Source organism: Zingiber officinale, chromosome 11A, assembly GCF_018446385.1.
Source record: "Zingiber officinale cultivar Zhangliang chromosome 11A, Zo_v1.1, whole genome shotgun sequence".
NCBI lineage: Eukaryota > Viridiplantae > Streptophyta > Magnoliopsida > Zingiberales > Zingiberaceae > Zingiber > Zingiber officinale.
This window is the reverse complement of record NC_056006.1, coordinates 7,384,266-7,456,354: the sequence shown is the minus strand read 5'-3', so window position 1 is coordinate 7,456,354 and position 72,089 is coordinate 7,384,266. Positions and strand designations below refer to the sequence as shown.

The 72,089-nt window shown below is 38.3% G+C and overlaps 1 long non-coding RNA gene and 1 other non-coding gene across 2 annotated transcripts; one reads left to right on the top strand and one right to left on the bottom strand.

Annotated features, from left to right (window-relative positions):
• Positions 1-44,854: 44,854 nt before the first annotated feature.
• Positions 44,855-47,298, bottom strand: LOC122032727. The gene is made up of 3 exons (XR_006126205.1): positions 46,291-47,298; positions 46,106-46,189; positions 44,855-45,544 (listed from the first exon to the last, which is right to left on the bottom strand). It is a non-coding gene; the product is annotated as an uncharacterized LOC122032727 (long non-coding RNA).
• A 21,556-nt stretch (positions 47,299-68,854) lies between these two features.
• Positions 68,855-68,960, top strand: LOC122033091. Its single transcript, XR_006126354.1, has one exon. It is a non-coding gene; the product is annotated as a small nucleolar RNA R71 (small nucleolar RNA).
• Positions 68,961-72,089: the final 3,129 nt, after the last annotated feature.

The following is a 72,089-nucleotide window of genomic DNA, read 5'->3' as shown; positions in this document are numbered from 1 at the left end:
AAATTGTCACGCCCTGGAGGAGTCCCTGTCCGAAGAAATTTCGGCAGCACCTCCCCTGTACGGCGGACAATCTGAAACTTCCTACATACACAATATACATCAGCCACAGGCGGCTGGAATATACACACAACCACGCAGTTATATGATACAGCCTACTCGGTTGATACAAAAAAAAAAATACAACGAAAAACGACAGAAACCATATACAAACCAAACACAAAACTGCTAGCCGGCTAGGCTTACACAACCAACAACAAATACAAAATACCACATAACAACATCAACACTCCAAAAACAAAACCGGAGTACAGAGCTAAACAAACTGATACATAAACAAACAAAACATACGTGAAACCGATAAGTCTTCTGATGTGACATGGGGACCAGCAGACAGGATATTCCAAGCGACACCAAAACCAACCTGGTACCTAAAAAAGATAGTATCAACGGGGGTGAGTTCAACAACTCAGCGAATGCCAATGGACATGAGTAGTAAGATATATCTAACAGCAACAAACATGGAATACAGCTTCCTAATCATATATAGGGAATACGCAAAACTGAAAGGTAACTGAGGAAGCTGTACTCACCAAGAACTCCTATCCAGACAAAAGGGTCGTCAAACCGAAAGTGTCAATAATCCTGTATGCAGGTCAAAAGTATGTATCCAACCAAAATGCAGCAACCAAATGCAGCAAACACAATCATAAAAATATAAATGCATCAATGCATATGATGCTAATGATGTGTCCTGGTCACCCCTTGTTGGAGTGTATACTGAAAGCCTAAGCTTTGTAAACATTCATTATGAATAAAGAATCACATTTGGTCTAATTATCTACATTTGTTTGTAGTTGTTCATTTAATTTATATTGTAGATAACATAGTATGTGGTGTCACATACAGAAGATGATGTTATCAGTACCTTATAAATTATAAACAGTAGCTCACGACCAGAATGGAAAGGAACAAACCATTAGAAGGTCGTAGTGTAATTAGGTATTAGTTTATCTTGACTATATAATTACACTAGTACACTCAGAGTGTATTGAGTAGGACCATTTGAGGTCGTTCCTTTTATACTGACTTTATAAAGGAACAAAGACCTCAGTTATTATGGAAGTGTGTGCTCTTAATCCTAATATAATAACAAGCACATATGTTTGATATTTATTTCTTTAATTTATCAATGGGTGAGATTTAGTTCGATGAATCAATAAACCCGATAAATTGGGAAATGGTATCACTCATAGTGTGTGTTGTTGATTATAGAAGGAAACCGTGTCCTAGTGATACTAGGTTGATAATGTCCTCAAGAGGAGCTCATAAAGATTGTCATGTTAAACCCTGCGGTGGACTTAGTCCGATATGATAATAAGGTTGAGTGGTACTACTCTTGGACTTAGATATTAATTAAATGAGTTGTCAGTAACTCACTTAATTAGTGGACATTCGATATCTTAAACACAGGGAGACTAACACACTCATAATAAGAAGGAGCCCAAAAATGTAATTTGGGATTGGTGTGGTAGTTCAATGATAGTTCTCTAGTGGAATGAATTATCATTGATAAAATTAAGTTGTGTGTTCGGGGCGAACATGGGATGCTTAATTTTATCGGGAGACCAAAACCAATTCCTCCTCTCGGTCCCTATCGTAGCCTCTTATTTATAGAGTACTATACCCACATATACCCACCTTCTATGCCCACCTAAAGGGGGCCGGCCAAGCTAGCTTGGGAACCAAGCTAGGGCCGGCCTAAGCTTGGGTTTAAGGTGGCCGGCCCTAGCTTGAACCCAAGCTAGTAGGGCCGGCCATAATTAATTAAAAAGAAAATTTAATTTTAATGTTTATTATTATGTGGAAGATTTAATTTAAAAGAGAATTAAAATTAAAATATTTCTCTTGTAAAAGATTTACAAAAGATTAAAGAAAGAGATTAGATCTCTTTCCTTATTTGTAGATTGGAGAGATGTTTTATTTTCTCTTTAAAATTATTCACATGTTAATAAAATTAAAATTATAGATATTTCCTTTTATTAACCATGAAGAGATTTTAAAGAGAAATTTTATTTTTTAAAATTTCCGGAAACAAATAAGGAAAGTTTTAATTGTTGATTGAAACTTGTCCAATTTGCTTCCTATTGATTTGGCCGGCCATCATTGTTTAATTAGGGAAATATTATTTTATTTTTCTCAATTAAATCATGTCAAGGAAATTAAGGAAAATTTATTGTAATTAAATTTCCTAATTTACCTAGGCCAAGGAATATAAAAGAAGGGGTGAGGGTGCCTTCACAAGACACAACATCTATTATTCCTCTCCCTCTTTTGTTCCTTGGTGTGGCCGGCCATCATCTCCTTCTCTTCCTCTTGTGGTGGCCGAACCTCTCCCTCTCCCTTGGAGTTCTTGTGGTGGTCGGATACTACTCGGAGAAGAAGAAGAAGAAGGAGAGAAAGCTAGCATCTCTTGGAGCTTGGTTAGTATTTTGGTTTTTCTCCTTGGTGAAGCTTTTCTTTTGTGGCCGAACCTTGCTTGGAGGAGAAGAAGGTGGTTGGTGGTTTCTCATCTTGGAAGATCGTTGCCCACACAACGTCCGAGGTTAGAAGAGGAATACGGTAGAAGATCAAGAGGTTTTTCTACAAGGTATAACTAGTAATTTCTATTTCCGCATCATGCTAGTTATTTATGGAAATAATACCAAATACAAGAGGCTTACGTTCTAGTATTTCGAATATGTTTTTTCGAAGTTGTGTTCTTTTGTTTTTCTTTTCCTTGTGATGGGATTGTTCTCTTTGGTTAACCTAAAGTTATGTTAGGAAATTAAATATTATCTTTCTTTAAAAGGTTTTGTCTAGTCGGTGGTGGTTGCTCCCATATCCAAGAAGGCCATGTGCCTCGCCACGTCGATCTGGGAACCAATTATGGAAATTAATATTTAATGGAATTAATAACTTAAGGAGACTTGGGTCGAACGTGTTAAGTTCCGCAGGAGATCCAAGTCAAAACCTAAAAGAACAAATAGATTAAGTTTTGGATCAAACGTGTTAAGTTCCGCAGGCGATCCAAAATTTAATTTAAAAGAACACATGGTAGCTAGGAAAAGGTTCAGACCTTTGTACAAAATTTTTGTACAGTGAAACCTATAGGTTTTCCGAGTAGCAACCAACAATTGGTATCGGAGCTAGGGTTTTGCCTCTGTGTATTTGGTATTTAGTTTAATTATGCACATGTCATACATAATTTAGGCAGGATAATAGTAGGATGTGCTAACTTTGTGGATGCAGGATCCAACTATTATGACTTTTAGTTAATTATGTGTGTGATTGGACCCTTGGACATGTCAAGGGCAATTTATATGTGTGTGCATGATTGTATTAAAATACAGCAGGAGCTGTATTTAGTTTTATTAGGATTTTATTTTTGATCTAGATACATGTACATTCCTTTTATGGAATATAGGATCAAAAATGTAAAATTCTATTTATGTCGCGGATCGAATCTTGCAAAGCGTGGAACCTTCTAAGGACCAGAGGTGCAGCGGAACTTGGAGCAAGATGGATGCGACAGTTAGACCCGGTGGCGGTGGCCAAATATGGCAGCAGCTTCGGATGACAACACACGGAGGACAATTAAAGATAAAAGCCATAATAGTTGAAAATTAGATTTTCTATTTATTGCTTTTATATTATGCTGTGTGTGCATGTTAGTTTACAAGTTTAGTAGGCTAGCATAGTTAAAATTCCTCATTTATAAATAACTAAGTGGGAGAGGGTTTTTTAAATAAATCCCATGGTCTCCATTACTGGTTTGTAAGTGATGCAAACAAGCTTGCGCGTTGGCTCTGAGTGCCTTCCTCCATAACGGATGAGCTTGTTTGTGGATCACTAGAACAGACTTCCATTTTTGGATGACTATAGGAAATTAATTAAGAGCGTGTGATCTTCCCCAACGGAAGGGGCATAATCTTATTAATGGACTTAGTGTCAAGTAATGGTATACACTTAGACACATCTAATAGTATCCTCCCCAACGGAGTCACTATTATTATTTGTGTGACCAAATAATACTAACTATTAATTTTATTTGTCAAAAAGTTAGGTTGACAAGATAATAAAATTAATGGGTTAAAACCCTCCTTTTACAAATGTTGAATTTGTATACGTCCACACTAACGTGGCATACAAAATTCACGGTGTGATGAGGTGTTGGTTAATTTAAAATAGTATTGTTTGAGGAATCAATATTATTCTAAATTTAGAGTTCTGACCAAAAGTTATTTGTGATTCTTAGGATGTCTTTCAACCCACTGTCCATCATACTTCAACAGAATAGACTTATTGGACCAAACTACATAGATTGGAAAAGAAACCTGGACATTGTTCTTACTGCTGAAAGCTATAAATATGTACTGACTGAGCAGTGCCCTAATGCACCTACTGGTGAATCTACCCAAGAGGAGATTGAATATCATAGGAAATGGGTAAAAGCAGATGAGATGGCGCGGTGTTACATTTTGGCTTCAATGTCAAATGTATTGCAACATCAGCATCAAGATTTACCAACAGCCTATGATATTATGAACAATCTCAAGGAACTCTTTGGTCATCAAGATAGGGCTTCTAGGCAAGAAGCCATGAGAAAGATAATGACAGCCACCATGCAAGAGGGTACTCCTGTAAGGGATCATATCCTAAAGATGATGGCTTATCTGAACGAGATACAGATCCTTGGAGGAGAAATTGATGGGGAAACCCAGATCGATATGATCCTCCAAACGCTACCTAGAAGTTTTGAGCGATTCCGCCTGAATAAGAGGATTTATTCATTAGCGGAACTACTGACAGAACTTCAAGCAGCAGAAGGATTATTTCGTCACAATGCTCAAATTCACTATGCTGAAAATGGTTCTACTTCTAAACCGAGAGGAAAGAAGAAGAAGAAACAAGCTGGTTCAGCAAAGAAAGTGAATAAGTCTCAGAGTACGGGATTTAAAGTCGGAGTGAAGAAGCCGAAGGGCAAATGCTTCATCTGCAAGCAGGCAGGACATCGGAAGGCGGACTGTCCTCGTAAGAACCAAAACAAAGGTATATCTCATGCTCTAGTTGTTGAAACATGTTTAGCGGTGTTATCTACCAGCACCTGGTGTGTAGATACGGGAGCCACTGATCATGTCTGCAAGGGTTCCAGGAAACCCGACGACTATCTGAAGGGGAGATTACCGTCTACATGGGCAATGCTACTAAGGTGGCAGCTGTTGCAGTGGGAGACGTCTACTTATCTTTTAGTAGAAATAAAAATTTGGTTTTAAGAAATTGTCTTTATGTACCCAGTTTTAGAAAGAATTTAATTTCAGTTTCTAAACTGTTTTTAGATGGATATTCAGTTTCTTTCAGTAACGATGTAGTTATTAAAAGAAATAAAGTGATTATCTGTTCTGGTACATTAGTTGGCAATTTGTATACTTTAAATCCAATTTCTTCCACAAAGCAAAACATGGAAATTTATAACTCATCTTCTAATTCTAATAAGAGAAAAGAACCTTGGCAAATGAACCAAGCATATCTTTGGCATCTAAGGCTTGGACATATTAACTTAAGTAGGATTCAGAGGCTTATAGCCGATGGACTTTTGAGTTCATTTGAGTTGGAAAATTTTCCAACTTGTGAATCTTGCTTGGAAGGTAAAATGACCAAGAGGCCGTTCAAGGCCAAGGGGTATAGAGCCAAAGAAGTGTTAGAGTTGGTCCACTCTGATTTGTGTGGTCCTATGTCTGTCCAGGGAAGAGGAGGTTTTGAATATTTTGTCTCTTTCATAGACGATTATTAAAGATATGGATACATTTACCTAATGCGCCGCAAGTCCGAGTGCTTTGATAAGTTCAAAGAATACAAGGCTGATGTGGAGAAACGACTAGGTAAAAGTATCAAGACACTACGGTCAGATCGTGGTGGCGAATACCTCTTAGGAGAGTTTAGGAATTACTTATCAGAGGCCGGGATTCAATCCCAATTATCTGCACCTGGAACACCCCAACAGAATGGTGTGGCCGAACGAAGGAATAGGACTCTTATGGAGATGGTTAGATCAATGATGAGTTATTCAGAATTACCAAATTCGTTTTGGGGATATGCTCTGGAAACAGCAGTATACGTTCTGAACTTAGTACCTTCTAAATCAGTTTCTTCTACTCCCATAGAATTGTGGAATGGGCGAAAACCCAGTCTAAGACATATTCGGATTTGGGGTAGTCCAGCACATGTGCTGAAACCAGATGCTGATAAGTTAGAATCTCGTACAGAAGTTCACGTGTTTGTAGGATATCCCAAAGGAACAAAAGGTGGTTTATTTTATAGTCCTAAAGACCAGAAGGTCATTGTTAGCACCAATGCCCAGTTTTTAGAAGAAGACTATATAATGGATCACAAGCCCAGTAGTAAAGTCGTTTTAGAAGAACTTAGAGAGGACATGTCTACTTCAGTACCAACAGTACAAGATGAAGTACCACAAGAGACTGCAACACGTGTCACACATGATGCACAACCACAGACAGTGCCTCGTCGTAGTGGGAGGGTTGTGAGGCAGCCTGAAAGATTCATGTTTTGGGAGAGCTTTCGGACTTGATCCCGGGTAAACATGAACCTGATCCCCGGTCATATGACGAAGCACTCCAAGATATAGATGCAATCTTGGCAAAATCGATGAATTCGAAATAGAGTCTATGTACTCTAATAAGGTCCGGGAGTAGAACCACCGATGGTGTAAAAGCCGTTGGATGCAAGTGGATCTACAAAAGGAAAAGAGGGATAGACGGGAAGGTAGAAACCTTCAAAGCTAGGCTTGTTGCGAAAGGGTACACTCAGAAAGAGGAATAATGAAACCTTTTCACCGGTAGCCATGCTTAAGTCTATCCGGATACTCTTATCCATTCTTTGCTCATATGGATTATGAGATTTGGCAAATGGATGTCAAGACACTTTCCTTAATGGAAGTCTTGAAGAGAACATCCATATGAAGCAACCGGAAGGATTTATTGAAAAGGCAAAGAGCATCTAGTATGCAAGCTCAATCGGTCCATTTATGGATGAAGCAAGCTTCAAGGTCTTGGAACATCCGGTTTAATGAAGTAATCCAGTCTTATGGATTTATTCAAAGTCCGGATGAGTCTTGTGTATATAAGAAGTGTAACGGAAACGTGGTGGTATTTCTTGTACTATACGTAGATGATATTTTGTTAATTGGCAACAATGTCAAGGTATTATCGGGCGTAAGGGTATGGTTGTCCAAACAATTTGATATGAAGGACTTAGGAGAATGTGCACACATTCTTGGGATCAAAGTTATAAGGGATCGCAAGAAAAGAATGTTGTGTCTATCCCAAGCTTCATATATAGATACAATCCTTGCTCGTTTTAGCATGCAAGACTCCAAGAAAGGTTTCTTACCTTTTAGACATGGAGTAGCTCTATCTAAAGAGATGTCTCCAAAGACATCAAAAGAGATAGAGGACATGAAAGCAATTCCTTATGCTTGGTGTAGGAAGCCTAATGTATGCAATGCTATGTACGAGACCGGATATCTGTTTTCCGTAGGCATGGTCGCAGATATCGAGTAACCTGGACAAGGACATTGGACTGCCGTAAAGCATATATTAAAGTACCCGAGAAGGACTAGGGATTATATGCTAGTTTACCAAGCAGATGATTTGCTCCCTGTGGGCTACACATTCGATTTTCAATCAGATAGGGACAATAGTAAGTCTACATCGGGCTATGTGTTTACTTTAGGAGGTGGAGCCATTTCATGGAGGAGTGTTAAGCAAATGCGTTTGAGACTCAACCATGGAAGGCGAGTATGTAGCACCTCTGAGGCTAAAGAAGCAGTATGGCTCAGGAACTTTCTAATGGACTTAGATGTGATTCATGGTTTGCCCAAGATCATCACAATTTATTGTGATAATAGCGGTGCAGTTGCAAACTCGAAGGAACCACGAGCTCATAAGGCGAGTAAACATATAGAGCGCAAGTACCACCTGATACGAGATATTGTGAAGCGAGGAGAAGTTATCATCGCCAAGATTGCATCAGCGGATAACCTGGCAGATCCTTTCACTAAGGCCCTTCCGACGAAAGCTTTCGATCGGCATGTGGAGGAAATGAGAATCAGATGTATGGTAGAAGATATGGCAGCTTAGTCATTAGTATAAGTGGGAGATTGTTGGAGTGTATACTGAAAGCCTAAGCTTTGTAAACATTCATTATGAATAAAGAATCACATTTGGTCTAATTATCTACATTTGTTTGTAGTTGTTCATTTAATTTATATTGTAGATAACATAGTATGTGGTGTCACATACAGAAGATGATGTTATCAGTACCTTATAAATTATAAACAGTAGCTCACGACCAGAATGGAAAGGAACAAACCATTAGAAGGTCGTAGTGTAATTAGGTATTAGTTTATCTTGACTATATAATTACACTAGTACACTCAGAGTGTATTGAGTAGGACCATTTGAGGTTGTTCCTTTTATATTGACTTTATAAAGGAACAAAGACCTCAGTTATTATGGAAGTGTGTGCTCTTAATCCTAATATAATAACAAGCACATATGTTTGATATTTATTTCTTTAATTTATCAATGGGTGAGATTTAGTTCGATGAATCAATAAACCCGATAAATTGGGAAATGGTATCACTCATAGTGTGTGTTGTTGATTATAAAAGGAAACTGTGTCCTAGTGATACTAGGTTGATAATGTCCTCAAGAGGAGCTCATAAAGATTGTCATGTTAAACCCTGCAGGTGGACTTAGTCCGACATGATAATAAGGTTGAGTGGTACTACTCTTGGACTTAGATATTAATTAAATGAGTTGTCAGTAACTCACTTAATTAGTGGACATTCGATATCTTAAACACAGGGAGACTAACACACTCATAATAAGAAGGAGCCCAAAAATGTAATTTGGGATTGGTGCGGTAGTTCAATGATAGTTCTCTAGTGGAATGAATTATCATTGATAAAATTAAGTTGTGTGTTCGGGGCGAACATGGGATGCTTAATTTTATCAGGAGACCAAAACCAATTCCTCCTCTCGGTCCCTATCGTAGCCTCTTATTTATAGAGTACTATACCCACATATACCCACCTTCTATGCCCACCTAAAGGGGGTCGGCCAAGCTAGCTTGGGAACCAAGCTAGGGCCGGCCTAAGCTTGGGTTTAAGGTGGCCGGCCCTAGCTTGAACCCAAGCTAGTAGGGCCGGCCATAATTAATTAAAAAGAAAATTTAATTTTAATGTTTATTATTATGTGGAAGATTTAATTTAAAAGAGAATTAAAATTAAAATATCTCTCTTGTAAAAGATTTACAAAAGATTAAAGAAAGAGATTAGATCTCTTTCCTTATTTGTAGATTGGAGAGATGTTTTATTTTCTCTTTAAAATTATTCACATGTTAATAAAATTAAAATTATAGATATTTCCTTTTATTAACCATGAAGAGATTTTAAAGAGAAATTTTATTTTTTAAAATTTCCGGAAACAAATAAGGAAAGTTTTAATTGTTGATTGAAACTTGTCCAATTTGCTTCCTATTGATTTGGCCGGCCATCATTGTTTAATTGGGAAATATTATTTTATTTTTCTCAATTAAATCATGTCAAGGAAATTAAGGAAAATTTATTGTAATTAAATTTCCTAATTTACCTAGGCCAAGGAATATAAAAGAAGGGTGAGGGTGCCTTCACAAGACACAACATCTATTATTCCTCTCCCTCTTTTGTTCCTTGGTGTGGCGCCATCATCTCCTTCTCTTCCTCTTGTGGTGGCCGAACCTCTCCCTCTCCCTTGGAGTTCTTGTGGTGGTCGGATACTACTCGGAGAAGAAGAAGAAGAAGGAGAAAAGCTAGCATCTCTTGGAGCTTGGTTAGTATTTTGGTTTTCTCCTTGGTAAAGCTTTTCTTTGTGGCGAACCTTGCTTGGAGGAGAAGAAGGTGGTTGGTGGTTTCTCATCTTGGAAGATCGTTGCCCACACAACGTCCGAGGTTAGAAGAGGAATACGCTAGAAGATCAAGAGGTTTTTCTACAAGGTATAACTAGTAATTTCTATTTCCGCATCATGCTAGTTATTTATGGAAATAATACCAAATACAAGAGGCTTACGTTCTAGTATTTGAATATGTTTTTCGAAGTTGTGTTCTTTTGTTTTTCTTTTCCTTGTGATTTGATTGTTCTCTTTGGTTAACCTAAAGTTATTTTAGGAAATTAAATATTAGCTTTCTATTAAAGGTTTTGTCTAGTCGGTGGTGGTTGCTCCCATATCCAAGAAGGCCATGTGCCTCGCCACGTCGATACTGGGAACCTTTATGGAAATTAATATTTAATGGAATTAATAACTTAAGGAGACTTGGGTCGAACGTGTTAAGTTCCGCAGGAGATCCAAGTCAAAACCTAAAAGAACAAATAGATTAAGTTTTGGATCAAACGTGTTAAGTTCCGCAGGCGATCCAAAATTTAATTTAAAAGAACACATGGTAGCTAGGAAAAGGTTCAGACCTTTGTACAAAATTTTTGTACAGTGGAACCTATAGGTTTTCCGAGTAGCAACCAACACCCCTGACGCCAGTCAGTCATCTCACACACAAATGGTGAGACCGAGTGGGTAGGGCTGTGACAACCGTGCACTCTGTCGTCACTACTCCTGATGAGTGACTGAGTGGACGGGATGCTGTCGGAGTACTCCTGTCCTGTGACCCCAAATCATAAATGGGGGAGCTCAATGCTCTCATCTCCCGGTACACGATGACGGGGAGGACATCTCTGCCGGCTACCACGCTGAGTCACCTGACCAACGGAGCCAAACTGAGTCCACCATCTGCCGGCTACCATGCTGCTACACTAAATGCCAGCGGAGCCAAACAAAGCGGAACTGTCTGCCGGCTACCACGCTGAGTCACCTGACCAACGGAGCCAAACAGCAGAACCGCCACACACCTGCCTGATATACCACTAATCCATGAGTGGTGGTGTGTGCAGTACATGTAACTGGCGATGTGCTCAACCATAGTAGAGCCGACAATCGCGCAGCATGCAATCATGATGCATGACACTAAGCATGGTCATAAACTGATCAACATAACCATATCCATATGTATAAAATGAGTACGGTAAAATCGATGGTCACATACCAAGATCTAGAGTACACAGGTCAGATAGAATATCAAAAACCTATGTCCTGAACATAATAAGTATGGAATGTCCTGATCAGCATAAAGAAAAATCCATATATACATAATATGGGTACCACAGTATCAGTATGTCAAATCCACGGATCTAGGGTATACTGGTCCTCTATGGTATAACAACCTAGATCCTAAACATATCCCCCTTCCATAGCATATGTACCTACAATATGCACAGATCAAAGCCACAAGATCTAGGTACACGAATCATATATGATATACCAATAGAAATACACAATCCAAGCATGGCATAAAAACCTAAGTATCAGATAATTTGGATATACATGTCAGAAACAAAAATCCAGAGCCTAACCCTAACCTCAGTAAAGCATGGTATGTCACTCTAGAAACTAAGATACTCATGGCAATAAGGTACTCATGGCAACAAGATACTCATGGTAACAAATCACGAGATATAAGTATGGATACTTCACAGGTGACAAATCTAACATGCTATGGATATCAAACAGTGACATACCAAAGGCAAACATATTCATTGCTTGTAGTTATAAAATACTATGCATATCCAATGACAATATCATAAAAGATTAGTCAAGAGGTACCCGCCTCAGATATAGAAGAATTGTATCCAGTCCAAATCCGACATCGAGATACTCGTCACGCGTCAAAGTCCTCAAGCTCAGCCATCAAGATTGTTAGTGGAAATAGGTCCTGCCGAACCAAGGTAAACTACTGAAATCCACCTCTCTGCTTTGATCAAAGCCGTTGTGCACCAACTGGAATCCCATAGTACACCGAACCTCACCTCACCACCATGCTTATCGATCCATAGCACACAACCTCACTGGAATCAGATCAAGATGAGGTTACAGATCAACCAAGCATTCCAAATTAAATCAATGACCTAATACCTAAAATCAACCCTTACCTTCATTCGGTTGTCTCCAGCAGAAGTCACCTAATCCAAACCATGAAGCAGAGTATCGAAGATACCACTAACCCCCCAATCAGACAACATTTGCCAAGACCTAGCACCGACAACGGACCTAGGGCACGGTTTGAAGAGAATCAGTGAAGAAGGATCAAGAATTGGCACACAAAACCCTCAACAATCAACCAACAAGATCCCTTACCTTCACATCACACCTAGGGCACAGCCTGTCGTTGTGTGGAAGGAAGCAAAAGACATCGGTGATGTAATCGGAAGAGAGGAAAAACTCCAGAAACCTTCCTCTGTCATCGACGCACGCTCCCGGCTTTCGAATCCCGATGATCTAGGGCAGAGGATGGGTCGCCAGCTCTGCTCGGCGTCGGTGGAGATGCGAGGCTCGGCGGCGGCGCTAGGGCAAAGGTGACAACGTCGCTGGGGCAGATCTGAGCTTGGTTCGGCTGGTGCTCGTGCGTCGCCGCCGCTTGGACAGGGAGGACGAAGAGATCTGCGAAATTCCTCTTAGCCGGCAGTTTTGTACGCAAGGGAAGGAGATAACCGGCGCCGAGCGGTTAGGGCACTACCGTCGGGTCCGAGGGGAAGGCGTCGGGGATAGCTCGGGCTCGCGGGAGGGAAACAGAGGAAATAAGGAAAAAGAGAAAACAAAATAAAAAGAAAAAGGAATTTAAGAAATAAACATTTCCTCGCTTAAATGGGTAATCCAAACAGGCTTTTCCCGGGCCCTATTTTTATCCCCGTTAACTCGTCCATACGAGCTCCGAAAAATTCTCGGAAAATTTCCAAAAATTCTAGAAAATTATTTTATTAATATTCGCCTATTTTCGGTATTTTACAACGGATGTGGAGGAAAGCGCAGCCCGGCCAAAAATTGATCACGGAAGAAGCAAATGGTGTCGGGCGGCGGGTCATTAGGCCGATCGGAAGGACTAGCCACAACTATCTCATGGTCAGCCGGAACTTCATACGTTCGAATGAGACGCAGTGCGTCTTCTTCATCGAATCGGCTCTCCATAGTCGTTTACCAGAGACCAGGAGCGCCGACTATAGGCGTAGAAGTACTCTCCATGGTCGAAACAGAAGGGATATTGACAGAAAAACTAAAAGAAAATGCTTACAGAATGAAAAAGAAAGCAATACAGGAGGAGGGGAGCTGAAAAGGAAGGCTTACGGGTACGAGAAAGATCGAGGAAAGGAAGAAGATGGCGAGCGCACCAAACGGGCAGGGAATAAGGATCGCCGGAGCAGAAACAACGGTGGGGGGTCGAAGGTCGATGAAGAAGAAGGCGGCGGAGAGAGGGGGCCGCGAGATTTATAACGTTTGCCCCGTACGGCCTTAGCCGTCCGATTCAGGTCGTGAAGAACGAGGTCATCATCCAGCCGTTCATTTCAAACGGCGGTTGTCCCATCGGAGGTGACACCACCGCCATACCCTGACAAAATAAAAATTGCCACGTGTCAGCAAGATACGGGTTACATTTAATGAGCGCCCTGTATCGCACGCAACGCACGTGGCTGGCAGTAGAGAAGAAGATTCGGCATAAATTCCCAGGCAATACAAGGCACGGGCAAAATACCGTCGAACGGATGAGCATCCCTGATCTTGGCCGAGCGGACTAATATATCAGTCGTTACTCGGTCAGATCGGAAGTCCAGTCAGTCGGACTTTGCCTCCTTCGACTAGACTTGAGGGGAAGGCAAGTGATCCGGCGGTTAGAACACGGGACCCCATAGCGAGGGGTCAACGCCACGTGGAAGTCAAAGGGCCAGGTGGTCCATCGGAGAAGGGTGAGCCGACCGGACTCATGAGAAAAGGGCAGACCGACCGGTCGACCGGGAGAAGGATGAGTCGGCCTCCCGACCGGCCGACCGATGAACATCCGATAATAAAAAGGCACCCTGACAGGGATCGGGGTTCCGACGCTCGATTGAACAGTAATGAAGGGCCGATCGGACGTCATGATCGTCCGAAGACAATGTAACATACTGCTAGTAGTCCCTATATAACATCTTACTGAAGATCTCCCCAGCATGCCGATGGAGAGAGAAGGCCGGGCGTGAAGTAAGTGCCGTCCGGCCAGGCTTAAGAAGAATGCCAGCCGGACGGACGCCCCGTCCCACCGGCCGGACGGACGCCCCGTCCCACCGGCCGGACGGACGCCCCGTCCTGCCGGTTGGACGGACGCCCCGACCTGTGGTCGGTAAAGAAGGACAAGAACATCTTTTGACAGCTGTCAAGTCCTATGGCTAGGCCATACTCCAAGTCTGACAACGAGGTGTTCTGTTGTCCCATCGAAGACGTGCTTGGACTGTAGCAGTATGGCGTCAGGTAAGCTTTCTGACAGACACATACCGAGGTATGGGCTGCGGACACGTATGCGCCTCGGTGGGCGTGCAGGAGCTCTTTCATCGATCTATATAAAGAGCCTTATACTTCGCCGGAGGTACGCGTGGGACACCTTGGGAGCCACTTTTTTTACTACTTGCTTGCCTGACTTGAGCGTCGGAGGGTCGCCGCCGGGAACCCCTTCCCGGCCCGACTTCTGTGCAGGTCCGCCGGAGATTCGTGCAACCAGTCGAAGACCCACGTCAGCAACCGGAGAGCGCCACGTGCCCAGCGTCTGTTGGTTCAACATTCGGACAGGATCAATGTTCATAGCCATAGGCATTCTTATTTCTTTAGTATTTTCCATTCCGAATTTTTTAAGTAATTCTTTAGTGTATTTTTGTTGATAAATATAGTTTCTTCATTTGTTTGTTTGATTTGTAAACTTAAAAAATAAGTTAGCTTTCCTACTAGACTCATTTCAAATTCATGTTCCATTAGACTTGTGAATTCATCTAAAAATTCTGAATTTGTTGACCCAAAGATAATATCATCTACATAGATTTGGGCTATGAAAATATCTTTTTATATTGACTTAACAAATAAGGTTGGATCAATTTGACCTTGGTTGAACCCTTTAGAAATTAGGTATGAAGTAAGTCTTTCATACCATGCGCTAGGAGCTTGCTTAAGTCCATATAAAGCCTTTTTCAATTTAAAGACATAATCAGGGTGTTCTACATTTTTAAACCCAGGTGGTTGTCCTACATAGACTTCTTCTTTTATTAGTCCATTTAGGAAGGCTGACTTAATGCCCATTTGGTAGAGTCTAAATCCTTTGTGGGCTGCATAACTAAGTAGCATTCTAATGGACTCTAGTCTAGCCACTGGGCCATAAGTTTCATTGTAGTCAAGTCCCTCTACTTGATTGAACTCTTTAGCCACTAGTCTAGCTTTATTTCTTGTGATTTCCCCACTTTCACTTAATTTATTTCTAAATACCCATTTTGTTTCTATTATCTTTTTATCTTTGGGTGGTGGCACTAAATCCCAAACTTCGTTTCTTTCAAATTGAGCTAGTTCTTCTTGCATTGTAATTATCCAGTTTGGGTCAAGTAATGATTCAGCCACTGTTTTAGGTTTAATTTTTGAAATTAATGAGATTTGACTTAGGTTTCTAAAGGATGATCTAGTCTGAACCCTTTGGTCTGGATCACTAATTATTTGGCTAGTTGGGTGATTTGGGTTGACTCTAATAGTTCTAGGAGGTTGATTCTCTTGAGGTTCTTCTTCCTCTTCATGATTTAGAGATTGATTGGTTCCTTCAGAATTGGTATTTTCTTGAACAAATTCAATTGATTGAAGTTGGGTTTGTTCTACGTTTTGTTTGGATTCTTCGAATTTTACATTAGTAGTTTCTTCAATTCTTAAGTTAACTTTATTATAGACTCTGTAACCTCTACTGTTTAAGGAGTAGCCTACAAAGATTCCATTTTCTACTTTATAGGTGAATTTTCCTAAGTGTTCTCTTGTGTTTAGGATGAAGGCTGGGCATCCAAATACTTTAAAATATTTTATATTGGGTCATTTATTATAATAAAGCCCGAAAAAGGTTTTATTATGTGTTTTATTTAGTGTTATTCTATTTTGTATGTAGCAGGATGTACTAACAGCTTCTGCCTAAAAATATTTAGGTAGATTGTATTCATTTAGCATTGTCCTAGATGCTTCAAGTAGAGTTCTATTTTTTCTTTCTACAATTTTATTTTGTTGGGGAGTTTTAGGACATGAAAATTCATGATGATAGTCATTTTCAAGGCAAAATTTATTAAAGTTATGATTTTTAAATTCTCCCCTGTTGTCACTTCTAATTCTTTTAATTTTAATGTCTTTTTCATTTTCAACTTGTTTACAAAAGTTTGTAAATATTTCAAAAGTTTTATCTTTATTTTTTAAGAATTTGACCCATATGAACCTGGAGTAGTCATCTATTATGACTAGACAGTATAGACTTTCATTTATTGATTTGACTCCATGGGAGTCAAATAGGTCTAGGTGTAGAAGTTCTAATATTGAGTTGGTTTGTGATTGATTAGTTGGTTTATGAGTAGATTTTGTCTGTTTACCATGTTGACAAGCCTTACATATGGTTGAGTCTAAGTTAGTAATTTTGGTAAGCCTCTAACTAATCCACTTAATTTGTTTATGTTTCTGAAATTTGTGTGTGACATTCTTCTATGGCATAACGAAGTTTCTTCTTTTTGTGTTAAATAACACTTAACTGAAGAAGTGGTTAAGTTGATTGCATAGATGTTGTCTTTTCTAAATTCTTTTAGACTGATGATAGGATTATCTAAATGTTTGATTAAGCATTCTGTAGATAAGAATTTAACCTTATACCTAGTATCACACAATTGACTTATACTTAGAAGATTATATTTAAAATTTTCAACAAGTAAAACATTTGTAATAATAAAATCTATTTTTAATTCAATGTTACCTATACCGATTACCTTGAGTTTACCATTGTTTCCAAAGGCAACTGTTCCTAGACTCTTGTAGGTAAGTTGGGTGAACTTGGTGTGATCTCCAGTCATATGCTTGGAGCAACCACTATCCAAAATCCACCTGGTTTCCTACAATAGGTAGGAGTTAAAGTTAGTCTAATTTTATTCTTTTAAAATCATTTTTAAGGTTGATCATTTTATGTGAGAGTGTGAGTTTATTTTCACGCACACAGAAGTTAAAATAAATTTTTAAAAAAATTTAAGTTAATTTTTTTTTAAAATTATGTTTAATTTTTAAAATAAAATTTTTAAGTTTTAAAAAAATTTAAGTTAATTTTTAAAATAAAAATTTTAAGTTAAAAAAAATTTAAGTTAATTTTAAAATAAAATTTTTTAAGTTAAAAAAAAGATTAAGTTAATTTTTAAAATAAATTTAAGTTAAAAAAAAATTAAGTTGATTGTTTTTAATAAATTTTTAAGAAAAAATTTACGTTTTAAAATAAAATTAAGTTTAATTTTAAGAATAAAAAAAATAAAATTAAGTTTAGTTTTAAAGATAAATTTTAAGTTTTAAAAATAGAATTAAATTTAATTTAATTTTCCTTAATTTAATTTCATCTACTTTTAGTTTAATTAAATTTTGATTTAATTTAATTATCATTTAATTTAATTTAATTTTAATTTAATTCAATTTTAATTTAATTTTAATTTAAGTTTAATTTTGATTTAAATTAATTTATTTTAATTTAAATTAATTTATTTTAATTTAAATTTAATTTTACTTGAGTCCTTAATCATCTCACCCGATCTATGCTTTCAATCAGGGAATCTTATAATTTTGTGAGATGAATTAAGTTTAATTTTAGGGTTTGGTTTTAACTTGTGTTAAATTCAGGTTTAGCTTTGGGTTCAACAGATAGGCATTCTCTGGATAAACTTCTGGGCTATGGTGAGTCACTTAGACATCATTAGAGTAACCATGCCTTCGAGGTTTTCCAAATAGTCCTATCCATGGACTTAGTACAAAACTTTGGTCTAACTGGTTAGGATCCATAAAGAGTAGCTTCGGTCAGTTCCACTTAGCCAAATGCACCAGGTCGGAGTCATATCTTCCTAGACATGCATAGACTAAGCTTCCCTGACGTACTATCATCCAAAACTTCAGCAGTACCATTTTTCAAGTTAAACTTGAACCCTTTTCTAATTAATCCTAAGAACCCTGTCGGGTAGATTAGTTTGAGTTACCCTTCCGGGTATGTTAGTTTTGGAGGTGCCAGCTATTCTGGAGCCTCCCCCTGAATTATTGACCTTTAATTTAATTTTTCGTTTTGGGTTTATGTCTATTTCTTTTATAGTTATAATTTACTTGATGACAGGTCGAGTTTTGGTGAGTTTTAAAATATTTAGATTTTGAGTTTTTTGGTCTAGGTTTGTATTCTATTTTTTGATTTGGTTTATTTGACTTTACGTAATATATTTTATCTTTAGGCATGTAATATTGGTTAAGTCCTACTTGCGTGGTTAAACACGCTTTCGGAACCCAAGCTTTTCTTGTTGCTTTGTGTTGGGTTATTAATGAATTAAATGTTTTATTTGAACTTGACTTATAGCCAAGTCCGGTTTTGTTGTAAGTTGTTTTTTGATTATTTAAGATTAAGTCTAAATTTTTTGATCTTGTCGTAAATTTTTCTAACATACATTTTAAGTTGTTAATTTCTAATTTTAATGATGAATTCTCCTCCTCAAGTGTTAGATCTTGAGTTGGTTTGTTATTTATGATTTGTTCCTTGAGGTTTTGATTTTTCTCAAGGAGCAATTTATTTTCTTTTTCAACTTTCATTACTTTATTATTTAAACATGAAATAATTTTAAAAATTTTTTTGTTCAAATTAAAGTATACCTCTTCGGAACCTTTGGAAAGGAGTACAGACTCGTGGCTCGATCCGGGTTCGAACCCGTCTTCCGATTTGTCCTTCGACTCTGCTTCGCGGGGCATCAGTGCGAGGTAACTTTGGTTCTTCTAATCTTCGTCCTCCTATTCTTTCGAAGACGAGTCGTCCCACGTTGCTTTGAGGGCCTTCTTTTTGATCGGCTTCGTTTTGTTATTTTTCGATCTCAGACACTCATTCTTGTAGTGCCCCTTTTTGTTGCATCTAAAGCACGTCACGTTCCTCGATTCGGTTGGAGTGTTAATCTTCTGAAGATCCTTCTTGCTGAAGCTCCTTTTCTTCCTGGTGAACATCTTCCTTACCAGGTTCACCAGGTGCTCTTCATCTTCGAAGTTCTGGTTAGAATCTTCTTTAGGTTCAGGCTTGTTCTTCTTTTCCTTGGAGGAACCTGCAAACAAAGCTATACCTTTCTCGGATCTAGCATTAGTTTGTTCGTGTAACTCTAATTCACAAAATAATTCATCTAATTTAAGTTTAGATAAATTCTTAGAAATTTTGTAGGCATCCACGATAGATGCCCACAAATTGTTGCGTGGAAACGCGTTTAATGCATACCTGATTAGATCTCTGTTTTCCATCTGGTGGCCTATCGCGTGGAGCCCGTTGAGGATATCCTTGATCCTCGCGTGAAGCTGACTTGCCATTTCTCCTTCCTACATTTTTATATTAAATATTTTATTTAACAACAAATCCCTTTTTGTTGCCTTAGCGTCACTAGTTCCTTCGTGCAACTCGATCAATTTATCCCATAGCTCTTTCGCGTTCTGATGCGGTCCGACCCGGTTCAACTCTTCCCTTGTCAATCCGTATTGTAACGTGTTGATCGCCTTGTTTTCCGTCGACGCTTTCTTCTTCAAGTCCGAAGTCTACTGTTCCGGGTCTAGTGGAATTCCGGAGTTGTCAACGGATGTTTTGTAGGCTTTTGTGACGCTGAGCCACTGGTCGAAATCCGTCTTGAGATACACCTCCATCCGCTTCTTCTAGTACGGGAAATCATCCTTGTTGAACAGGGGAGGTCGCACTGTGCTGAAGCCCTCAAGTTGCGACATTTTAATCTACACACAGGAAAACAAAACAAGAGAGGTTCCAAGACTTGGTCTTGGATTAGTAGTGCGGGAAAAAGTAAAAAATAACTTAAATTGGTGTTGCACCAATTTAAATTTAATTACAACGGAAAGAAATTTCCAAAAAGGTAATAATACCAGTTTGAAATTATACGAAAAACTGAAAGCTAAAAGAAGAAGAAGAATTTTTTTTTAAAACAGATCACCCCCTTGTCTGATTGGTGGTTGCACCAAATCAGAGCGGTACCTACTCTGATACCACTTGTTGGACCGAATTTAAGCTAGAGTAGGGGGGGGTGAATAGTGATTTAAAAATTAATTTCAAAGAGATGCAGCGGAAAAAGAAAAGACACAGAGAATCAAGAACACCAAGATTTTACTTGGTTTGGAGCCTAGGTCGACTCCTACTCCAAGGCTCGTGGTCGCTAACCGCTTTCGGTGGGTAATCACTATCAATCCGTACAATGGTTACAATTTGAAAGTACAAATATTAAATGAAGAACACGTATACCGACAATACAAAGGGTGAAGAAAATTAGAAGTCGGATGTCGGAGTAGCAGAGCGTAGTTGAAGACTTTGAAGCAGCGTATAGGAGCACACAATGTTCTGTTCCAATTGATTGAAGAGGCTGCACCCCGAGGCTCCCTTTTATAGCAACTGTGAGACTGATCCAGATCCTCGATCCTCGCGATCAGCTTTGACCCGAAGCGGATTGGTCGACCGATCCCCAATTCGGTCGACCGATAAGATGATCTCCACCTCATCTGATCCACTCGCTCCGCTCCGCGCTGGTCAAATCCTATCCAAGGTTCAGTCAACCGATAAACAGGTTCGGTTGACACATCAGTCTTCTCTGACCCGATCATCTCGGTCCACTCCAGTTGATGATCATCCTTGGTTCGGTCGACTGATACCAAGGTCCAGTCGACCGATCCCCTGGTCGAACCCGGTCCATCCGCTGGAGCTTTAACATGCCACTGCTTGGGGGTTCGGTCGACCGATCCCAGTCAGTTCTAACCCTGCATAAAAATGTTAGTTTCCTACAAAACAGAGTTAGAACAGAAAAAAGAATAGTAATTAGATTCCGTCTCACAGAGACCGGAATCTAATCAAGATCTCGACTTAGAGTTCCGAAATGGCTCTAAGTCGGATCGACGCCTAAGTTTCCTTCCCGGGAACGCATCCTCAGAGTCACTCAACTCCAGTGACTTACCTTCACCCACCTGCCAGACGTCCGGTCAGCCCTTCGACCCGTCTAGACTTCGCGCCAGCTATCCGGTCTGCCCGTTGACCTAGCTGGACTTCGTGCCAAATGTCCGGTCGGCCCATCGACCCGTTTGGACTTCGTGCCAGCTATCCGGTCAGTCCGTTGACCTAGCTGGGCTTCATACCAGACATCCGGTCAGCCCGTCGACCTGTTTGGACTTCTCCTGCACACTCAATCAAAGTGTTAGACAACATCAAAACTAACTTAAACCTAATTTGTCATTCATCAAAATCTGAGTTAGACCGTTAGTGCTAACTGCACCAACAATTGTAGTGTAATTAAGTATTAGTTTATCTTGACTAATAAATTACACTAGTACACTATGAGTGTATTTAGTAGAACCATTTGAGATAGTTTCTTTTTATACTGACTATATAAAAGAACAAAACCTTTGTTACTATGGAAGTGTGTACTCTTAATCATGATATAATAACAAACACGTATATTTAATATTTATTTCTTTAATTTATCAAAGGGTGCGATTTAGCTCGTTAAATCAATAGACCCGATAAGTTGGGAAATGATATTATTTATATGGTGTGTTGTTGATTATAGAATGAAACTGTGTCCTAGTAATCTAAGTTGATGATGCCCCCTTGAGGAGTTCATAAGGATTGTCATGTAAACCTTGTAGGTGGACTTAGTCCGACATGACGATAAGGTTGAGTGGTACTACTCTTGGAGCAAGATATTAATTAAGTGAGTTATCAGTAACCCATTTAATTAGCGGTCATTCAATATCTTAAACATAGGGAGACTAACACACTTATAATAAGAAGGAGCCCATATTGTAATATATGATTGGTGCGGTAGTGCAATAATAGTTCTTTAGTTGTATGAATTATTATTGATGAACTTGAGTTGTGTGTTCGGGGCGAACACAGGAAGCTCAAGCTCATCGGGAGAACAAAACCAATTCCTCCTCTTGGTCCCTATTTTAGCCTCTTATATAAAGCCTTATATCCACCCAAAGGCTAGCTTCTTAAGGCTCAAGCTAGGGCCGACCAAGCCTTGCTTGGAGAACAAGCAAGGGGCCGACCAAGCTATGCTTGGAGCCCAAGCTAGGGCTGACCAAGCCTTGCTTGGTGCCCAAGCAAGGGGCCGACCAAACCATGAAGAGAAGGAAGTTTTATTTTGTAAAATCTTTCCTTTTATAGAGATCCATAAAAAGGATTTAAAAGGATGATTTTAATATAAAACTTTTCTTTATTAGATCGGTCATAAAAAGAAATAAAAGGGAGTTTTTATTTTGTTAAAAACTTTCCTTTTATATTGCTTTTAAAAGAAAGTTTTAAATTTTAAAATATTTCCTTTTATAAATTTCTACAAAGGAATAAAAGATAGATTTGAAATCTTTCCTTATTTGTAGTTATCTATAATGTGAAAGAAAGATTTTAATTTTTGATAAAACTTTTTTTTTGTAACCATGTTATTTTAAATCTTATCTTTTATAGATATCCATAAAAGGATTTAAAAGAGAGAGATTTTAATTTATAAAACATTGTCACACCTCGGAGGAGTCCCTGTCCGAAGAAATTTCGGCAACATCACCCCTGTACAGCGGACAATCTGAAACTTTCTACATATCCATATAACTCAGCCACATGCGGCTGGAATAATAACAGTAAATAAACAATCACCCACGCAGTTTAATAGTAGACAAATAGAGCAGTAATAAGATGACTCGAAAACAACCCTACTCCACTACACCCGTAAAGCTCAAATCCGATTTTCCTACTCCACTACACTCATAAAACACAAATCCGACAAACTCACCTCTTCTGCCGTCCAGGCAGGTATGTAGTAAAACATATTGAATAAAAATCCATCGACAAATACAATCCATACATTATCCAAGAATCAAAATAAACCAATTCTAAACATAGTCAAATAAGAAGAAAAACTAAAAGGTCAATAAATCCTCGTGGTCTGCAGGGGACCAGCAACTAGAACTCTCTCCTGACAGCATCAACCTGAAAAATAACAACAATGGAGGCGGGGTGAGTCCAACACTCAGCGGTACAACTGATATGCAAAGTAGGGAAATAACATCTAGCACTAATCATGCGTACAGTCTCCTGATATAAAAGGATGAAATACAACTGAAGTAAACAGGAGAAAAACTGTACTAACCAAGACCTAGGTATAAGGACAAACAGTCCGAGTGACATAGAAATCCTGTATGCATGTCAAACATAGGCGTCCAAACAATTTACAGCATATAAATGCAGCAAGCACAAACACAAGCAATAAATGCATCATGCATATGATGCGATGATCGTCTGGTCACCCCGTCGGTCGATCATCTCACACGCATAGTGAGGTCGGTGTAGAGGTGACAACAGTGCACTATGTCGTCACTACTCGATGGTGACCGAGTGGACGGGATCTTGTCGAGTACACTATTCTCCTACCCCAATCAAAATGGGGGCCTGATGCTCTCAACTCCGATACGATGGCGGGAGGAATCCCTGGCTAACACGTTGCATCACGCTACCCGAGGCGGACCAATGGAGCCAAACAAAATCCTGCTGCAACACACATGCAGATCGACCACTAACCATGAGTGGTGGTGTATGCGAGATCCGTATGGGCGATGTGCTCGGCAAAAATGGAGCGGACTATCGTACAGCATGCAATCATGCAAATGGTGCATGACACTAACCACAAAATATCCTGAACTAATCCATATATATATAAAAGTGCACCATAGGTCAACGAATCAAATCAAAGGTACACAGAAGGTATAAAACCTAGGTCCTAAACATGGTAAAGCATGATATATCACTACCCCTATAAGCATGTATAAGCAGGTAAGGAATACATGAGATGCAAAACAAACAATCAATCAATCATGTAACGAGTATCGGGTAGTGATTAACCGAAACAAACAAGAGAACATAATTATTGCTACTTGTTAAATTCACTACTATGCATATCAAAGACATAAAGTCAAAAGCACCCGCCTCCAATCGAAAAGTCCAATCTGGTCCGAATACGACGTCGAGATACTCGTCTCGCGTCAAAGTCCTGTGTCAAACAAATAAATCTTTTTATTTAGCTACACTCCTATAAATAGCTAAATAAAAATCTCCTACACTAGATTAGGGCAAAACCTTAATCAAAAATCACATAAACCTAACCTAGAATCCAACTTATACCAAATACAAATCATAACCTAAATTAACATTTCTTGCTGACCTATCAACCAATCATCTACAAGATGATCAATTCTTTACCTCTTACCTCAATTCACAACTGTAGTTGTTGCTGGATCTAAGGTAAACAACCACTGGATTAAATTACTGGGACCAAGAAAACCCCACAGCAAGTCACACTTAACCTCCCGATCAAAATTACAACCTTGATTGTTAATCCACAGCATAAAACTTCACCTCACGGCTGGGATCGCTGCTAGAATCAAACTTATCAATAAAAAGATCAAGAAGTGGAGATCACGGATCATACACAACCCAACTCACCTTATTTGCTCGGATTTTAGGGCACAATGCAATAACAGGGAGTCGACAACACTTGGGCAGAGAAGTTGTCGACTTGATCGACACTGCTCGGGGCTATGGCCGGCGGCAGTTTCGGGACTAGGGCACAGTGAGGTCCTTCGGTGATGGTCGACTCTAGCAGCACAGAGGGCAGAAGGGAGAGCGTCGGTGGTGGCAAATCGCCGTCACCGAGGCACGGGTCTCGGACAGCACTAGCAAAGATCGCCGCAAAGCGCTCACCGGCATCGGTAAGGTAGGCTAGGGCACGAGCACAGAGTAGGGAACCGACGATGGAGTGAGCGTCGCCGGCGCTTGGGGAAAAGGAGGAGCGGCACTCGGCGGTTAGGGCTTCGGCGTGAGAGAAGAAGGGAAGAGGGCGCGCGGGGGTTTTCGACAGGAAGAGAGGAAATAAAGAAAAAAAAAAAGGAAAAGGAAATATAAAAATAGACATTTCCTCGCTTAAATGGGTAGCCTAAACAGGCTTTTCCCGGGCCCCATTTTTATCCCCGTTAACTCATTCGTACGAGCTCCGAAAAATTTCCAAAAAATTTCCAAAAATTTCGGAAAATTCCCTTATTAATATTCTCCTATTTTCGGTATTTTACAAACATTCCTTTTATAACTATCCACAAAGGGATTTTAAAGGAGAAATTTTAATTTTGTTTAAAATCTTTCCTTGCTTGGAGAATAAGCATGTGACCGACCATGTCATAGAAAAGAAAGGAAGTTTTATTTTTTGTTACAAAACTTTCCTTTTTTGCCAAGACCAAGAAATATAAAAGAGAAGAAGGGGGTGTCTCACCCTAGGACACAACTTCTATTCCTCTCTATTCTTCCTTGGTGGCCGACCCTTGCTCTTTCTCTCTTCTCCTTTGTTTTCCCTCTTGGTGGCCGGTAGCATCTTGGTGTGGAGATCTCTTGGTGGCCGGTTGCTTGAAGGAGAAGAAGAAGAGAAGGAAGTTCTCTTGTCAAGCATCCCTTGGAGGAAAGTTGGTGGCCGGATCTTGGAAGCTTTGGAAGAAGCTTGGGTGGAATACCACTTGGAAGATCGTCACCCACACGACGTTCAAGAGAAGGAGAGGAATACAATAGAAGATCAAGAGGTCTATAAGCTACGAAAGGTATAACTAGTTATTAGTTTCCGCAACATAACTAGTGCATCATTTTGTATATATCTTGTAAAACCAAACACAAGAGCTTATCAGTTTTAAGTTATCATTTTTGTTATCGATTTTATTTTTCGATTTCATGTTTTGATAATGTGTTTCTATTGAGGTCTCTATAATTAAACCTAGTTTACTGTAAAAAGTTAAATATCCAATTTCTCTGTGAGGCTTTGTCTAGTAAGTAGTGGATGATCTCATACCCAATAAGGTCTAGTGCCTCGCCATGTTTAACCTGAAAGTCGATCTTAGAAATAGATATTTGATAACTTCTGTAATATGGTTTAACTTTGGAAGATCACATCGGTTGAACTTGGAGTAAGAATGTTAAGTTTCATTCCCAATCCAAGTTTAACTCCTAAAGGGAAATTTGGATTAATAATGTTAAGCATTGTTTGCAATCCAAATTTAACTTTAATAGAGCACATGGGTAGCTAGGATAGTTCTATGCTTGTACAATTTTTTGTACAGGGGAACTAGGACGGTATTCCGAGTAGCAACCAACACCATGAGCGGCCGAGCAGAGCCTGACAGAGCAAACAGCACATACCCTACCTGATGTACCACTAACCCATGAGTGCACTACAAGAAAATTAGGATTCTACAACACTTAAACGCCAACGCTTTTTATAAAAAACGTTATCTATTTTTTTTTGAACAACGCTTTTAGTGAAAAACGTTGTCTATTTCATTATTTTCTTATTAATAGACAACGCTTTTCTAAAAATCATTGTCTATTAGTGATTTTTATGAGTCAAAGACAACGCTTCGTAAAAAGCATTGTCTATTAGTCTTTTTTTTTAGTGTCTACGACAACAATTTTTAAAAAGTGTTGTCTATTGTTAAGTTTTCATCTAAATCTTAATTAATACAAACCGTTGGATCTAAGTAAGGAGTAGAAAACCCGAACCATTCTCCCAACTTCTATCTTCCGATTGTTTTTGATCCCGAACCCTTCTCCCAACTCCTCATCTCACGCGGCCTTCTCCATCCAACTCCTTCTCTCACGTCCTCTCCTTCCAACTCCTCTCCGGCAAACCCCTCTCTGGCGAACCCCTCTTCGTGAACCACTCCTCCAAACTCCTCTCCGTCAAGACCGCGGGATTAATCACCTTATTCCTTCACCTATTCATGCCCAAATCTCTTCGCCTCCGTCGCCTCATTCATGCTTCTTTAACACTGTCGTTCGCTGGTGGTCTTCCAGCTCGACGCCAGTCGGAATCGAGGCACCGGTATCGAGGAGGAGGATTTTGTTACTGAGGTTTTTTGAAGGAAAACCCTAGCTATCTGGAGCCCCAATTCTCGGTATGCGATTGGTTTGTTACGCTGAGGGAGAAGTACATGCCAGAGAAAGGTTCCAATTCTAGGTTATTTCAGCTTGGTAAAGACTGCTAGGGTAGTCCACCATTAGTAAGGAGGAGAGGGAGGGCGGTGGTGGGAAGAAAGGCGAGTCTGAGAATCCAGTGCATCTCAAAGCCCTTCTTACTGAGTTCAAGGGTAAACTTCATGTCCTTGAAGAGAGGTGTTCAAGGATAATTTGCTTGAAGAGGAAGAGTTCGAGAGGAACTCAGAGGAGCTTCCATGGATGAGCTTCGAGGATTTTCAGAAACACGTTAGCGCTGGAAAAGTAAAATTGTTGATGACTCTTCTGAACTTCGTTATAAATATTTTATTGTTGATTTGAAGGATTATTCCAGATGACAAACACATACAAAAATCAAAATGGTAGGATCATTGTAGTACTTCTTGCAACATTTTGAATGTATTTGTTGCAAATGGTTTAGACCCCTCTATTCGTTATGCAGGGTTATTTGATTAGATCAAGATGAAGCATTGGTTCCATTGGAGGAATTCAGAGGACCACGGTATGAAATTGAGAAACATACTAGTCAGCTATCAGTCTCCTCTGGTTTTTCTGCAATGACACAAATCAAGCATATCTGGTTGTTCATATGCCCCTTTATGATCTATGATTCTGAATAGAGTTCTGAATTAATTTTTCTTCATTATCTTGCAGAGTAGATGATTTATTTATAAAATATGAATTTCTAGACAAATTCAGTTAGTATTCATTTCCTATGTTTCTCCACGTAACTATTGAAACATTAACTAACTTTGATTTTTTTTTTCAGTTGAATCATGAGTTAAAATCACACAGCCCAATCTAAAAGATGATGGGTAGTTGATAGAATCAAGAACTGAATAAGAAATCAAATTTCAGGTCAGTAGTATTTTTTTTCAAGCTAACTACCTCACTGCATGCACTCAGCAATGCTATGACAATCTATTTTTTTTGGCAACAACAATGGCTAAATACAAAAAAGGTAAAAATGAAAGGCACTCACTATCTATGAGAATCTAGTTCTATTTTTAATGGGAGAGTTAAATGAGAAAATAAACTAATATTGGCAAATCTCTTGCATAGTTAACAATTTCAATCATTTTTAGCTGAAGGTGAGAGGAGCAAAGGGAGACTGAAGAAAATTCTAACGTAAAGAAAAAACAATTTAAAACTTCTGGATATTAGTTTGCTAAAAATATAGCCACATATACGGATAAAATCCATATATTGGGTTCCAAATAGTTGGGGTTCAAGACAGGTTGTTGTTTGGCAACAATGGCTAATCGCGCATAAATTTTAAATGCATGTAGTTTTGTACATTTTTTGTTGACCATTTAATTCTATTTGCAGTCCTACATCAGCAAGTTACATGACTACCCCACACTGTAGCAATCTCCAGTATCAAGTAGATTTTTGGTTGAACAAGAAGTAATGTCTGCTGCTGCTGCTTCGGTGATTGCAGGTTTCGCAGCATCTGCTGCTTTTGCTGCAACTAGTTTTCTGTATGCTGCTACTGCATATGTTGTCTGGCCTCTATCTAGGAAGCTTGTGTTGGACTTGGGTATAATCTCCAGTATTGCAGAACCAGTTTGGGAAAATGCCCTAAATTTGTTCACTGAAGGAGGATTTTTCTCCAGAATATATGGATTTTACACTTATGGTGGTGTCTCTGCTAGCTTTCAAATGCTAAAACCCACTATGCTGGTTCTTATCACAATGATCCTTCTTGTTCGGTTTACTCTTTCAAGAAGGTCAGAGAATTACAGTCAATGGGTGATTACTTTCTCTCCCAGCATCGTTTTGTACAATTGTTTTGCTATCATTTTGTTTTGGATGCTTCAATGACATTCCTTGGCTTGACTAACATGCTTTGGACAGGATATAGGCAAGGGATTGAATTTGAAAACTCGAACCCACAGGCCTGAGTAGATGTGAGTTCGTATGGGTGGATATGCTTTGTTTCCCATACACCATTGCAATAAACTCATAGACATGCATCCACAAAAATAACTGCCATTCTTTCTTCCATTGACAGGGTTCAACAGGAATCAAATTCCATTAGATATCCATTGACAGTGATGTGGCAGGATAGATGATGTGGTAGAAGAATTGCAGGAGGTTAGTGTTTGTGCCAATTGACGCTAGGAAAATGCCAATTGTTTCTTAGATATTTGCTATCTACATAAGCCTTGTGAAGAATGCAGTTTAGAAACTGCATGCATTTTAGAATGCATATTAGAAACTGCATGTATTTTAGAATGCAATTTGAAGAAACGTTGCCTTTCTGCAAGCCAAGCTTTCTTTCTGCAGTTTGAAGAAACGTTGTATTTCTGCAACAACAGTGCTTTTTGCAAGAAAGTGTTTGCAGAGAAGAAATCGTTTCATTTTTGCAAGCTTTCTTTCTGCAGTTTGAAGAAACGTTGCATTTCTGCAAGCTTTCTTTTTTTATTTCTGCAAGCATTTCATTTCTGAGTAATGAGTTTAGGTTCATTTAGAGAAAATAGCTAGTAGAAGTAATTTTTTAGTTCAAACTATTGACTATAATTTTTTGTTTATATTTCAGGCCAATTGTTCAATCTGTTCAAAGCTCACAAAGATCCTAAACAAAATTCAATTGCTTATTCCGGTAATAGATTGAGAAAGACAAGCTACTTCTTCAGTATTGTGGTAGTAATTACTGTACTGTTTTATCTCGTTCTCAAGCCGATAATAATTTTTTAGTGTAGCTAGTAGAAGTAAACAGATTGTTGGCTTCGAGGTCGACTAATTATTTTGTGCTCTTTTGTTTTAAATGTGAATATCACTATCTACTTTGAAACAGAATTAGTGTTAATTTTGATATTTACTAGCTTCTCATGTAATTAAATACTAATATTACTTCAATGTCAGAATTCTATTATTTTGGTATGAGTTTGAAATCATTAGCTGAGCTGATTATATGTAAAATTCAAATCTGGACATGGTAAAAGAAAAATAATAGTTTCGTAAATATAAAAATAATCATTTTTAAATATTTTTTTAAAACAATTTTTCTTTAAAACGACAACGCTTTTAAAGCGTTGTAATAGTGTTGTCTTTGCAAAATATGACAACGCTTTTAAAGCGTTGCAAAAGCGTTGTCTTTTCTACCAAAAACAACGCTTTAAAAGCGTTGCAAAAACGTTGTTTTTGCAAAAAAACGACAACGCTTTTAAAGCGTTGCAAAAGCGTTGTCTTTGCTACAAACGACAACGCTTTAAAAGCGTTGTCGTTGAGCAGACTTTTAACAATAGTGCTTTTAACAACGCTTTTTCAGGCACATAGACAACGCTTTAAAAGGGTTGTCTATTAGCTTTTTTCTTGTAGTGGTGGTTGTGTGTGCAGATTATGTAACTGGCGATGTGCTCAACTATAAAGGAATCGACAATTGCTCAGCATGCAATCATGCAAAATGGTGCATAACACTAAGCATGTAACTCTTGAAAATATCAACCTCCATATAATATGTACCAAAAGGAAAGCCGAGTCCATAACAATGAGCTAGGTATCATACCAGATAATAAATCTAGGTAGCTAGACCTATACCCGGTAATACATTGTATGTCACTACTTCTAGAATAATAAGTACACATGGCAAGAATTAAGAGACATAAACATAAATGCATAATTGAAAATAATATGGGCATACTACAGGTATCAAGTAGTGACATACTAAGGCATATATAAACATAATCATTACTACTAGATATAACCTACTACGCATATCAAAATGATAATATCAAAGAGATAAGTCAAAGGTACCCGCCTTTATCTGTCGAACATGCTAAACAATCTCACGTCGAGATGCTTGTCTCAAATCAAAGTCCTGCCAAATCATATAATATACAGTTTTAGCTAATCTCATATAGAACAATTAGTTAAACGAAAAACCTAATCCTAATTTGATTAGGTAACCACGTTTAAATTCCACTTAATGATCCAAATATTAACCAGATCATCAAACTCCAATCTCACTAACCCAATCATTAATCAAATCTCATCACAAATCCTTTTAAATCCAAACTTAATCAATCTATTAATCCAACTTAAATTTACATTTCTTTAACCCATCTATCGCACACTAATCTCCAACATACAAATGAATCAATTCTATCTCACAATAAATCTTCAATTAACCACCCAACCCCACAAGAGATCTGAAATCAAAACTCCATCAACCACACATGAACAAACCAATTACAATATTCAAATCAATCCATGATTTACAACTAAGCACAGTTTAATCCACCAACATTCCAATTCCAAACACATCTCCTTTTCATCAACTAGCTAATCAAACAAATACAGAAATGAATTCAGATCTATATCAATCTGAAGCTGAATAAACCTTACCCTATTCCAATCTACATATCTGCAGTAGCTTGATGAAGGCATCCGAATGCAACCATGAGGAAGATAGAACTCTCCACTTCAGATTTGATGAAGAGGACAAGATAAAGTCTAGATCAGAAAAGAACAACCAAAGGAAACTCACTACGCTAAATCCATGAATCCCTAAATATCTGGTTGGGGAATACCTTGATGATCACCCTCCGATGATGGCACACAATCAGGTCCTAGCACGCTGTGGCCTAGGTTGATTCTCCATAGATCACCCGAAGAGAAGGCAAGGCTAGTGGTTTTGCTAGCACAACACCATCAGATATGGTGTCAGCGCCCAAGGGAAAAGATCGATCACACGCTGGAGCCCAGTGGCTGCTTAGCTAGGGATGGCTAGCATCGTCAAGATCGGGTGGTACACACCCAATGTCACCGTGGGGGAGAGGTTGCGGGTGGAGGAGGAGCTCCGGATCAGGTGCCGACGGTGACACGATCGTGAGAAAGGGGCAGAAGGGCTTAGGTTCGGTGGTCAATCGTAGCTCGATCGTGAGAAGGGAAGAGGGAAAATTAGCAGGGATGAATCGGACCGGAAGAAGAGGCAGTGTGAAGCGGTCGGCGTCTGGCATCAAGCCATGGTGGTCAGCGACGATGCAAGGATGAGCTCCTCTCGAACCTTAGCGACCAACGTTGCAGTGGTGGTCGCGGGACATGGTGCGATGGCGGGGATGGACGACTACGGTATCACCAAGCTGAGCACCGGGAAGGAGGACGATCGGGAGTTGCAGCGGATGAAAGGAAATTAGGGCATAGGCAACGGTGAGGAGAAGATCAGGAGAGGGCTCGGGTTCTCCCCCTTTTGGCTGAAGATCTGTTCGCGCAAGGGGCGAACGACGACGACGATCTGATCAAGAAGAAATGGCGGCAGTAGATCGATCACCTGTGGATTGATCAGAAAGTGGAGCGAACCCTCTGCGAGTCACGTGCCCCGGACGCGGTCTCCACTCATCGGAGATCGCCGGCGATGAAGAAGCAGAGAAGGGAGAGGGATCGGAGCGAGAGGGAGAAGGAGGGGTTCGACGTCAGGTTGGGGGAGACGAAGGGATTGAGAATAGGTGGCTGTAGCGCGAGCTCGACGAAGAGGAAGAGGGGATGAGGAGTTCCACATGGAGAGGCTAGGGTTCGGAGGTGAGGGAAATAAAATGAAATAAAACAATTTCCAGGAAATTAAACTTAGGTATCTTTAATTAGACCTAAGGTTGAATTCCTCAATCAACTCCCATCTTTAGGTATTCCAAATAGGCTTTTCCCAAGCCTATAAATGCATCCCCTTAAAATACATCATACGAGCTCCAATAAATTTTTAGAAAATTCCTAAAAATTTTGTTAAGGTTATTTATCTATTAAACTATATTATTTAATTATTATTTGGATACCGTATTTTACATACTCTCCCACTAATAAAAATTTGGTCCCCAAATTTTCGGTATTTACCATCAGCAAGTACTAGCAATAGGTAATGTCAGGCTGAATGGGAACTGATATATATCTGACCAAATATGTACTGGGTCAGATACGTATCTCTTCAGCATGGACACATGAAATACATCGTGAACGCCTGTTAGAGCCGGTGGTAGCGTCAGACGGTAAGCTACCTCTCCAATACTCTCCAAGATCCGGAAAGGCCCAATGTATTATGAAGCTAGATTACCTCGGAGACCAAATTTCTTCACCCCTTTTATGGGTGAGACTCTCAGAAATACATGATCGCCAGTAGAGAACTCTAGGGGTCTCCGTCTCCGATCAGCATAACTCTTCTGACGATCTTGCGCCTTGGGCACCCTCCGTCTGATAGTACGGACCAACTCTGTCTCCTGCTGAACTCTATGAGATAGATCCCAGAAGCTAGGCCTCCCCAACCTCCTCCCATAGGGTGGGTGTCCGACAAGGCCTACCATATAATGCTTCAAACGGTGCCATCTGGATAGCCAAATGATAGCTGTTGTTGTAGGCGAGCTCTACTAATGGCAGGTGGTCCTCCCAATTGCCTCCGAAATCCATAACTCAAGACCTCAACAAGTCCTCTAAAGTCTAGATGGTCTGCTCTGACTGTCCATCTATCTGCAGATGGAATGCTGTAATAAAACGGAGCTGTATGCCCAAGGCCTGCTGCAGACTCTGCCGAACCGGAACATGAACCATGGGTCTCTATCTAATATAATGCTCAAAAGAACATCATACAATCTTATGATCTCTCGACAATACAACTCTCGAATTGATCAAGAGAATCGGTATTCCGAATCACTAAGAAGTGTGCGGATTTGATTAATTGATGAACGATTACCCAAATCGCGTCATAGCCTCGTCGTGTCCTAGGCAATCCCACCACAAAATTCATAGTGATGTGCTCCCATTTCCACTCTGGAATAGGAATCCTTTGAAGTAAACTGGCAGGTTTCTGGTGCTCAGTCTTCACCTGCTGACAGACTAGACATCTAACTATAAACTCCGTGATGTCTTTCTTTATGTCGTTCCACCAATAGGAATGCCTCAAATCTCGATACATGCAGGTTCCGCCTGAGTGGATAACAAATCGGGAGCGGTGAGCCTTCTGAAATAACTCCTCCATGACTGGATGAGATTGAGGTATGCATAATCTGTCTTAGAAATAAATAATACCCTCATCATCTAGGGTGAACTCCGCCTACTGCTCGTAAGCTATCTGGCTGCCAATGTACTGTAGGCGCTGATCACCGGCTTGGGCCTCTTGGATCCTCATCCATGATCGATGACTGAGCAACCATGGCAATAAGAATACCCTGCTCTGTCTGTCCCTGCTCCTCAAGGTCCAACTTGGAGAAACCCTGAATCAAGTCTGTGTTGGTTCAGCGGGGCCGGCAAGAGGGGGATGAATTGCCTGCAAAATAAAAGTATACCTTCCTCGATTCTTTCAACTCAAACAGTATAATAGTAATAAAGTAAACTAATAGAAATAAAGAAAAAAAAACTCAGCAATTTACTTGGTTACAATCAAGAAGGTTGTTAATCCAAGACAGTAGAAAAAACTCTGAAAGATCTCCTTCTCTGAAGGCGGAGAAGTCTTTTACATACTAGAAGCTCAGAACTATTGCTAGAAATGAATACAGAGTTGATTGCTTGATTGATTCTCATTTCCTAGCTCTAGGGGCCTTTATATAGCTCCTGGAAAGTCTATCTCGAGGGTCCAAGGCGCCTCCAACAGGGGTTCAAGGAGCCTCCAATAGTTTGATTGGATAAAACTTTATCCGAATCCAAACGACAACTTTGGCTGGGTCTGAGGCACCTCCAAGTTGTTTGAGGCACCTCAGACAGTGCAGGCTGTGGAGGCACCTTCAGCACTTCATTGAAGGTGCTTCCAGCTAGCTTTCCAGCTCCTTTTAACTTCCTTTTGGCTTCCAATACTCCGATAGCTTGGGTGATTACGGCCAACCGGAATAGGGCTCACCCGAATCCACTTCCAGGCCTTTTCCTTGAGCAGGCTTCCGTCCCGACTTCTCGTGCCTCAAATGCCGCGCACATTCTTCACGTCCATTGGTGTACTCTTCCGCAGCTCTCTCGTCCTTCGGACATACCGAGCCCGTCGGCTCTCTTCCCGTGTCGTCCTTCTCGCTAGCTGCGTCTTCTGCTCGACTTCTTGCGCTCCTAAGTTCCTGAACACTTAGACACAGGGATGAGATAACTAGCAGGACCTAACCTAACTTGGTTGATCACATCAAAACACTCACGGGGTCCAACAATCTCCTCCTTTTTGATGTACGTCAACGCAAGTTCAAGTTAGGGTAAAAACAAACAAATAATAATTTTAAGAAAAATTACTAAACTAACTATTTAAGAACAAAAATTACAATAATATAATTCACAACATAAATTAGATAAAAATTAAAATTTTTAATTTTCTTAACTCCCCCTAAATTTGTACCTAACTCTCCCCCTTTGATCATAGCAAAAAGAATGGGGTAAAATTAATTTAAGGGTAAAAAATTTATAAGTAAAAATTCTTTTTTAAAAAGATTTGTCTAAGTCAAAATTTTATGCAAGAAATATTTCCATGAAAATGTTTTAAACAACTTTTCAAAGCATTATATAATTCTAATTTTAATGTTTTACCAAAAAGTTAATTAAACATTTTATTTCGATATTTTGGTTTTGAGGTCATGGCGAGGCACTAAGCCTTCTTGGTTATTGGAGCAACAACCACTTCCTTGGACAACACCTCATAAAGAAATTGTAATGTTTAATTTTCTCGCTGAAAGCGTTACCTTTTTTAAAAAATTTAATCTAGCATAGATTTTGGAATTCAGTAAAGGTTTCTACCTACTGGATTAATCAAAAATTTAGGGGGTATATAACTGTTGGGGACTTTTCTAAGATGCCCCTAATTTTTTTCTAATATACCAATTCAATTTGCTATAAATTCTAAGTTTTGATTTTGTGAATTTATTTAAACATGTATTATTATTTTTCAAATTCGATATTTAATTTTTAATTTTCTAATTTTAAATTATCAAATAATTCTAATGAGCATGAATTTTCTAGTTTCTTTTTCAATTCAGCGTTTTCTTTTTCTAATTTTGCCAGATCTTTCGTAAGCACTTTGATAAATTGAAAAGATTGAGTAGGGGTGGGATCACATACCTTACTTACCTCACTTGGTGATGCTCCTCCTTCATCGTAGCTTTCCTCTTCTGATTCTCCCCCTTGATCTATGCTCATCTCTGAGTCTGAGTCATCTTCAAAGAGATGATTGGCCATCAATGTCACTCCTGAGAAGCCTTTAATTTCTGACTCGGAGGTTGAAGAATCATCCCATGTAGCCTTTAGATTCTTGCGTGTAGAGGACGTCGGTCTCTGAGGTTTCTCCTTGTGCTTTTTCTTCAACTTGGGGCACTCATCCTTGATGTGTTCTTCCTCGTTGCAGTTGTAGCATCGGACCGTTCTTTTGTTGCGTTGATACTTCCACGACTACGATTTAAATTTATTAGTTTTAACAAATTTATTTAACTTTCTTACCAGTAGTACCGCTTTAGATTCGTCGATGGATGCTTCGGAGTTAGGATCGTCCATCTCGGCTTGTAGGGCAACATTGAGTTTTGACTTTTCTATAGGTTCTACAATTCGAGACTCGTGAAGTTCAAATGTAGAAAATAAAATTTCTAAACTACTTACCTCAAAGTCCTTAGAGATGTAGTAAGCATCTACTAAGGACACCCACTCTGGAGTTCTTGGGAAGGCGTTGAGCACATACCGGATGGAATCTCGGTTCATTACTGATTCGCCGAGATTTGTTAGTTGTGTTATCAGCCTTGATTCTAGCTTGGAGTTGCACTACCTTCTCGCCGTTGTTCATCCGGAGATTCGTCAGCTAAGTCCGGAAGATGTCGTGCTTTGCTAACTTTACTTCTGAGGTGCCTTCGTGGAGCTCTAGGAATTTTTTCCAGAGGTGTTTAGCGGAGTCGTAGCTTCCGATCCGACTTACCTCCTGGGACGGCAAGCCGCTGAGTTGGTGGAATTTTGCCTTTCCGTTGGTCACAAAATCAGCTTGCTCCTTCTTCGTCCAGTTGTATTCTTCCTTGTCTTTGGGGGCGAAAAAAACCATATTTCATGATTAGAAGTATATCAAATTCAGTCTTAAAAAATACCTCCATTTTTCGCTTCCATGTAGCGAAGTCTCCGTCGAATTTCGGGGGGTGAATGTGTCAGAGTGTATACTAAAAGCCTAGCTTTTGTAAACATTTATTTTGAAATAAAAAATCACATTGGTCAAAAATGTCTATATTTATATGTTAAGTGTAGTTATTCAATTAATTTATATTGTAGATAACATGGTGTATGGTGTCACACACAGAAGATCATGTTATCGGTTCTTTATAAATTATAAACAGTAGCTCACGACTAAGATGGATAGGAACAAACTATTAGAATAGTCGTAGTGTAATTTGGTATTAGTTTATCCTAACTATAAAATTACACTAGTACACTCTGAATGTATTGAGCAGGACCATTTAAGGTAAGTTCTTTTTGTGCTGACTTAATAAAAGAACAAGACCTTAGTTATTGTGGAAGTGTGTGCTCTTAATCCTAATATAATAACAAGCACATATATTTAGTATTCATTTCTTTAACTTATCAAATGGTGAGATTTAGCTTGATAAATCAAAAGGCCAATAAGTTGGGAAATGATATTACTTATAGTGTGTGTTGTTAATTATAGAAGGAAACTGTGTCCTAGTAATCTAGATTGATAATGTTCCCAAGAGGAGCTCATAAGGACTGTCATGTTAAACCCTACAGGTGGACTTAGTCCGACATGACAATAAGGTTGAATGGTACTACTCTTGGACTAAGATATTAATTAAAGAGAGTTGTTAGTAACTCATTTAATTAGTGGATATTCGACATCTTAAACATAGGGAGATTAACACACTCATAATAAGAATGAGCTCAAATGTAATTTAGGACTGATGCGGTAGTTCAATGATAATTCTTTAGTGGTATGAATTATTATTGATGAAATTAAATTGGGTATTCGGGGCGAACACGAGAAGCTTAATTTCATCGGGAGACCAAAACCAATTCCTCCTCTCGGTCCCTATCGTAGCCTCTTATTTATAAAGTATTATACCTCACCTATACCCACCTTTATACTCATCCTAAGGTGGTCGGCCAAGCAAGCTGGAAACCAAAGCTTGGGCCGGCCAAGCAAATAGGATGAGCCAAGTTGTGTGGCCGACCCTAGCTTGAATCCAAGCTAGGTGTGACCAGCCACATTAAATTAAAAAGGATTTTATTTTTTAAAAATCTTTCTTATGTGGAAGTCATGGTTTTAAAAGAGAGTTTATAATTTAAATCTTTCCTTTTATAGCTTTCTACAAAAGATTAAGAAAATATTTGATATCTTTCCTTATTTCTAGATTGAAAGGAAGATTTTAATTTTGAGAAAACTTTCATTTTTTATAACTATGTTCATGATTTAAAAGAGAGTTTTAAATTATTAATCTTTCCTTTTATAGCATTCTACAAAAGATTAAGAGAAAGAGTTTGATATCTTTCCTTATTTGTAAATTGAAAGAAAGATTTTAATTTTGAGAAAACTTTCCTTATTTGAAATCATCCATATGTTTTAATAGAGATTTTAATTTATAAAAGTTTCCTTTTATAACCAATCATGAAGGGAAAAATTATTTGAGAAATTTTTATTTTAAAAATTTCCGGAAACAAATAAGGAAGTTTTAATTTTGTGTTTAAAACATACCTAATTTGGAGCTCTTAAGGTGGTCGGCCATGTGAAGGGGTTAAAAGGAATTTTTAATTAAATTTTCCTTATTAACCAATGGGAAGGAAAATAAGGGATTTTAATTATAATTAAATTTCTTTATTTGTCATGACCAAGAATTAATTATAAAAGAGAGGGAGGGGGTGTCTTCATGAAATTAATCTCTCTTCTATTATTCCTCTCTTTTCTCCTTGATGGTGGCCGACCCTCTTATTCTCTCTTCTCTTTTTTCTTTCTTCTCCTTGGTCGAACCTCATCATCTCTTGGAGCTTGGAAGGTGGCCGGATCTTGCTTGGAGAAGAAGGAGAAAAAGGAGGCTTTGTTTCTAGCATCCCTTGGAGCTTGGTGGAGATGGTCGGGATTTGTTTTCTCTTGGAAAAATTAGCTTGGCCGAAACTTGGAAGAAGGAATGAGGCTTGGTGGATTCTCATCTCGGTAGATCGTTGCCCACACAATGTCCGAGATAAGTAGAGGAATACGATAGAAGATCAAGAGGTTGTTTGCATACAAAGAAAGGTATAACTAGTAATTGTATTTCGCATCATATTAGTTTTCTTTGTATAAATTTGAAATACCAAACACAAGAGGCTAGAGATTCTAGATTTTTGGATTTGTAATTCAAAGTTGTGTTTCTTTTATTTTATTTGTCGATCTTGTGATTCGATTGTTCTTTTTGGTTAAACTTAAGGTTATATAAGGAAATTAAATATTGAATTTCGTTAAGAGGCTTTGTCGAGGCAGTGGTGGATGTTCCCATACCCAAGAAGGCCAAGTGCCTCGCCATATTTGACCTAGAAGCCAATTTCTGAAATAAATATTTAATTAAATTTGTAACATAGGTGGATTTGGATCTATAATGTTAAATATCGTTTGCGATCCAAGTCTAAACCACTAAGAATAGATAAGTTAAATTTGGAATCAATAATGTTAAGTTCCGTTTGCAATTCTGAATTTAATTTCTAAAGAACACAATAGGTTGTTAGGAAAGGTTCGACACTTGTACAAAATTTTTATACAGTGGAACCAGTACGATCTTCCTAGGACCAACCAACAGAATGTTCACTCCGGCCATCATCTTGATCTTTGTGCTTTAGTCAGTGGTTAGTCCTTCTAAGGCTGTCATGCTCTGATACCACTTGTTGGTTCAGCGGGGACGACAAGAGGGGGGTGAATTGCCTGCAAAATAAAAGTATACCCTCCTCGATTCTTTCAACCCAAACAATGCAATAGTAATAAAGTAAACTAACAGAAATAAAGAAAAAGACTCAGCAATTTACTTGGTTACAACCAAGAAGGTTGTTAATCCAAGACAGTAGAAAAAGCTCTGAAAGGTCTCTTTCTCTGAAGGCGGAGAAACCTTTTACACACTAGAAGCTCAGAACTATTGCTAGAAATGAATACATAGTTGATTGATTCTCATTTCCTAGCTCCAGGGGTCTTTATATAGCTCCTGAAAAGTCTATCTTGAAGGTCCAAGGCACCTCCAATAGGGGTTCAAGGCACCTCCAATAGTTTGATCGGATAAAACTTTATCTGAATCCAAACGACAACTTTGGCTAGGTTTGAGGCACCTTAAACAGCCTTAGAGGCGCTTCAGACTGGGTCTGAGGCACCTCCAAGCTGTCTGAGGAGCCTCAGACAGTGCAGGCTGCGGAGGCGCCTTCAGCACTTCATTGAAGGCGCCTCCAGCTAGCTTTCCAGCTCCTTTTGACTTCCTTTTGGCTTCCGATGCTCCGATAGCTTGGGTGATTGCGACTAACCGGAATAGGGCTCACCCGAACCCACTTTCCGGCCTTTTCCTCGAGCAGACTTCCGCCCCGGCTTCTCATCCCTTGAACGTTGTGCACGTTCTTCACGCCCACTGGTGTACTCTTCCGCAGCTCTCTCGTCCTTCGGACGCACCGAGCCTGTCGGCTCCCTTCCCGTATCGTCCTTCTCGCTAGTTGCGTCTTCTGCTCGACTTCCTGCGCTCCTAAGTTCCTGCACACTTAGACATAGGGATGAGATAACTAGCAGGACCTAACCTAACTTGGTTGATCATATCAAAACACTCACGGGGTCCAACAGTCCGTGACCAAAACTCGATGGCATGCTAAAGTGCCTCTAGACTTCCGGCTAAGTGCATTGGCAACCACATTAATTTTCCCTTGGTGGTAGCTAATGGTATACTTAAAATCCTTCAAGAACTCTATCCATCTCCTCTGTAGGAGATTGAGTTCCTTATGGGTGAAAAGGTATTTGTGACTCTTATGATCAGTAAGAATCTCAAATATAATACTATACAGATGATACAGCCAAATCTTCAAAGAAAATATAATGGCAGCCAGCTCCAGATCATGTATTGGGTAGTTCTTCTCATGCTCCTTCAACTGACGAGAAGCATAGGAGACTACTCTGTCGTGCTGCATCAAAATAGTGCCCAAATCCTATAGAGAAGCGTCGATGTAGAGCACGAATTCGTCCTCTCCACAGGGTAAAACCAGAACTGGTGCCGATACTAATATCTGCTTCAGCTCCTAGAAGCTGGTCTCGCAAGCTTCTGACCATATAAACTTCACACCTGTCCTGGTCAGGCGTGTCAGCAGTATAACAATGCAAGAGAAACCCTCAATGAACCGTCGATAATATCCGGCCAATCCCAATAAATTGCGGATCTCTTGAACTGATTTTGGTTGTTCCCAACTGGTGACAGTCTCGATCTTCTGAGGATCTACCAAAATACCTTGACTAGAAACCACGTACCCCAGAAAACCGACTGAGGGTAGCCAAAAAGTACACTTGCTAAACTTCGCATATAGAGAATGTCATCGCAGAGGCTCCAAACCTATGCGAAGATGCTGTGCAATTTCCTCCTCGGAGCGCGAGTAGATCAAAATGTCATCAATGAAGACGATAACGAAGTGATCTAGATACTCCAGGAAGACGCGGTTCATCAATTCCAAAAATACCGCTGGAGCATTGGTAAACCCAAATGCCATTACCAATTCTCATAATGCCCGAATATAAGGCATACTCAACCATAAGATTACTAGCAACGAATCTGTAACCCGATCACCAACTACACATCACCAAATCCATAAATATCACACCTGACACTCACTATGTCACCATCAACGACCAACCCAAATAATAGATCATCATAACAAATATCCACTAATAGATCATCAAAATAAATATCCACTAATAGATCATTAGACAACCACATAAGTCAACATTTATTCCCATAAATCATTAGAAATCAACATATCACAATATCTGATCTCACAATATCCTTCAAGCTCAAATCATCCTTAACAACATGATAACTCCTAGTAACCAATTTTCATCGTATTGGGTATCATAATATCCAAAAGATATGAGTATAAAAACTCTACTAATCTTATTCAAAAAATATCTAAAGAGTATGTCAAATCTCATCCTTTAGATACCCAGATATCCACCATAAAGGAATGACCATGCAAAGTCCAAAGGGTCACTCAACTTCCTACTGAAAGTCTACCCGTCAGAGAATATCACCACAAATCTTATAATTATATCCGTAAATATCTTCTGACAAATGTCAACAAAAGATTGAACACTCTTAGTTGACATATAGACTTCAAGACTTTGGTAGAGATCATATAGCCAAGGTCTTGAACTACTTAATGGAGACATCGCTAGTTGAGTCGACCAATCATTGTCTTGTAACCCATCATACTACGATTACTTCACCTGAGGTTCAGTAACCTCTAGTGACGAGCCATGAACACAAGGGTAGAGGAGCACTATCACTAGATACATGTTCGAAATAACTGTCAATCGACCCACTGCTCCTCGAAGATCATCATCTATATTTCCACTTAGTAATAGTAGAATTCATACATATTAATCCACTAACTCCACCTTCTCCGCATCATTATGGGTTGTAAATCACTAGGTATATCAAGGATGTCTAACCATATCCGATCAGTCCATGAGTTAGGATCTCCCATGGAACAACGTTAGGCGAGTCGACTGATCATCACCTTATATCTATCATGCTACCGAAGAGGTAGTGAAGTACTCACTCTTAAAAACACCTCAATGTAATCACCAAATGATGCCTTGATCTCAAAATCATCATCTGCTTCTTCCTTCACGTGATACCTTGTCACGTAAAGATAAGCAGCTAACATCACATTTTCTTACGCCAGTACAAATTATATATTCGAATGACTAACTAAGTTATACAACCAAGTAATGGTTGTATCTCATAAATGTTAAGTAGGTAGGTTTACACTTTTCTACAACACTGGGGGTATCCTATCCGAATGTACCTTCTAAGTCATCCAATCAGGTACAGATGATCCAGAGTCAAAGTCCCCATGGAATAGGATACGTCAATCTTCTACAGACTGACCAAGCCGACAATGGTATACGGCTAATTCAGTCTTCTCTACATTAGTATAAGTTATGTACCCAAATGTGACTTAAAATATATAACCAAGCACGAGTAATCCAAAAATTAAAATATCTATAAAAATAGAGTAAGTCAGTACTCTAATGATCAAACTACCAAAATAAATCGGTCATCTAGTAACTTATCTAATAAGAGTAAATCAATCATCCACCAATGAAACTAACCAAGGTAAATCAATCCTAAACTGATCGAACCAACAAGAGTAAATCAGTACTCTACTAATTGAGTTAACATGAGTATTACTAGTAGTATGATATGACGAATCCCCTGAGTCCGTTATCCTTGATCTCCAGTAGGGTCGACCGTGATTAGTGGTTGACCCATTACATGAAATATCTGCTACAGACAACTAGACAGGTACTAAACGAGTACTACACATGTCATAACTATCATAGACAACTATATATGTACTAAAAAAAAGTGCATGATAACAGTAAATAAACATACCTCTTATAACTTAGAGATGCCCTACTACTGCCTAGTCCAAACAAAAACGCAAGGACAAAACTAAAACATGAAACTAAAATGAAGGAATTAAGAACTTAATTACAAGTCATGGATATGAATTATCACTCCTCAGAGGAGTCTCTGCCAGATAAAAATCAAGCAACATTTCCTCTATACCAGTGACAATCTAAATTATACATACATCCACAAGAATACATCAGCTCACATGGCTAGAATATACACAACCACGCAGTTATATACTCAGCCTACTCGGCTGGAACAAAATATCACGACCACATAGTTATATATATTAAACAACTCACTCAGCTGTACTAAAACACACACAGTGGAAAAACAAAAGGAAAGAAAGCCCATACAAACCAAAAATAGCAAAAATTGCTAGTCGACTAGGCTTACACAACCACAACAAAACAAATACCACTCCACATAGCAAACTCCAAAACAAAAACTAGCTTATACTACACCAAGTCCACAAATTCGTAAAGCGAGTAAAGTAAGAAGCAAAATCATCCTCGGATGTAACGTAGGACTGACAGACAGGATACTCTAAGTGACATCAACCTGAAATTGGAATAAATCAACGGAGTGAGTTCAAGAACTCAGCGGGTATTGATCAGACATGCATAATAAGATATAACTACTAGTAACAATTATGCAGTATAGTATTCTGAACAATAACAGATAATATAAAATTGAACAACAGAAGAATACTGTACTCACCAGGACCTCCTATTCGAATATAAAGGTGTGAACCATACCAACAGGCGCAGGATCGTCAGACAAAATACATAATATCTCCTGTATGCATGTCAATCATATGCAAATACCAAAATGCAACATCCAAAATGCAATAATCATAAGCAATAAAATGCAATCCATGCATATGATGCCAATGACATGGTCACCCCTGACGTCAGTCAGCCATCTTACATGCGATGGTGAGACCGAGTGGGTAGAGCTATGACAACTATGCACTCTGTCATCACTACTCCTGAGTGACCGAGTGGAAAGGATGCTGTTGGAGTACACCTATCCTCCTACCCCAACTAAATGGGGGAGCCGAAGCTCTCATCTCCCTGTATCATAGTCAAGAGGAGGGATCTCTGCTCGCTACCACGCTGCGTCACCACTACCCCTGAGCGACCGAGCAGAGCCTGACAGAGCAAACTACACACACCCTACCTGATGTACCACTAACCCATGAGTGATTGTGTGTGCATATCATATAGCTGGTGATATGCTCAACTATAAAGGATCTGACAATCGCTCAACATGCATCAGGCAATGGTACATGACACTAAGCATGTAACTCTTGAAAATATCAACCTCCATATAATATGTACAAAAAAGGAAAATCGAGTCCATAAAAATGAGCTAGGTATCATATCAGATAATAAATCTAGGTAGCTAGACCTATACCCGGTAATGCATTGTATGTCACTACTTCTATGATCATAAGTACACATGGCAAGAATCAAGAGGCATAAACATAAATGCATAATAGAAAATAATAAGGGCATACTACGGGTATCAAGTAGTGGCATACTAAGGCATATATAAACGTAATCATTACTACTAGATATAACCTACTACGCATATCAAAATGACAATATCAAAGAGATAAGTCAAAGGTACCCGCCTTTATCTATCGAACATGTTAAACAATCCCACGTCAAGATGCTCGTCTCAAATCAAAGTCCTGCCAAATCATATAATATACAGTTTTAGCTAATCTCATATAGAACAATTAGTTAAACGAAAAACCTAATCCTAATTCGATTAGGTAACCATGTTTAAATTCCACTTAATGATCTAAATTCAGTTAGATGTTTAGACCATCCTTCAACTCCTTAATTCTCACTAACCAATCATTAATCAAATCTCATCATAAATCCTTCTAAATCCAAACATAATCTACAATCCATTAATCCAACTTAAATCAATTCCTACATTCCATTAACCGATCTGTCAATCCTGCTTTCATTCCACTATATGAAAATCAACATTTCCAATTAACAATTCATCTTCAATATAACTACCAAATAACCCAACCCCACAAGAAATCTGAAATCAAAACTCCATCAACTACACATGAACAAACCAATTACAATATTCAAATCAATCCGTGATTTACAACTAAGCACAGTTTAATCCACCAACATTCCAATTCCAAACACATCTCCTTTTCATCAACTAGCTAATCAAACAAATATAGAAATGAATTCAGATCTATATCAATCTGAAGCTGAATAAACCTTACCCTATTCCAATCTGTAGATCTGCAGTAGCTTGATGAAGGCATCTGAATGTAACCACGAGGAAGATAGAACTCTCCACTTCAGATCTGATGAAGAGGACAAGATAAAGTCTATATCAGAAAAGAACAACCAAAGGAAACTCACTACACTAAATCCATGAATCCCTAAATATCTGGTTGGGGAATACCTTGATGATCACCCTCAGATGATGGCATACAATCAGGTCCTAGCTCGCTGTGGCCTAGGTTGATTCTCCACAGATCACTCGATGAGAAGGCAAGGCTAGTGGTTTTGCTAGCACAACACCATCAGAGATGGCATCAGCACCCAAGGGAAAAGATTGATCACGTGTTGGATCCTAGTGGCTGCTTAGCAAGGGATGGCTGGCATCGTCAAGATCAGGTGGCACACAACCAATGTCACCGTGAGGGAGAGCTGCGGGTGGAGGACGAGCTTCGGATCAGGTGCCGATGGTGACACAATCGTGAGAAAGGGGCAGAAGGGCTCAGGTTCGGTGGCCGACCGTTGCTCGATTGTGAGAAGGGAAGAGGGGAAATTAGCAGGGATGAATCGGACCCGAAGAAGAGGCAGTGTGCAGTGGCTAGTGTCCGGCGTCAAGCCATGGTGGTCGGCGACAATGCGAGGATGAGCTCCTCTCGAGCCTTAGCGACCAACGCTGAAGTGGTGGTTGCGGGACATGCTGCGATGGCGGTGATGGATGATTGCGGTGTCGCTGAGTCGAGTGCCGGGAAGGAGTACGATCGGGAGGTGTGGTGGATGAGAGGAAATTAGGGCATAGGCGACGGTGAGGAGAAGATCAGGAGAGGGTTTAAGTTCTCCCCCTTTCGATTGAAGATCTGTTCACACAAGGGGCGAATGATGACGACACTCTGATCAAGAAGAAATGGCGGCATTTGATTGATCACTTGTGGATTGATCGGAGAGAAGAAATGCAACCGGAATGAACCCTCTGCGAGGAAGGTCACGCAGCAGCCGACATCCAACGGTCGATGATCGCCGGCGATGAAGAAGCTAAGAAGTGAGAGGGATCGGAGCGAGAGGGAGGAGGGGTTCGACATCGGGTTGGGGGAGACGAAGGGATTGAGAATAGGTGGCGACAGCACGAGAGGGGAAGAGGAGTTCGGCATGGAGAGGCTAGGGCTCGGAGGTGAGGGAAATAAAAAGAAATAAAACAATTTCCAGGAAATTAAACTTAGGTATCTTTAATTAAACCTAAGGTTGAATTCCTCAATCAACTCTCATCTTTGGATATTCGAAACAAGTAAATGCATCCCCTTAAAATACATCATACGAGCTCCGATAAATTCTTAGAAAATTTTTAAAAATTTCTAAAATTTCCATTAAGATTATTCATCTATTAAACCTTATTATTTAATTATTATTTGGGTACCTTATTTTACAATATGAAAGAAAGTTAAAACATTAATTCTTTTTCAAAATTTTCAAAATTAAATTATTTTTAAAGTTAATGTTTTTTATAAAGGGAATCAATTTTTTTTTAAAAAAATAAACATTAAATAATTCATCAAGTTCAAATATTTTTGTATCTAGAAAAATAAGTTTTTGAAAAAATATTTTTTACTAAGTTTCAATGTACTTAACTAAGTTTTTTCTTAAAAAATCTTTTCGAAAACTAAGTATTTTGATAAAGTATTTTTCAAAGAAAACTTTTACTTTGCTAAGTTTTTTTAAAAGCTAAGTGTCTATCATTTTTTTTAGGCTAAGTACTTAACTAAGATTTTATCAATTTTTTTTTTTTGAAACTAAGCTTTTATAAAAAAAATTTTACAAGAAATTTTGTTTAAGGTTAAATGTTTTATCAAAATCCTTTTAAAGCTAGTTTATTTATTAAGCTAAATTTCACAATTTGGTAAGTCAAAATTTTTAATACTAAATATATGTTTTTATCAAATTTTTTAAAGCTTTAATCTGAGTACTTTTAACTAAGTATTTTTTAAAACTTTTATAAAGCTAAGTATTAAATCTAAGTTCTTGTTAACTTCTTTTGAAAGCTAAGTATTGGACAAAACAATTATTTTCAAAGCATTTCTAAATTACTTAAGTTTTTTTTAAAAGGTTGACTCATTTTCAAAAAATTAGTGAAGTTTTTTTTTTGTGTTACCCTTCAAGGGGAGCTTAAAGTAAATAGGATAAATATGTTTTTAACAACCTTCTCTCTACTTAGTATTAATTTTTGAGTTATGTCAAAGGGGAGGGAAAAGTCAAAGTTATTTAAGAATTTAAAAGAGGAGCATAAGGAAATTTTTTACAAATTATTGTATGTGCATGCTTAAATTTGCTTAAATTCCTTTATTATTTTGTTATGTTTTACTTAACTTTGAATTATGTTTCCATAATAAAAAAGGGAGAGATTGTTGGTGCGAGAAGCATCCGATGATCGAACATGCGTTTTGATTATGCCAAAGGTTCAAAGTTAAGTTGTCTTGTTATCAAACAAAGTTTGTTAAGTTTGCAGGAAAGTCCTAAGTTGTATTAGGCAAGAGTCCTAGCTGTGGTTAGGTAGGTGGGAAACCCTAGGGGGTGGTAACCCTATGTCCTAGGGGGTGGTAACTCTAGGTGATGGAAAATCCTAAAAGGCGACAACCTTAGGTCCCAGGGGTGGTAACCCAAGGTGAAGGAAAACCCTAGGGGGTGGCAACCCTAGATCTTAGGGGACGGTAACCCTAGGCAAAGAAAAACCCTAGGGGGTGGTAACCCTAGGTCCTAGGGGGGTAACCATAGGCAAAAAGTCCAGTCAGTCTGGAGGACCGATTTGGCAACATGTAATCTCTTCTGAGAGGAGTAGGTGAGGACGTGTTCCCTAGTAAGGGAACAATAAGTGTCGGTTCAACCTAGGGTTTCCGAAGGAAATACGAAGTCAAAACCGGACAGTCCGAAGGCTATCAACTTATTTGTTTGATATTATTTGCTATTTGTCTAACTCTATTTTGTAGGAAATTAACAATTCTGCAGGGTCGGACTTAGCCTTGATCGGTCAAGTAATACCCCGGTTATGTAACACCCACAGGATCCCTAGCAATTTTATATAAATTATTGTATGATTAAAATAGGCTTTATGAAGACTTTTCAAAAATAAAGAGCAAAAAGAATCAAAAAGAGGCATGACCAAGGTTTGAACCTTGAACCTCTTGGAAAGTGGTTGTAGGTGATAACTAGTAGCCCCAGCAGGGGTGTGCTGTTAGGAAGAGAAGGGAGATTTTAGTTAAGGGTGGTGATAGTGAAGGCCCCTTTCACTTAGAAGGAAAAGTTTTAGTTTCCTTCTTCCTTCCCAATGAAAAGATGATTTTGTCTTCTTCCTTCATTTAGCATAAATAAGAGAAAGGAAAGGAAAATTTCATTTTTTCTTCTTCCTTCCTCCACCGAAAATTCAAGCCTTTCTTCCCTCATTGCCGAAATCAAGCTAAGAGCCTTCTTCCTTGGAAAACTTCTCAAGCAAGGGTACTCTTCCTTAGTAAACCAAGCGAAAGGAAGTAAGTATTCCCCTCACCTGCAGTACAAGTAGCTTACGTATGCTTTTATGTTTAAATGTTGCTTGAAAAACCTAGGGTCTTGCCTTTAGATTTTGGCCAAGATAAGGATGAGAGATTATCTATGGTTGTTAAAAGTTTCATGCTACTTGTTGCTTACGAAGTGTAGAAACATCTCCTTTAGGTTTCGGCTAAGGATAGATAAAAGGCTTAGAGAAAAGTTTTGAAACCCAACTATGCTTGATCATGATTTCTTATGAAGTATGATCTCCTAAATGATGTTAGTTTAAGTTTTCATGCTATATGTTACTTGAAAAAGTAGAAACACCTCCTTTAGGTTTCGGCCAAGGATAGATAAAAGGTTTAGAGAAAAGTTTTTAAACCTAACTATGCTTGTTCATGATTTCTTATGATGTATGATCTCATATATGATGTTAGTTTAAGTTTTCATGCCATATGTTACTTGAAAAGCTAGAACCATGACATGTAGGTTTCGGCCAAGAATAGATAAAAAGGTTTAGAGAAAAGTTTTAAAACCTAGCTATGCTTGTTTATGACTTCTTATTATGTATGATCTCCTAGATGATGTTAGTTTAAGTTTTCATGTCATATGTTACTTGAAAAGTTAGAACTATAACATGTAGGTTTTGGCCAAGAATAGATAAAAAGGTTTAGAGAAAAGTTTTGAAACCTAACTATGCTTGTTCATGATTTCCTATGATGTATGATCTTCCATATGATGTAGTTTAAGTTCTTCATGCTTATGTTGCTTAAAGACCTAGAGCGATGACATGTAGGTTTCGTCCAAACCAAGGAACTAGGGTTTGTGTTTGCTAAAGGTCACACATGTGGTGCTATGTATCATGAAACATTAGATAATTGAGCCATGTTTAAACGTTGCTTGACAAACCTAGAACCATGACATGAAGGTGTTGGACCCCGTGGTAGTTTTGATGTGATCAACCAAGTTGGTTAGGTCATGCTGTGTTTGATCCCTGTGTCTGAGTGTGCAGGAGCTTAGGAACACAGGAAGTCGAGCGGAAGACGCAGCTAGCGAGAAGGACGGCACGGGAAGGGAGCCGACGGGCTCGGTGCGTCCGAAGGACGAGAGAGCTGCGGAAGAGTACTCCGGTGGGCGTGAAGAGCGTGCGCGGCGTTCGAGGGACGTTAAGCCGGGACGGAAGGCTGCTCGAGGAGAAGGCCGGGAATTGGGTTCGGGTGAGCCCTATTCCGGTTGGTCACAATCACCCAAAAGAACGGAGCTTCGGAAGCTAAAGAGGAGAAGAAAAGAAGACAAAAGAGGCTAAAATTACTGTAGCAGAAATTACTGTAGCAGTAACCTTGAAGGCGCCTAAACACATTGAAGGCGCCTTGAACACATTGAAGGCGCCTTGAATGATTGTTTAAGGCGCCTTGAGCAGTCCAGTTTGACCGTTTGCGCTGCGGATAAAGTTTTATCCGAGATCGAGTTGGAGGCGCCTTAAACCTTGTTGGAGGCGCCTTGGACCCTCGAGATAGACTTTCCAGGAGCTATAAAAAGGCCCCTGGAGCTAGGAATTCAACAACAACTCAAGCAATCATTGTGTAGTCATTCCTAGCAATAGTTCTAAGCTTCCAAAGTGTAAAAGGCTTCTCCGCCTTCAGCAAAAGGAGATTTTTCTACTGAGCTTTTTCTTACTGCCCTGGATTAACAACCTCCTTGGTTGTAACCAGGTTAAATCCTGTTTTCTACTTAATTTCTATTTCCTTGCTTGGTTTAATTTTATTTCTGCCTTTACTTTATTTACTATTGCATTAATTGAGTTGAAATCCGAGGAGGGTATTTTTATTTTGTGTTTTCAGCAATTCACCCCCCTCTTGCCGGCCTCCGCTGCACCAACAAGTGGTATCAGAGCATGATCGCCTCAGAAGGACTAACCGCCAACTGAAGCACTACGATCAAGACGATGGCCGGAGCGAACATCCATCCCCCGAAGTTCGACGGAGACTTCGCCACATGGAAGCGCAAAATGGAAGTATTTTTTAAAACGGATTTTGATATTCTTATTACAATGAAATATGGTTTTGCAGCGCCAAAAGACAAAGAAGAAAACACATGGAGTAAGAAGGAGCAAGCCGATTTCGTCGCCAACGGAAAGGCGGAGTTCCACCTGCTTAGCGTGCTGCCACCACAAGAAGTAAATCGGATCGGAAGCTACGACTCAGCGAAAGATCTCTGGGAAAAATTCCTAGAGCTACACGAAGGTACTTCCGAAGCGAAGCTAGTGAAGCGCGACATCCTCCGGAACCAGTTAACGAACCTCCGGATGAACCAAGGCGAGAAGGTAGCGCAACTCCAAGCGAGAATCAAGGAGCTAATAACGCAACTAACGAACCTTGGAGAAGAGGTAACCAACCGGGACTCCATTCGATACGCGCTCAATGCCTTCCCGAGAACTCCAGAGTGGGCCTCCTTAGTAGATGCGTACTACATCTCTAAGGACCTCGAGGTAAGTACGTTAGAACAATTATTTTCAACTTTTGAACTTCACGAATCTCGAGTTTCAGAACCCAACGGAGCAGAGAAGACAAGTCAGAACATTGCCCTAAAGGCAAAGATAAACAGTTCTGACTCCGAAGCCTCAGTCGACGAATCCGAAGCGGCACTACTGGTAAGACGCTTCAATAACTTTTTTAGTACTAATAAATTTAAATCGCAGAGGCATCATCGAAAGAAGAGGACGGTTCGCTGCTACAATTGCAACGAAGAGGGACACATCAAAGATGACTGTCCAAAGCTAAAGAGAAAGGAGAAAGAAAGGGCAAAGCCAAAATACAAGAAACCAGAACCCTCCAAGCACAAGAATCTGAAGGCCACCTGGTCAGATTCGTCATCCTCTGAATCGGAAGTCAAAGAATTCTCGGGACTAGCACTGATGGCCAACCATCAGAAAGAAGAAACGTCCAGCTCAGAGATGAGCATCGATGAAGGGGGAGGAACATCAGAAGAAGAAAGCAGCAGTGAAGGGGGAGCGTCACCAGACCAGGTAAGTAAGGTACGCAATCTAACCCCAACTCAATCTTTCAAATTTATCAAGTCTCTTTCTAAAGAATTAGATCAATTAGAAAAAGAGAATGCTGAACTAAAGTTGAACTTAGCAAGAGCATGCCCGTTAGAAATGTATGATCATCTAAAATCAGAAAATGAAAATTTAAAATTAGAAATTGAAAAATTGAAAAATGATGCATGCTTAAAGAAATTTCCAAAGTCAAAAATTAGAACTTATGGTAAATTAAATTGGTATATAAGGAAGCATCAAGGTCAACTTAGAAAAATACCAAGAAACTATGTACCCCCTAGATTGTTGAATAATCCTGTAGGAAGAAACCTCTATTGGGTTCCAAAATCTGTGCTTAATTAATTTTTCAAAAATTAAAAAAGTGAGAAAATTAAACATTGAAATTCTTTATGGAAGCTTTGTCTAAGGAAGTGGTTGTTGCTCCAATAACCAAGAAGGCCTAGTGCCTCGCCACGACCTGGAAGCTAAAATATTGAAAAAAAAATTGTTTAATTAACTTTCTGAAAAAGCATTAAACTAGAATTAAATAATGCTTTAAAAGTTCTTAAATCTTTTTAAAATTCTAAAAAGTCAGATTGTGAAAAATTCAAAAATTTAAATTTGACTTAGAAATTTTTTTTGAAAAAATTCATATTGACTTAGAAATTTTTTTTTGAAAATTCAAAAATTTGACTTAGAATTTTTTTTTTTTTGTTTGGAAAAATTCGTTTTTGAATTAGAATTTTTTTAAATTCTATACATTTCACTTAACTTAGGTTATTTTTTTAACCCCATTTTTTGCTGTGATCAAAGGGGGAGAGAAAAATACAAGTTTAGGGGGAGTTAGAAAATTTTAAAATTTCTGTTATTATAAAAAGTGTTGCAATTTTACTAATTGCAAAAAATTATGCTTAACTTGTTAGTTTAGTAATTTTTTCTTTAAAATTACTTTTTATGTCTATTTTAACCCTAACTTGAACTTGGGTTGATGCACATCAAAAAGGGGGAGATTGTTGGACCCCGTGGTAGTTTTGATGTGATCAACCAAGTTGGTTAGGTCCTGCTGTGTTTGATCCCTGTGTCTGAGTGTGCAGGAGCTTAGGAACACAGGAAGTCGAGCGGAAGACGCAGCTAGCGAGAAGGACGGCACGGGAAGGGAGCCGACGGGCTCGGTGCGTCCGAAGGACGAGAGAGCTGCGGAAGAGTACTCCGGTGGGCGTGAAGAGCGTGCGCGGCGTTCGAGGGACGTTAAGCCGGGACGGAAGGCTGCTCGAGGAGAAGGCCGGGAATTGGGTTCGGGTGAGCCCTATTCCGGTTGGTCGCAATCACCCAAAAGAACGGAGCTTCGGAAGCTAAAGAGGAGAAGAAAAGAAGACAAAAGAGGCTGAAATTACTGTAGTAGAAATTACTGTAACAGTAACCTTGAAGGCGCCTTGAACACATTGAAGGCGCCTTGAATGATTGTTTAAGGCGCCTTGAGCAGTCCAGTTTGACCGTTTGCGCTGCGGATAAAGTTTTATCCGCAGATCGAGTTGGAGGCGCCTTAAACCTTGTTGGAGGCGCCTTGGACCCTCGAGATAGACTTTCCAGGAGCTATAAAAAGGCCCCTGGAGCTAGGAATTCAACAACAACTCAAGCAATCATTGTGTAGCCATTCCTAGCAATAGTTCTAAGCTTCCAAAGTGTAAAAGGCTTCTCCGCCTTCAGCAAAAGGAGATTTTTCTACTGAGCTTTTTCTTATTGCCCTGGATTAACAACCTCCTTGGTTGTAACCAGGTTAAATCCTGTTTTCTACTTAATTTCTATTTCCTTGCTTGGTTTAATTTTATTTCTGCCTTTACTTTATTTACTATTGCATTAATTGAGTTGAAATCCGAGGAGGGTATTTTTATTTTGTGTTTTCAGCAATTCACCCCCCTCTTGCCGGCCTCCGCTGCACCAACAGAAGGTTTCAGCCAAACCAAGAAAACTAGGATTTATGTTGCTAAAGGTTTCCTAGCTATGCTTGTTTATGACTTCTTATGATGTATGATCTCCTAGATGATGTTAGTTTATGTTTTCATGCCATATGTTACTTGAAATGTTAGAACTATGACATGTAGGTTTCGGCCAAGAATAGATAAAAAGGTTTAGAGAAAAGTTTTGAAACCTAACTATACTTGTTCATGATTTCCTATGATGTATGATCTTCCATATGATGTAGTTGAAGTTCTTCATGCTTATGTTGCTTAAAGACCTAGAGCGATGACATATAGGTTTCGGCCAAACCAAGGAACTAGGGTTTGTGTTTGCTAAAGGTCACACATGTGGTGCTATGTATCATGAAACATTAGATAATTGAACCATGTTTAAATGTTGCTTGAAAAACCTAGAACCATGACATGTAGGTTTCGGCCAAACCAGGAAAACTAGGGTTTATGTTGCTATTACATTCCGCAAGTGTACAAAAATGTCGCAAGTAATATAAAAGATTATTGTATCTACAGGTACTGGAATAAGCACTAGAAATATCTCAAAGTGAATTAGCTAAACAACTAATCAATTGGTTTCAAATGCTAAGGATGAAAAACAAATCTAAAATGAAAGACTAACAAACAAGAATTTGGGGGTTTGAGTTATGATAAAGGGAGGTTCTAGGAGTTTTGGTTTCTTTGTAAGATATCTTGAATGTATATGATTTACCAATTATTATTTCTCAATTGTCTAAAAATTGTAGAAGGTTACCGATTCTCTCTTGCAATAGATAACCGACTTAGGACTGAAATTGTACCTAAATGTAATCAATTAGATATGAACCTACGTTGTCCTTACACAGGATTGCACCTATTACTATGCTTCCCTCGGATATCAACATAGAAGTTCATAGCTTTTTAAGCCATAAAGATACAAGGATTGAATCATAAAATCTATCCTACCCTCTTGAATATTCTCATTTCCCCTTCAAGATTATCCCCCAAACGTCCTTACACGGGCTTGCACCTGTCACGTGGATCCCTCGGAAAATCGAGTGAGGGTTTATCCCTACAAAGTCTATAAGATATCCAAACGATCAATCAAGAATAAGAATTAAGCCCTAATCACAATTAATCATTCAAGATCCAATCGATAGAAACTAGGCAACGTCATAGAAAACAAGAAATGGCAAATCCATAAGAGTTTACATCAATTTATCTCACAAATACTCCCTCCATCCTAGAACAACAAGATCTACTCCATAAAATGAAGGAAGAAGACCAAAGATAAGAAGATTACAAGCATTCTTCAATCCCATTCCAAGAAGAGGAAAGAAAGAAAACTTATCTACAATATAGCTCCATCTTCGAATCCAATCCTCGCTTCCGGAGTCGAATTCGCCAAGATCTCCCTTTAGATCGCCCAAAAATCCTCCCAAGAATGGGAGGAATCCACCAAATCTTGCTTTCTCCCAAAGGGGAGAAGATCCCCTTTCAAATCTCCAAGGAGGCCTTAAATAGAGGGAAGCTTTTGGGCGCCACACGACCCCGAGGCATGGCTGTGTGAGGTTCACACGGCCAGAGTCTTTCCCCTTTCTACCATCTATACATGGCCGTGTGTGGTACACGACCGTGGATAACTCTCTTCAAGATCTCCAAGAACGGCCGTGTAGATCCACACGGCCTGGACTGCCCCAACTTCTGGAAACCTGGCATGGTCGTGTGGTGCACACGGCCAGAACACTTTTAAGCTCTGGGAACCCTGCACGGCCGTGTGGTGCACACGACCAGGGCCTTCTTAGTCTCTAGAAACCTTACACGGCCATGTAGATCCACACGGCCAAGTAAGGATTGAACTCTGATTTGCTTCAAAACTTGACACGACCATGTGAGGTTCACACGGCCTGGACTTCTTCCTTTGCTGTTGCTGTCACACAACCTCTGAACTCCACACGGCCAGAGCTCCCTACCAATGCAGGGTCTGTTAGGATGTATACTAAAAGTCTAGCTTTTGGTTTAAACATTTATCTAAGAATCACATTGGTCAAATGTCTACATTTATGATAAATATAGTTGTTCAATTAATTTATATTGTAGATAACATAGTGTGTGGTGTCACACACAGAAGATCATGTTATCAGTACCTTATAAATTATAAACAGTAGCTCACGACCATGATGGAAAGGAACAAACCATTGGAAGGTTGTAGTGTAATTAGGTGTTAGTTTATCTTAACTATATAATTACACTAGTACACTAAAAGTGTATTGAGTAGGACCATTATAGGTCATTTCTTTTATACTGACTTTATAAAGGAACAAAGACCTCAGTTATTATGGAAGTGTGTGCTCTTAATCCTAATATAATAACAAGCACATATATTTGATATTTATTTCTTTAATTTATCAATGGGTGAGATTTAGTTCGATGAATCAATAAGCCCGATAAGTTGGGAAATGGTATCACTTATAGTGTGTGTTGTTGATTATAGAAGAAAACTGTGTCCTAGAGATACTAAGTTGATAATGTCCCCAAGAGGAGCTCATAAGGATTGTCATGTTAAACCCTGCAGGTGGACTTAGTCCGACATGACGATAAGGTTGAGTGGTACTACTCTTGGACTAAGATATTAATTAAATGAGTTGTCAGTAACTCACTTAATTAGTGGACATTCGATATCTTAAACACAGGGAGACTAACACACTCATAATAAGAAGGAGCCCAAAAATGTAATTTGGGATTGGTGCGGTAGTTCAATAATAGTTCTCTAGTGGAATGAATTATTATTGATAAAATTAAGTTGTGTGTTCGAGGTGATGCTTAATTTTATCGGGAGACCAAAACCAATTCCTCCTCTCGGTCCCTATCGTAGCCTCTTAATTATAGAGTACTATACCCACCTATACCCACCTTCTTACCCATCCTATAGGGGCCGACCAAGCTAGCTTGGAGACCAAGCTAGGGCCGGCCATGGGTATGTTCATGGGTGAATTCATGTGGCCGTCCCTATTAAAATAAAAAGGAATTTTAATTTTAAAATTTTTCTTATGTGGATAATATAATTTAAAAGAGAGTTTAAAAATTTAAATCCTTCCTTTTATAAGATTCTACAAAAGATTTAGAGAAGAGTTAAAATCTCTTTCCTTATTTGTAGATTAAAAGGTTGATTTTAATTTTGGTAAAAGCTTTCCTTTTAATTATATTCATGATTTAAAAGAAAGTTTAAAAATTAAAAATTCTCTTTTATTAGTTTCTACAAAAGATTAAGAAAAGATTTAATATCTTTCCTTATTTGTAGATTGAAAGGAGATTTTAATTTTTAGAGATAACTTTCCTTTTTGGAAATTATCCACATGTTTAAAAGAAAGATTTTAATTTATAAAATTTCTTTTTATTAACCAATCATGAAGGGATTAAAATTATTGAAGAAATTTTTATAAATTTCTAGAAACAAATTAGGAAGTTTTAATTTTTGTTTTAATTAAAACTCTCCTTGTTTTGGGGAGAAGAGTGGCCGACCATTATAATTTGAAAAGAGAAAATTATTTTAATTAAATAAATTTTCCTTTTCAATGGCAAAAGAATTAAGGAAGTTTTTATTAAATTTTCCTAATTTGCCAAGACCAAGGATTATAAAAGAGAGGGTAGAGGAGGCTTCAAGGCTAACGACTCTATTCTATTTTTCCTCTCTTTTCTCCTTGGGTGTGGCCGGCCCTTTCTTTCCTCTCCTCTCCTTTGTGTGGCCGAAACCTTCTCATGGTGGAGATAGCTTTGGTGGTCGGATCTAAGAAGGAGAAGAAGGAGAGAAAAGAAGCCTCTTTTCTAGCATCCCTTGGAGCATGGTGGTGGTGGCCGAACCTCTTCATCCTAGGAGAAGTTTTGATGGCCGAAACTTGTAAGGAAGAAGAAGGTGCTTGGTGGTTCTCATCTCAGAAGATCGTTGCCCACACAACGTTCGAGGTTAGAAGAGGAATACGGTAGAAGATTAAGAGGTCTTTCTAAAAGGTATAACTAGTAATTTTTGTTTCCGCATCATACTAGTTATTTTTGGAAATAATACCAAATACAAGAGGCTTACGATTCTAGTATTTCGAATATGTTTTTCGATGCTGTGTTCTTTTGTTTTATTTTCCTTGTGATTTGATTGTTCTTTTCGGTTAACCTAAAGTTATTTTAGGAAATTAAATATTAGCTTTCTAATAGTAGGATGTGCTAACTTTGTGGATGCAGGATCCAACTATTATGACTTATAGTTATTATGTGTGTGATTGGACCCTTGGACATGTCAAGGGCATTTTATTGTGTGTGCATGATTGTATTATAAAATACAGCAGGAGCTGTATTTAGTTTTATTAGGATTTTATTTTGTGATCTAGTTACATGTACATTCCTTTTATGGAATATAGGATCGATGGATGTAAATTTTATTTTATGTTCGATCTAGTTTACATGTACATTCCTTCGAGGAATATAGGATCAAAAATGTAAAATTCTATTTATGTCGCGGATCGAATCTTGCAAAGCGTGGAACCTTCTAAGGACCAGTGGCGCAACGGAACTAGGAGCAAGATGGATGTGACAGCTAAACCCGGTGGCAGTGGCCAAATATGGCAGCAGCTTAGGATGACAACACACGGAGGACAAATAGAGATAAAAGCCATAATAGTTGAAAATTAGATTTTCTATTTATTGCTTTTATATTGTGCTGTGTGTGCATGTTAGTTTACATATTTAGTAGGCTAGCATAGTTAAAATTCCTCATTTATAAATAACTAAGTGGGAGAGGGATTTTTAAGTAAATCCCATGGTCTCCATTACTGGTTTGTAAGTGATGCAAACAAGCTTGCGCGTTGGCTCTGAGTGCCTTCCTCCATAACGGATGAGCTTGTTTGTGGATCACTAGAACAGACTTCCATTTTTGGATGACTATAGGAAGTTAATTAAGAGCGTGTGATCTTCCCCAACGGAAGGGGCATAATCTTATTAATGGACTTAGTTTCAAGTAATGGTATACACTTAGACACATCTAATAGTATCCTCCCCATCGGAGTCACTGCTATTATTTGTGTGACCAAATGATACCAACTATTAATTTTATTTGTCAAAAAGTTAGGTTGACAAGATAATAAAATTAATGGGTTAAAACCCTCCTTTTGCAAATATTGAATTTGTATACGTCCACACTAACGTGGCATGCAAAATTCACGGTGTTTGAGGTGTTGGAGAATTTAAATAATATTGTTTGAGGAATCAATATTTTTTTTAAATTCAAAAAGTTTTGACCAAATATTTGATCAAAGACAGATCAACTATTAATTTTATTCGTCATAAAGTAAAGTTGACGAGATAATAAAATTAATGAATAAAATCTCCTCTTCGATTTTGTATACGTTCACACTATCGTGGCATACAAAATTCATGGGGATTTTAAGGAGTTGATCTTGACCAAATATTTTTGAGATTCTTAGGATTTAAAATGTTTGTCAATCCCCTAGTAGTCATACTATAAGAAAGACTTAGTAATCCCAATTGTAATGATTGGAAATAGGACTTGGATATTAAGGTAGTCTGTCTTCTTAGAATTAATAACAATATAGGTGTATTTAATTCATTAGTTGAAACATGTTTAGTGGTGTTATCTACCAGAACCTGGAGTGTAGATACAGATACCATTAATCATGTCCGCAATTCATTGCAGGGTTCCAGGAAACCCGGCAACTAAATGAAAATTAAAACACCGTCTACATGGGCACTACTGTAAAAATGGTAGCAGTGGCAGTGGGAGATGTTTATCTTTTGATAAGAATAAAACATGGATTTTTGAGTAATTGTCTTTACGCACCAAGTTTAGAAAGAACTAGTTTTCAGTTTCTAAACTATTCAAAGAACTTGATATTCTGCCTCTTTTAATAACAAAGTTGTTATTAAGGAAAAGAGGGAAGTTATCTGTTCTGGTACGTTGGTTGGCAATTTATAAATCCAATAACTCTCACGATGCAACAAATGGAAATTAGTAACACATCTTCTAACTTTAAGAGAAAGTAACCTTCGAAAATGAACCAATTATATCTTTGGCATCTAAGGCTAGGTTATATTAACTTGAGTAGGATTCATTGGTAGCTGATGAACTTTTGGGTTCATTAGTAGTGGAAATCTTTCCAACCTACGAGTCTTACTTGGAAGGAAAAATAACCAAGAAGCTTTTAAGTCTAAGGGGTATGGAGTCAAAGATATATTGGAATTGGTTCATTCTGATTTGTGTGATCCTATGAGCATCCAGGCAAGAGGTTGTTTCAAATATTTCATCTATTTTATAGACAACTATTTGAGATACGGATATATTTACTTGATGTGTCGTAAGTCTAAGTGCTTTGATTAGTTTAAAGAATACGAGGCTGATGTGGAGAAACGACAAAGTAAAAGTATCAAGACACTACGGTAAGATCGTAGTGGCAAGTACCTCTTGAGAGAATTTAGGAGTCATTTATCAGTAGTAGGGATTCAATCTCAACTAACTGCACCTGGTACACCCCAACAGAATGGTGTAGGAAAAGAAAGGTATAGGACTCTTATGGAAATAAGTAGATTGATGAGTTATTAAGAATATTATCAAAATCATTTTAAGGATATACTCTGGAAACGGGAGTGAATATAGTACCTTCTAAAGTCAAAACTCTCTACTCATATAGAATTGCTGAATAGGCGTAAGCCTATTTCGAAGCATATTTGGATTTGAGTAGTCCAGCACATATGCAGGAGAGAGACAATGATAAGTTGGACAGGAATTCACTTGTTTGTGGGTTATCCTAGTGAAATGAAAGTAGGTTTATAGTCTTAAAAATCAGAAGGTCATTGTTAGCATCAATGACCGATTTTTAGAAAAGGACTATGTAATAAACCATGTGCCATAAGAAAATTTGTTCTTAAGAAAATAATAAAAGGCATGTCTAATCTAGTACCAACTGTACAAGATGAGATACCACAAGAAAACTGTAACACGTATCACAAATGATACACAATTGCAGAAAGTGCCTTGTCGTAGTGAGAGGGTTGTTAGGCAACCTAAAAAGATTCATGTTTTGGGAGAGTTTTTAAACTCGATCCCTGGAGGACATGAACCTGATCTCCGGACATATGACGAAACACTCCAAGATAAAGATTCAGCATCTTGGCAAAGAGTAATGAATAAAAGAATTAGAATATATGTATTCTAATAAAATCTGGAAGCTTGTAGAACCATCAAATGGTGTAAAAGCCTTTGGGTGTAAAAAGATCTATATTAGGAAAAGAGGGATAGACAGGAAGGTAGAAACTTTCAAAGCAAGACTTGATGAAAAAGGAAACTTTTTCACTAGTAGTCATGCTTAAGTCTATCCAGATTCTTTTATCTATTTGGCAAGTGGATGTCAAGACAGTATTTCTTAATGGAAGTCTTGAAGAAAGTATCCATATAAAGCAACCAGAAGGGTTCATTGCAAAGGGCTAAGAGCATCTTGTGTGCAAGCTCAATCAGTCTATGGACTGAGGCAAAGCTTCAAGGTCTTGGAACATCCGGTTTATCAAAGTAATCCAGATCTATGGATTTAGTAACCGGATAAGTCTTGTGTATACAAAAGATGTGATGGAAACGTGGTGGTATTTCTTGTACTATACTTAGATAACATTTTTGGTAGTTGGAAACAATATCAAAATGTTGTCAGAAGTAAGGGTATGGTTGTCCAAACAATTTGATATAAAGGACTTGGGAGAATGTATATATTCTTGAGATCAAAGTAATAAGGGATCGCAAGAAAAGAATATCCCAAGCTTCATACATTGGAAAAATCCTTGCTTGTTTTGAGCATACAAAACTCCAAGAAAGGTTTCTTACCTTTTCAGGATGGAGTAACTTTATCTAAAGATATGTCTTTGTAGACATCAAAGGAGATAAAGGAAATAAAGGCAGTTCTTTATGCTACGGCTGTTGGAAGCCTAATGTATGCTATGCACGAGATCAGAAATCTGTTTTGCCAAGGGCATAGTTAGCAGATATCAAAGTAACCCTGGACAAGGACAGTGGACTGTAGTAAAGCATATATTGTAGTACCTTAGAGGCACTAGAGATTATATGCTAGCTTACAAGGCAGTTAATTTAGTCATTGTGGGTTGCACGAATTTTGACTTCCAATCAGATAGGGACAATAATAAGTCAACCTCGGGGTTTTGTGTTTACTTTAGGAGGTAAAGTCATAACTATGGAAGAGTGATAAGCATCGGTGTTTTTCTGGACTCCACCATAGAAGCTTAGTATATGGCAAGCCTCTGAGGTAGCCATAAAAGCTGAATGACTCAATAACCTCAAGATAGACTTAGATATGATTTCTGGTTTGTCCAAAGATTATTACAATTTATTGTAATAATGTTGGTGCAGTAGCAAACTCGAAGAAACCATAAGTCTATAAGGCAAGTAAACACAATAGAGCGCAAGTACCACCCAATACGAGAAATCGTATAAACGAGGAGAAGTTGTTGCCGCCTAGATTGCATCAGGTGATGACCTATAGATCCTTTCACTAAGGTCCTTAAGGCAAGAGCTTTTGATGGGCATGTTGCAGGGATGAGAATCAGATGTATGGCAGCAGATATAGCAACTTAGTCTTTTAGTATAAGTGGGAGACTGTTATGATGTATACTAAAAGTCTAGCTTTTGGTATAAACATTTATCTAAGAATCACATTGGTCAAATGTCTACATTTATGATAAATGTAGTTGTTCAATTAATTTATATTGTAGATAACATGGTGTGTGGTGTCACACACAGAAGATCATGTTATCAGTACCTTATAAATTATAAACAGTAGCTCACGACCATGATGGAAAGGAACAAACCATTGGAAGGTTGTAGTGTAATTAGGTGTTAGTTTATCTTAACTATATAATTACACTAGTACACTAAAAGTGTATTGAGTAGGACCATTATAGGTCATTTCTTTTATACTGACTTTATAAAGGAACAAAGACCTCAGTTATTATGGAAGTGTGTGCTCTTAATCCTAATATAATAACAAGCACATATATTTGATATTTATTTCTTTAATTTATCAATGGGTGAGATTTAGTTCGATGAATCAATAAGCCCGATAAGTTGGGAAATGGTATCACTTATAGTGTGTATTGTTGATTATAGAAGGAAACTGTGTCCTAGAGATACTAGGTTGATAATGTCCCCAAGAGGAGCTCATAAGGATTGTCATGTTAAACCCTGCAGGTGGACTTAGTCCGACATGACGATAAGGTTGAGTGGTACTACTCTTGGACTAAGATATTAATTAAATGAGTTGTCAGTAACTCACTTAATTAGTGGACATTCGATATCTTAAACACAGGGAGACTAACACACTCATAATAAGAAGGAGCCCAAAAATGTAATTTGGGATTGGTGCGGTAGTTCAATAATAGTTCTCTAGTGGAATGAATTATTATTGATAAAATTAAGTTGTGTGTTCGGGGCGAGCACGGGATGCTTAATTTTATCGGGAGACCAAAACCAATTCCTCCTCTCGGTCCCTATCGTAGCCTCTTAATTATAGAGTACTATACCCACCTATACCCACCTTCTTACCCATCCTATAGGGGCCGGCCGAGCTAGCTTGGAGACCAAGCTAGGGCCGGCCATGGGTATGTTCATGGGTGAATTCATGTGGCCGTCCCTATTAAAATAAAAAGGAATTTTAATTTTAAAATTTTTCTTATGTGGATAATATAATTTAAAAGAGAGTTTAAAAATTTAAATCCTTCCTTTTATAAGATTCTACAAAAGATTTAGAGAAGAGTTAAAATCTCTTTCCTTATTTGTAGATTAAAAGGTTGATTTTAATTTTGGTAAAAGCTTTCCTTTTAATTATATTCATGATTTAAAAGAAAGTTTAAAAATTAAAAATTCTCTTTTATTAGTTTCTACAAAAGATTAAGAAAAGATTTAATATCTTTCCTTATTTGTAGATTGAAAGGAGATTTTAATTTTTAGAGATAACCTTTCTTTTTGGAAATTATCCACATGTTTAAAAGAAAGATTTTAATTTATAAATTTTCTTTTTATTAACCAATCATGAAGGGATTAAAATTATTGAAGAAATTTTTATAAATTTCTAGAAACAAATTAGGAAGTTTTAATTTTTGTTTTAATTAAAACTCTCCTTGTTTTGGGGAGAAGAGTGGCCGACCATTATAATTTGAAAAGAGAAAATTATTTTAATTAAATAAATTTTCCTTTTCAATGGCAAAAGAATTAAGGAAGTTTTTATTAAATTTTCCTAATTTGCCAAGACCAAGGATTATAAAAGAGAGGGTAGAGGAGGCTTCAAGGCTAACGACTCTATTCTATTTTTCCTCTCTTTTCTCCTTGGGTGTGGCCGGCCCTTTCTTTCCTCTCCTCTCCTTTGTGTGGCCGAAACCTTCTCATGGTGGAGATAGCTTTGGTGGTCGGATCTAAGAAGGAGAAGAAGGAGAGAAAAGAAGCCTCTTTTCTAGCATCCCTTGGAGCATGGTGGTGGTGGCCGAACCTCTTCATCCTAGGAGAAGTTTTGATGGCCGAAACTTGTAAGGAAGAAGAAGGTGCTTGGTGGTTCTCATCTCAGAAGATCGTTGCCCACACAACGTCCGAGGTTAGAAGAGGAATACGGTAGAAGATTAAGAGGTCTTTCTAAAAGGTATAACTAGTAATTTTTGTTTCCGCATCATACTAGTTATTTTTGGAAATAATACCAAATACAAGAGGCTTACGATTCTAGTATTTCGAATATGTTTTTCGATGTTGTGTTCTTTTGTTTTATTTTTCCTTCTGATTTGATTGTTCTTTTCGGTTAACCTAAAGTTATTTTAGGAAATTAAATATTAGCTTTCTATAAAAGGTTTTGTCTAGTCGGTGGTGGTTGCTCCCATATCCAAGAAGGCCATGTGCCTCGCCACGTCAGTACTGGGAACCAATTATGAAAATTAATATTTAATGGAATTAATAACTTAAGGTGATTTGGGTCGAACGTATTAAGTTCCGCAGGAGATCCAAGTCTAAACCTAAAAGAACAAATAGATTAAGTTTTGGATCAAACGTGTTAAGTTCCGCAGGCGATCCAAAATTTAATTTAAAAGAACACATGGTAGCTAAGAAAGGGTTCAGACCTTTGTACAAAATTTTTGTACAGTGGAACCTCTAGTTTTTCCGAGTAGCAACCAACAGGGTCGTGTCTGGTACACGGCCAGGTGCTTTCTCGCTTGCTTAGCTCATAAGTTTTATCCAAGAATGTAGAATGTTCACCGAATTCGACTCCTGTGTACAGAAAATGCACAAAAGCATATCTCCGAACAAAAAGAGTAAATATGCAAAAAGGAAGACTGGAAGTACAAAAATGCATAGATCAAGCATGCTCAAAGTATGTAAATGTGCGTCAAAACATGCATAAAAGTATATAAAATCTACGCACATCACACCTCCAGACTTAAACTTTTGCTTGTCCTCAAGCAAAATGCTGCAATCTAAATTCATATGTTCTACAACGCATTCATAAACCCTAATGTACTTTCCTAACTCTATCAAAGAGTTCCAATAACAAGCATAATCATGGAAACAAATCAAGTATAGCTCAAGCTTAAGCATCCTGTGCACAGTGTAAAAGTAACTCAAAAACCCTTCAAGTTTCAATCTATATCCTAGTCAAGTCGTCATCAAATTTGAATTCCTAATGTTTTCGGTGAGAGACAAGTAACCAGTGATAGACACTTACTTGCCACTCACTTGGTTCATATTTCCCAATCAACCCAAGGTCTCAAAGGTGTGCTCAATCTCAAGAGAAACTAAGCAGTCATTTCCCCAATAACCTAACTCGGTCTCAAAGGGGTGACTTGCTAGATTCCACTCACGACAACTATTTTTTATATCCTATATTCACTTTTTTTTTTCAATTTTTTTCATAAACATTTGCATTGTGCAAATCTTATTTACCAAGTGTACTTTTAGCACAAATGTTGGGATATTTTGATTTTTCCAAATGAGCTTGCATGAGTTGAGCCTCATCCAGTACCAAAATGAAGTTTGAAAAATCACCATGGAAACCAAGTACTAAGCAAACAAGAAGAATCATGACTATTTCAATGATATCAACCATTCAAGCATCAAGTCAAAGTGTAGTGAAAATAAAATTCTTAAGGTCAAGCCAAGACTAAAGCTCATCTCCATATGATTCTTAGCTTATTTCATGCTACCCAAGATAGAGACAAGAAGTACATAAAGCTTACTACTAGCATCATTTACAACATCATGAACCTAGATAAAGAACGTGCTAACATTTTATCTTGAAGACAAGAAAGCATATAAGTGAAGTTTTGATGCTCTCAAGATGTTTAAAAAAAAAAATCAAAACAAAATGCAAGACATAAGCAAAAACAAAAACAAACAAAGCAAATCAAATGCATCTAATGAATCCCCCCAGTTTCATTGTCCCAATGAAAACTTAAAACAATGTGGAGGAGATTTTAAGAGAAGTTACCAAGTGATGAGCTCCAAATGGTTGACATTCATATTTTTAAAGATACTCCTCCATCCAATACTCACATTCCTCCATAACTTTGAATTCTACAATAATAAGATAGACAATAAAAATTAAGTAGAGGATACATGTTTATTATAAAGAGAGAACTAAAGACATAAAAGAAAATAAGGAAAATGAACTTGGGTTGCCTCCCAAGAAGCGCTTGTTTAAGGTCATTAGCTCGACCACCTCATTAGATTCATCTAAATCTTTCTCTTGGAGGGGTAAGATATTTTAGAATCCTCCTACCAAGGGCTCTTATTATGGAGAGAGCTTTCATCAAAGGAGCTACAAAGTAAAGTATAACTCTCTCCGATCTTCGTCTTCTTGGAAATTTTTTCAGGTGGTCGAAGACGGTTCAGATTAAGCTTCCAATTATTGGCTCATGTGAAATCTGCACATCCAAAAGAAAAATAAATCTCCCACAAGCATGTTATATAGTATAGAGCTAGAACCATATCAAGATAAGATGAATAAGTAATAAAAATTGAATCACATCCAACAAAGTCAATTATAGGTACCTCCATAAAGTTTTCCAAAAGATCACAAGAAATACTAACCTTACTTTGTTGAGAAATACCTGAAATTTCTAAACATGTAGATGTGACTTCCTCTGAATCAAATGATGGTTCTGGCTCTAGCTCAGGTGTTGATGATATCAATGATGGTGATTCTTGAGACTCTACTAGCTCTGCATAAGTCCCTACACATTGTTCCACATCATCATCATCAACACATACATCAAAAAATAAACCAATATCTATGTCCTCAATAGGAGAATCAATAACAAGAGGATCAATAACTTCACTTGCAGTTTTAAGTTGATCTACCATATCACATTCATCATCTGAAAATTCAATATCACTATAACACCTTATAAAATTTTGAGGTAGATCTGAAAATTTATTTACCACTGCATTATCAATAAAATCCTCATCTAAAAAATCTTCATCTTCATATATATTCAAAAATTTGCACTCAACCATATTAGTGTCACAGGATTTGCCGAAGTCTTTATTTTCATTGACCCCCACTAACCTTTGTGGAAAAGGAACCCTTAGTGAAGGTCCTGGGAAAGACTGAACTTCCTTTTTCCCAAATTCCCTTTGAGCTTTTAGAGGAGGTCCAACTTGCTTATCTAATGTTGGTGTGATTAATCGTTGAGGGAAAGGTACTTGTGGCCTTTGGGAACTTCCTAGAGAAATGGAACTGAGTTCTTGTGATCTTCTATTATTCTTCTCCTCAATTCTAAATATGTCATTCTTCAGAAGTTCTTTATGATTTTTGCCACTTCTCAACCCAACATCATCACACTTTTCATTGGATCTTGACTGTGTAGGAGGGGGATCTTCTTTAAACTATTTTGAAACAATACTATCAAGCTTTGCCCCCAAATGTTTGAACTCCTCACTCTGTGACTTAAGAATTTCAACATTTTTTGGTGGTTGAATTTCATTTTGTTTGACAGGCTCTCTTACATTTATGGCTTGCACTTCTTGAATATCTGAGGGAAATTCCATCCAACTTTTGTTCAACCATTCATGGAGGCTCAATGTCACTTGATCAATTAATGAATAAGCTTCATCTACACTTTTGTCCATAAAAGAACCTCCAGCTGATGAATCCAATAAACTCTTGTCTGAGAAAGAAATTCCCCCATAGAATATGTGCAAAATCAACCATTTTTCAAAACCATGATGAGGGCACTGTCTTTGAAGACTCTTGAATCTATCCCATGCTTCAAATAATGATTCTCCATATGCCTAAGCAAAATTTGTTATGCAATTCCTTATATATACTGTTCTACTTGGAGGGAAAAAATGATTCAGAAATTGTTTCTCCAATTGTTCCCAACTTGTGATGCTTTGAGGACAGAGAGAATATAGCCAAGTCCTTGCTTTATCCTTGATACTGAAAGGAAATGCCATCAATCGAACTGCATCGACTGATACTCCTTCACATTTCACCAAATCACAAATCTCTAAAAATGTTTCAAGATGTATATAAGGACTTTCTGATACTTCTCCTCTAAATTTGTGACCTTGTATCATGAAAATTATCTCTGGGTCTAGTTGGAAACTTTCTGCTTTAATTTGAGGTTGCACAATGGGAGATAAAAATCTTGCAGAAAAGGGTGTAGAAAAATTTCTCATGGGCCTGCTTGACATGTTAGTGTTCATGGATATTCAAGAAGAAAAAGAAAATTATCAAGAATCAAAGACAAGAAATAAAATGCAATATGAAAAGCAAGAAAGCAAATGCAGAATTTAAATTGCAAGAAAGAAAGTGCATAATGAAAACAAGAAAGAAAAGATAAAAGGAAAAAGAAAAATGTCTAGAATAATTCATATGCTAAAAATTACAAGATATGTTTACAAAAGAAAAGAAGAAAGAAACTAGATCAAAAGAGAAAACAGAGAAAAGTTAGATTAGAGTGCTAGAAATCAAGAATGCCAAGTTAGAATTAGAATTAGAATTGTAACAAAAAGAATTGTCAAGAATGTTATTCAAGAAAGGAAAAACTTATAAAAACAGAATTCTAATAATTAGTTATAACTATGCAAATCAAAAGAAAGAAAGAAAAGTTATGTTTAGTCTAACTCAATTGATAATCTCCAATGTTATAGCGCAGTCCCCAACAACGGCGCCAAAAACTTATTATGTTCTGTAAGTGTACAGAAATGTCACAAGTAATATAAAAGATTATCGTATCCACAGGGACTGGAATAAGCACTAGAAATATCTCAAAGCGAATTAGCTAAACAACTAATCAATTGGTTTCAAATGCTAAGGATGAAAAATAAATCTAAAATGAAAGACTAACAAACAAGAATTTGGGGGTTTGAGTTATGATAAAGGGAGGTTCTAGGAGTTTTGATTTCTTTGTAAGATCTCTTAAATGTATATGGTTTACCAATTCTTATTTCTCAATTGTCTAAAAATTGTAGAAGGTTGCCGGTTCTCTCTTGCAATAGATAACCGGCTTAGGACTGAAATTGTACCTAAATGTAATTAATTAGATATGAACCTACGTTGTCCTTACACAGGATTGCACCTATTACTATGCTTCCCTCGGATATCAACATAGAAGTTCATAGCTTTTTAAGCCATAAAGATACAAGGATTGAATCATAAAATCTATCCTACCCTCTTGAATATTCTCATTTCCCCTTCAAGATTATCCCCCAAACGTCCTTACACGTGCTTGCACCTGTCACGTGGATCCCTCGGAAAATCGAGTGAGGGTTTATCCCTACAAAGTCTATAATATCCAAACGATCAATCAAGAATGATAATTAAGCTCTAATCACAATTAATCATTCAAGATCCAATTGATACAAACTAGGCAACATCATAGAAAACAAGAAATGACAAATCCACAAGAGTTTACATTAATTTATCTCACAAATACTCCCTCCATCCTAGAACAACAAGATCTACTCCATAAAACGAAGGAAGAAGACCAAAGATAAGAAGATTACAAGCATTCTTCAATTCCAATCCAAGAAGAGGAAAGAAAGAAAACTTATCTACAATATAGCTCCATCTTCGGATCCAATCCTCGCTTCCGGAGTCGAATTCGCCAAGATCACCCTTTATATCGCCCAAAAATCCTCCCAAGAATGGGAGGAATCCACCAAATCTTGCTTTCTCCCAAAGGGGAGAAGATCCCCTTTCAAATCTCCAAGGAGGCCTTAAATAGAGGGAAGCTTTTGGGCGCCACACGACCCCGAGGCATGGCCGTGTGAGGTTCACACGGCCAGAGCCTTTCCCCTCTCTGCCATCTATACACGGTCGTGTGTGGTACACGGCCGTGGACAACTCTCTTCAAGACCTCTAAGCACGGCCGTGTAGATCCACACGGCCTGGACTGCCCCAGCTTCTGGAAACTTGGCACGGCCGTGTGGTGCACACGACCAGAACACTTTTAAGCTCTAGGAACCCTGCACGGCTGTGTGGTGCACACAGCCAGGGGCTTCTTAGTCTCTAGAAACCTTACACGACCATGTAGATCCACACGACCATGTAAGGATTGAACTCTGATTTGCTTCAAAACTTGACACGGCCGTGTGAGGTTCACACGACCTGCACTTCTTCCTTTGTTGTTGCTGTCACACGACCTCTGAACTCCACACGACCAGAGCTCCCTACCAATGCAGGGTCGTGTCTGGTACACAGCCTGGTGCTTTCTCGCTTGCTTAGCTCATAAGTTTTATCCAAGAATGCAGAATCTTCACCGAATTCGACTCCTGTGTAGAGAAATTGCACAAAAGTAGATCTCCGAACAAAAAGAGTAAATATGCAAAAAGGAAGACTGGAAGTACAAAAATGCATAGATCAAGCATGCTCAAAGTATGTAAATGTGCGTCAAAACATGCATAAAAGTATATAAAATCTACGCACATCAGTTGCTAAAGGTTTCCTATGTTATGATAAGTACCATGTGTTACTAATGTGATGCTTTCCTTGTTTAAAATGTTGCTTAAGATCCAAGACCATAACCCTTGCAAGTTTCGGCCAAGTCATGATTAGGGTTTGTAGAAAGTTCTAAGAAAAAAAAAGGATTCTAACTATGCATGATAATGACTCTCTATGATATGCTATGTGAAATGTGAACTTCATGATTACCATGTTATGTTTATGCAAGACATATGTATGATGATATGCTATAAGAGTTGCTTCCCTATAAGTTGGGATCAAGAGTACTCTTCATGATATGACAAGAACATGCTATGCTCCATGATATGACAAGAACATGCTATACCTTATGACATGATAAGAACATGCTATGCTTTATGATATGACAAGAACATGCTATGCTTTATGATATGACAAGAACATGATATGTTATTTTACTTTTGTATTGGCTTGTACCGGACCCTAAGAATGGTCCATGGGATGAGCTCCTAAGTTGCCCCTAGGT